The following is a 72089-nucleotide window of genomic DNA, read 5'->3' as shown; positions in this document are numbered from 1 at the left end:
CTGTAATATTCTGGACACTGACAGGGATCTTCCTATGAGCATGACCCATGACCTCTCCAGGTTGTAGTACTTTCTTGCATTGGTCTAAATGCGATATCTTTCCCACCCCTTCAGCCTGGGATTTCTGTTCTTGGACTAGACCCTGGTATGCTTATCTCAGCATGGGGTTTATACCCCTGGTTGAAGTATCAGGCTTCAGGAGACAAGAGGAGTAAGCAGTCTTCTAACAAGGTTGGTATTGGTCCCTATGATCAGGGAACTATTGTTGGCTCCTGGTGGACATACCACAGCTAGTGTGTCGAACTTCTCTGTTTTTACAGCCACAGAGGGGTCAAAGATTAACTTGACAGGTAGGTAGCCATTGTAGGGGAAATTCTGGGTCCCAATTAGGGATGAGCCAAACACCCCCAGTTCGGTTTGCACCAGAACATATCAAACGGGCAAAAAATTTGGCAGACACACGAACACCGTTAAAGTCTATGGGACACGAACATGAATAATCAAAAGTGCTAATTTTAAAGGCTTTTAAAGGCTTATATGCAAGTTATTGCAAGTTATTGTTATAAAAAGTGTTTGGGGACCTGGGTCCTGCCCCAGGGACATGTATCAATTTTTTAAACGGTTGTTTTTTTTCATTGCTTAAAGTGAAACAATAAAAATGAAATATTCCTTTAAATATTGTGCCTGGGAGGTGTCTATAGTATGCCTGTAAATTTGCACATTTTTACCATGTTTAGAACAGTACCACAGCAAAATCAAATTTCTAAAGGAAAAATTGTCATTTAAAACTGATCGCGGCTGTAATGAATTGCCGGATCTCAGCAATATAGATGAAACTCATTGAAAAAAAGAGCATGGGACTGGTCTGGTATCAATATTAAGGGGAACCCCGAACCAAAATGTAAAAAAAAATTGCATGGGTGTCCCCCTAAAATCCATACCAGGCCCTTCGAGTCTGATATGGAAATTTAGGGGAACCTTGCGGTAAATAAAAAAAATGGCGTAGGGGTCCCCCCAAAATCCATACCTGAAGGGTCTGGTATGGATTTTGAGGGGACCCCTATGCCAATTTTTTATATTTTGGCACAGGGTTCCCCTTAAAGGAAGAAGAGAAATAGGGCGCACCAGCCTAGTGCATTGTCCTTTGGTACATTTATTCGAAAAACATAGTTAAACACTACTCACAAAAGTAAAAGCAAAATCACGCTCATAGTAATCATATGGCAGTCTGTCCATTAGTAGCAGTTTCCAGGTCCTAGGTAGAGGACATATGAACCGCTGCTGGCTGATGTGTTTCGAATGTATCCCTTCTGCCTCAGAGCTGAAGGGATACATTCGATACATATATATATATATATATATATATAAAGATATATAAAAAAAAAACATTTTTTTCCTCAGTTTAGGCTGATACATATTCTTCTACATATTTTTGGTAAAAAAAATCGCAAGTGTTTATTGATTGGTTTGCGCAAAAGTTATAACGTCAGCGATTTTTATTGGGACTGCGACATTATGGCGAACACGTCGGACAATTTTGACATTTTTAGGACCATTGGCATTAATACAGAGATCAGTGCGATTAAAAATGCACTGATTACTGTAAAAATGTCACTGGCAGTGAAGGGGTTAACCACTAGGGGGAAGTGTAGGGGTTAAGTGTGAGTGTGTGTGTGTTTTTTTTTTACTTAGGGGGCGTGGCTTGGCGTGTGATGTCACTGATCGTCTTTCTCTATGACAGGGAACAGACCATCAGTGACAGGCTCACTAGGAAGCACGGGGAGAGGTTTGTTTACACTTACCTCTCCCCGTTCTTCAGCTCTGTGACCCACTCACGGGACACCGGCAGCGATCGGGTCTGTGGCCACGGTCACGGAGCTTAGGACCGGGTTGCAAGTGTCCCACCGGCATCTCGCGCATGACCCACGGCTGGGCTCTTAAAGGGCAATGTACCTGTATGTGCTTGTGCCCAGCCATGCCATTCTGCCGACGTATATCGGCGTGAGGCGGTCCTTAAGTGGTTAAAATCCATTCACATCCACGATATTTTACTGCTCCCAAAAAACGTCCATTTAAAAAAAAATTGATACATGTCCCCTGGGGCAGGACCCAGGTCCCCAAACACTTTTTATGACAATAACTTGCATATAAGCCTACAAAATTAGCACTTTTGATATTTCATGTTAGTGTCCCATAAACTTTAATGGTGTTGCGGCGGCTTTCGAAATTGCCCCGAACACTGCATATTGTTCGGTGTTCTCAGAACATCTGAACAACCAAAATTTGGCCCGAACTTATGCTCGGGCTGAACCTTTAGCCCATCCCTTGTCCCAATTCCTCATATTTCTAAATCCTCCAACTTCTGCAGGGGAAAATGTTTGAGATGTTTGTTGTAGAACTCTCGGTACAGAAGGGTCACTTGTGCCCTGGTGTCCAGAAGGGCCTTCCCGTAAATGCCTTCCACTTGAATGGGTATGACAGGAGACGTCCCACTAGCACGACAGGGAATTTGCAAGAAGTAGTGTGGTTAGTCTGTATTCGTGCCCCCTTCTTGATGGGCTTTGGGTTTTGTTTGACTCTCAGTTGAGCTCCAGAGGGCTGGTATGCGCTGACTCTCAGTGACCGGGCACTTGAGGTCGATGGGAGTGGATTGTCAGAAACAGCCCTGAGGGCGCTCTGCAACAGTTTAGGCCCCCACACACTGATGTTTAGGTTACATTTTATACTGTCCTAGTAGGATATAATTTGAACTGTCTTTATTCTACGGGGCCGTTCGGCCTCTGTCCTTTCTGTTCTTTAGTTATGTTCCCTGATTTTTTAGTTTTCATATTTTTGTACATTGTAATAAATACATATCCGACAGCGGCTGCGTCCGCTGATGTCCAATGGTATTTCTTAACCTGACCATCTGCTGTTATATATAAGTTGTTTGACTTGCTTGTACTGACTTATATTCTTCAATAAAAATTCTTATTAAAAAAAAAAAAAAAAAAACAGTTTAGGCCTCCTTTGTGACTTCATTGAGTCTTTGGCATTTGAGTTACCTGCTGTAGGTGGGCACCCAGTTGGCTCCTTCATCTGGGCCCTCTGAGGTTTCCTGCCAGCTCCTCGGAACCAGCTGACATACTCTAGTGCACTTGTGCTGATGCATCAGTAATGACCCACTCTCCCGCAGTTAAGACAGACCACTTGACTCATAGACATCTCTGCAGGAACGACTGTAGCTTTCGAAGTCTGCTTGAGCTCTGAGACATTCTTGTTAGCTGAAGGGGTGATCCTGACTGCTAGCAGAATCATCATCTCCATCATTTGTGATACCTGGGTTTTCAAGAGCTCTATCTCTGAGACATCACTTTAAACTGGCCTGCAGATAAAACTTCAAGGTAGTTACAACTAGGGACAGTCCTTAGTCCTAAGTTGGAACTCTTTGGTGAGCGTTGTGGCTATCAGTACTTGCTACCACTTCTGGAAATAAAGTGATTAGGAGCTACTTTACCAGTGACCCCATAGCTCTAATACTGCCAGCAGGCCTTACCGACGCCCCCAACGCACGCCAAAGAGTTTCAACAAGTTAGGACTAAGGACTGCCCCTAGTTGTAACTACCTTGAAGCTCTATCTGCTGGCCAGTTTAAAGGGGTACTATACGTCTGCCTATTTGTGTACACTCAAAACCTAGTGTGGATTTATAAATACCCATGTTGCATTTAAAGTTTATATGCATTGTTTATTACTAATCTGCCTGCTGTGTGTATTTTTTGCCATATCCCACAGCCAGGCGAAAGGTATTTCTTATGTGTGTTGTAAATTGTGCTTGTAGTAATTTTATTCAACTAGGTGTACCAGAGGGGCTGAGTTTGTTCTTGGAGTCGAGGCGCAGAACAGAGAACCCAAAATTTAACCAGCGGCTCCTTCAAGGGTGGCACTAGACCAGTGATGGCGAACCTTGGCACTCCAGATGTTTTTGAACTACATTTCCCATGATGCTCATGCACTCTGCAGTGTAGTTGAGCATCATGGGAAATGTAGTTCCAAAACATCTGGAGTGCCAAGGTTCGCCATCACTGCACTAAACATACATAATGTGGATTTAAAAATGGCTGCTCAATCAGAAGCCCGTGTGACAGATTGATGAGACAGGAGCAAAATTGGGAAATAGGAAAAGAGTATTGTCATCCTATAATAATTAAAGAGGTACCATAATTTATTCTATGCATTAAGGTAAAAAAAAAACTTCTGGGAGCAGTATCGACACACAGAGCATGGCTCTGGTGCGCGCCTGCTCGACTGCCCATAGCAATAGAGGTTTGCTATTGGAGGCACTCAGCAGTGGGGAGGGGCCAGGACCACCTGCGGGATACCCAAAATTAAGAGGATCAGGGCTGCTCTGTGCAAAATCATTACACAGAGCAGGTAAGTATAACATGATTGTTTTTTTTTTGTTTTTGTTTTTTTGTTTTTTTAACTCTTTCCTTTAGAATGACTTTAAAGTGACTTAAAAAGATCCTTTCTGGCAGGATCACCAGATTTTTTTAAAATGAAAGCTTCAGATTTAAAAATAATGGATTTTGGAATGAATTTATGAATTTAACACGTTGAGGCTTAGATTTTGTTGCTTTGGTACAAACTATACATACCCAAAGAGGAGCTCCAGGCTCACCCCAAAAAATTCAAATTCAGCATCTACAAATACTGTAACTGCTGACTTAATATAAGGACACTTACCTGTCCAGGGGTCCAGCAATGTCTTCTTCCAAACCAATTCTTCAACTGGCTTCGGGTGCAGGTGCCAGCATCTCAAGCAAGGGGAACAGGAAGTAAAGCCTTGCAGCTTCACAACCTGTTTCCTACTGCGCATATGTGAGCCGCACTGCGCCTTGTAAACGGTCCCGTAGTCTTCTGAGACCTGTGATGTATCCCAGAAGACTGTGGGGGGAGGAGTGGGGGCAAACTTCTGGCTGAGATTGCCATGGCAATCTTAGCTGGAAGTGACCGTGGGTTCCCTTTTTGGGTGGAGCTCAACTTTAAATGGAAAAAGTCATCCTATATCTCTGGTTGAAAAAATAGTTAAAGCGGGATTCCACCCTAAAGTGGAACCTCCGCTGATCGGATCCCTCCCCCCCTCCGGTGTCACAATTGACACCTTTCAGGGGGGAGGGGGGTGGAGATACCTGTCAAAGACAGGTATTTTCACCCACTTCCGGGCATAGACTCCCGTGGGAGTCTACGCCATTTCCTGCCCTGCCGCGCTGTCTGCTGGGACACACACAGGTCCCAGTGACAGCGCGGAGATTTCCTATTGCGCGGCGTGGCTCGCGCATGCGCAGTAGGGAACCGGGAAGTGAAGCCGATTCGCTTCACTTCCTGATTCCCTCACCTAGAATGGTGACTGCAGCAGCCGAGAGCCGAGCGATCGATCGGCCTCGGCTGCCGGCATCGCTGGAACCCGGGACAGGTGAGTGTCCATTTATTAAAAGTCAGCAGCTGTAGTATTTATAGCTGCTGGCTTTTAATATTTATTTTTTTGGGTGGAATCCCTCTTTAAGTGATTATGAATTGATTATGTATAACACATGTTTATCCTATTTCTGTGAATGTGTTGCTACAAGCAAACTCATTCTATATTTCAGGAGTAAAAGCTTGAATGTATTTTGTTGAAATATCTTTCTTTAGCTCCAGTTTTACAAAAATAAGATCCAACGTGTTGTATAAATGCTTTCATTTTTGTACAAGTGATGCTTTGTATAACATTCCACCTGTTCTGTCTATGGTAAGTGTCATTCATGAGTGCACACATTTTATAGCATTGAAAAAAAAATGGTATAAATGATTTAGTGATATATCTAATTAATTAATGATGGAAAAAAGTCAATAGGGAGTAGGCTATTTACATTGTATAATGGGATCCTAGATTTGGGATGAATGTCCCACTGACAGCAATGAACATACTTTTCTATACATTTGTTGATTTAAAGCTGTTAGATAAAGTATTATGTCAGATGCTCATTGTGTGCCATGAGAAGGCAAATTCAGCTTGTGTTTTGTGTGTGTGTCCAGAGTAAATGTGCAAAGTTGTGCTCCTGAATAGGTATTATGTTCTATCAAAGCTTCATTGTTTGACAGATCTTATACCTAACAATACCTCATTGTGAAGAATACAAAGATCAGAGCATAAAATGCCAGTTTTCCTGAGCCCTCAACATTTTCTCTATATTTCACCACTGCATCTACATGGATTTACCTGCTGCTCGCTCTCTGCACCTGTTACCATTGCACAAGACACATTTTGGATATAGTGCTTTCATATGACTTGTTGGCTACAGAGGATGGATTTTTCGAATGGGCATTCTTATGACTTGGGAGCTTGGCACAAGCCTGGAAGGAGACAACATACTAGTCCATATTGGAGATCCCTGGCAGTCTAATGGGTTTATTTTAGTACAAGCCTTTGGAATACCACAAAGAGTTTATAAATGGAATATAGAAACACAACAGGAAACTCAGCAGGAAATGATGTATTGCGTGTCTACCCAGTTGGCCTACAGTGTGGCTTATAAGGAAACCTGGAACCTGGATTTTACTGACATCGGTGTGGTACAAGTGTCAGATTAGAATCAGTGGCTTAATACTTTTATTTATGGCATGTCATGGATTTACTTATCGTTTTGGGGTGGCATGGCTTTCTAAGGCTGGATTCACACCTATGCATTTTTAGTGCTTTTTGCATTTTGCAGATTTGCACTCCAGAATGTGTTCCATAGGAAACCAAGTTAAATGGACTATAGTGCAAATCTGCAAAATGCAAAATGCAAAAAGCACTAAAAATGCATAGGTGTGAAGCAAGTCTTTAGAGCACTTTTTTTTATAATATATAAGGAAACCTGACTACATTTCCAAAAACTATCTCTTTAGGCTGGATTCACACCTATGCATTTTTAGTGCTTTTTGCATTTTGCAGATTTGCTCTACAGAACGTGTTCCATAGGAAACCATGTTAAACGGGTTGTAGTGCAATTCTGCAAAATGCAAAAAGCACTCAAAAATGCATAGGTGTTAATTAAGCCTAAGGCTGGATTCATACCTATGCATTTTTAGTGCTTTTTGCATTTTTCAGATTTGCACTACAGAACTTGTTATATAGGAAACAATGTTAAATGGACTGTAGTGCAAATCTGCAAAATGCAAACAGCACTAAAAATGCATAGGTGTGAATCCACCTTAGTCTGATTGGTTGTCAAAAGTGAGCACTGGTTCTCTGTTGTGTTAAAAAAAAAAAGTGCACTCTTTAGTAAATCCCTTTCTTGGCTGTTCTGTCTGAGTGGTTTGAAGTTTTGTTTACTCTACACATCATGAGTACTGTAAAATTCTGGAATTCATATATTTTTCTTGATATAGCTAAAGGCAATGTATTTTTACAGTAAACAGGTCTTTTTTACAGGATTTCTGTTATTTAGCTTCCATATAAGGCAAAATTTGTATTTAACAATCGTCTATATTTTAGGTGTTACAATGTTATTCCTTAATCTTTGAATACATTTTAGTTAGAAAATCAGATAGTATTACATAAATTTAAGCTGGCCATATACAAGTAGACATTTGTTTGATTTTATTTCATTTAGGAATGTTCGTTCCATTTTTTAATCCTTAGTGGGATCCAATTGTCATTTGTTTTTGACAAAAGTGATGAAAAATTTTGAAGGAGCAGGACAGAAATTTTTCCTGAAATGAACACATTTCTATGTGTATGCGCTTTTCATTCACAAATATTCATTCATTCTAAAATCGAACATAAAAAGTAAATTATTTGGATTTTCTACTTTTGAATGAAATTCATCAAGTCATCGAATGTACCACAAATTCTCAGATGAAAATCTGCTCGTGTATGGACAGCTTTAGGTGTGAATGTGGTAGTATAAAGCAAAATTTTAGGTAATCATGGTTACAAATTGTAACAATTACAAAAATAATGAGGTTTACCAAAACAAGATTTATTTTTGTTTGTAATCTTAGTCCTTATTTATGCTGGAAGCATCAAGCCTGCATTTATATGTGTTACAACAGTGTTCTTCAACTCCAGTCCTCAAGTACCCCCAACGGCTCATGTTTTTAGGATTTCCCTCAGATGAAACGGCTGTGGTAATTACTAGGGCAGTGAAACTGATCAAATCACCTGTGCAAAATAATGGGAAGCCTGAAAACATGACCTGTTGGGTGTACTTGAGGACTGGAGTCGAGAAACATTGTGTTAGGCTGGATTCACACCTATGCATTTTTAGTGCTTTTTGCATTTTGCAGATTTGCTCTACAGAATGTATTCCATAGGAAACCATGTTAAATGAGTTGTAGTGCAATTCTGCAAAATGCAAAAAGCACTAAAAATGCATAGGTGTGAATCAAGCCTTAGAGGACACTTCTAAACACATAAATTATGCAATTTTTTTTTTAAATGTATCATTCAAAATGAGCACTTACCTGCATTTATATGCGTTAGAGGACATTTCTAAACACATATAAATGCTGCAAATTATTTTTCAATTGTATCATTCAAAATGAGCAATTACCTGCATTTAGGTGCAGTCAGTTTAGCTGCACTTAGATAAAAATAGAATTCTGTGCATGCAAGATACAATTAGAAACTATAAATGTAGGTGCATACAGTTAAATGCATGTAGATCTAGCTGAACCACCTTACTGCAGGAAAAAGTGATCTGGGAAGCTGAAAAGTTATTTGTACTTCCCAGATAACCTCTCCTGCATTTGGAAAAGCTAAACGCAGGAGTGCCAATGTGAATGAGGACTAACAAACACAAGTTTACTGGACTAATTGAGTTAAGTAAATGACTGTATGACACTGAAGGCTAAATTCTACTACAGAAAACATGTAATAATATGTGCTAATTTCCGAAATAAATTTATGGCTCAGCAAAATGAAGTGCCAGTATAAGCTTTTAAATCTCTTTTCCCTGTATTTCCCCCAGTGTAAAACTGTTGGACTCAAGCACTGCGAATGTGCAGTGAAAGAAGGAGATAGTTCACACAAGCCATGAGTAATTTTTATTGTTGGTTGACCAACAATCATCAGCAAGTATCACTTAAGACCTTATGTACTACTTGCTGATGACCAATTCTTACCTGATCAAAAAAAAAACATGAACTATCAATGCTTAACCAATATATATATATATATATATATATATATATATATATATATATATATATATATATATATAATATTAATAAAAATTATGAAATGTGGAGCATCTCTTTTCATTGCTTTTCCCCCTGTTTAATACTAATGTACTGTAACTATAGACTATAAGGACAGGTTACAAAGTACAAAGATACGAATCACTTCACATACAAACACTAGCGTCTATAAGAGCATCCAAGAGCATCCATCCTTATAGTTTACTTTTCACACAGGCTTTCTGATCAGGTCCGCCTGTCAGTTTTTCAGGTGCACATGATCGGACGCTCCATTTACCTTTATGGAGCGGTGACATCACTGACATCATCCTATCTGATCCTCTTTGTGAAATCCAGACGCCCTATCTTCTATCCATCTGGAGCAATCACATTGGATCAGATGAAAACGGACCGCCTGTCCATTTTCATCTGATCCCATCCGATCCGATCCTCCAGACGAATAGAAGATCTCCCCATAGAGAGTGGGGCTCTGACAGGTCCGTCTCAGCACAGTGAGCAGAGACGGACCTGTCATCCATCTGCTCAGCAAGGATCAGTGGATTGATTACCCGCTGACCCATATGGGTCCTTTCACACGGGCGCGCTTTGCTCAACGGGGGATCGATCCACTGATCCCAGCTGAGCAGGCAGAATACAGGTCCATCTCCGCTCACTGTGTTGAGATGCACCTGTCAGAGCCCGGCTCTCTTCTTTGGGGAGATCAGATGAAAATGGACCGTCTGTCGATTTTCATCTGATCCGATCCGCTAGACAGATGGAAAATAGGGTCTCTATCCATCTGGATTTCACGGACAGGATTGGATCAGATATCAGCGGGTGTCAGCGGACCGCCGCTCCATAGGAGTAAATGGAAGCTTCGATCAGGTCCGCCTCAAAGACCGACAGGCAGACCTGATCAGAAAGTCCAAGGGAAAGGGGCCTAGGGATTTTTACCTACAGGTTCAAAATACAAAGATTATTCTATCACCTGTGGCACTTCATGAAAAACTGTCTCTTGTTGATGTAAAAATATGTCTAAGGTCCAAAACTTCTTTTCATTTTAGAGAGAGATGGAGAAGGTTAAAACCACTGGAGGGATTAACTAAAACTGGTGCACACAGAATCTGGTGTAGCTGTACATAGTAACCAATCAGTTTCTAGGTTTTATTGTCAAAGCCTAATTGAACTAGCTGAAGTTGGAAGCTGATTGGTAACTATATACAACTGCACCGAATTCTGTGTGCACCAGTTTTAGTAAATCCCCCCCACTGTGTCTAATTAAGATTTCCCTTCACTTCCTCAGACTCAACAGGACGTAAGAAAATATCTTTCCAATGTGGGGAAACAGGTGTTCTTGTTAGAAGATTTTCCCTCTAGCCCTCTATTCCTGTTCTGGTGGCATTTTAAAATTTTGGATTTAACTTTACTTTTATTCCCAATGACATTGGTGATCAGGACAATCAGAGAGTGAATGACTGTAACGAGGACACAGACAGCAATAAAAATCTGACATTAGTTCTAACCTCTATCGAAATAAAAAAGTTTTACCTTTAGTTATACTTTTACACTTTAAGGCCCTAATGGTTCAGTACAGCCTGGTGAATCATCCATAGCAGACAGCCAATCACGATAAAGGAAAATGTCTTCCTTTTTTTAAACTTGGCTGCCAGATGATCGTTTGAAACCAAATGATCTGTTTATTTGTTGATTTCATTGATCAGCTTTTGGCTGGATCAGAAGACAATTCCATGTCTATAGCAGCAATAAACACTTCCTGGCTGGTTGTATTTGGTGGATGGATTGATCAGACAGGTTTAAAACATTTTTTAATCATTTATTTTTACCTGAGATAAGCTGCCAGCGGTAGGTGTCTGTCTATGTACTCTGGTGTCTATGTACCATGTGTTTATGTGACAGCTCACTGACACACGTGTCACCCATAGGTTGGACTGTGCCTACATGCTCAACCACCCTCTTATGTCTATGTAGAGAATTTGCATACATAATTTGGCTATAATGGTACATAGCTACATAGTTTGTGAAGAAAAATAAGTTAATGAAGCAAAAAAGATAAAATGCAAAATATATAAATAATATTTAAAAAAAATAATAATGGAAAGCCTGTATACTCAGAACCGTAAACCCACATTTACACGCCCCAAAATGTACTTTTTTTTTCTAACTACACAGTTACCAAATGCAAATCACAGAATGCAATGACACCTGATTAATCCAGGGTCACTATCAGTAACCCTAATACACAACCAGACAATAGAACAATACATTATTAGTTAGAAGCATACAATTGGAGAATTTCTTGATAATCAATTTATCAGCACATTAGCATTTTCTAATCTCCAATGCATTGTTTCAAAAAAGTAACATGTAAATAAAGTTTAGTTGTATTCTTGGCAGAATCTTGTAGAGGCTCCAGATTTAAGAGTATTGTTGCTGCACGGCAGGTAGAATTTGCCCGACTACCCCCTTTGACACATCTGTGGTAGTATTTCAAAGAGGATCAGTGACCAACTCATACCTTCCATAAGCCTTGTGTGACAGGTACCTTCATTTGTAGTGAGGTCCTGACATTACATTAGCTTACAATGCAGTGTACCTGACTCTTCAAATGGATTGCTGTATCTCGCTGTGATGGACAGTACAGGCCTAGGTAAACAGTTCTTTGATGTGATTCATTTAGCTGATGAGCTTAGATAATTAGAACACAATGGGGCTGTTACTTGATTAGGCCAATAAAGTTAGGGGATGCTGGGATCTATATTGTATGAATCTTGTGTATCTACATTAGTCTCAGTATGAAGCAATAATTATAGCACAGGATGTGTTTCCAGTTTGTGCTACCAGACCACACATTGACCCAACCTCATTTGCAGCAGATATGAGTATATGTAATCCCATTAAATATAACCTCGTGAGTGTTAATCATTTATATAAACATCCTCTTGTGTTGGCAGTTCATTAACAGATTAAAATACACATTTCCTATTGACAGAGTTTATAAGTTAAAGTTAAGTTATAGTGTAGCGCTATAAAAAAGAAAAGTAACCTATTTATAACTACTTAGTGATATAACAATATTATATAAGTGTCAAAATTAAATGACATTCAATGATGCTTCTCAGACTGCACCACACTTGCATAGATTCGTGAAAAAAATACAGTGAATGTGAAAAAGTCCAAAAAAATCAATAAATGATATACAAAAAAAGTCTATTATTCGATTTAAATTAAATCCAATCCACACGTGAGAGGGAAAGAACCATCCACCTTCTTCTTATGAAGACCACATGCAGGCACCCTGTGGCATTTCCATCACCAAATAGGATGTAAGCTTACCAAATTGAATGGATCCAAACGAATATACATTCGAAGGATCAATCAGGCTTTTGAACACTCTTGTATAGAGCTATCCAACATAAAAGACTCTCCAGGGAATTTTCAACCAGGTACTCAAACGATGGGAAAATCTTCCGCTTTAAACTCCAACGCACATTGTAGAACTCATACAGAAAGAAAATGAGGGCCACAATAGTGTAAATCCGTTTAAAAATTTTTTAATAAAATAAGTAATGAACTTACATGTATCCAATGAATTAAGCGCTTATATCATATAAAAATAGAGCTGCAGTAGGAGTCCTACTGCAGCTCTATTTTTATATGATATAAGCGCTTAATTCATTGGATACATGTAAGTTCATTACTTATTTTATTAAAAAAATTTTAAACGGATTTACACTATTGTGGCCCTCATTTTCTTTCTGTATGAGTTCTACAATGTGCGTTGGAGTTTAAAGCGGAAGATTTTCCCATCGTTTGAGTACCTGGTTGAAAATTCCCTGGAGAGTCTTTTATGTTGGATAGCTCTATACAAGAGTGTTCAAAAGCCTGATTGATCCTTCGAATGTATATTCGTTTGGATCCATTCAATTTGGTAAGCTTACATCCTATTTGGTGATGGAAATGCCACAGGGTGCCTGCATGTGGTCTTCATAAGAAGAAGGTGGATGGTTCTTTCCCTCTCACGTGTGGATTGGATTTAATTTAAATCGAATAATAGACTTTTTTTGTATATCATTTATTGATTTTTTTGGACTTTTTCACATTCACTGTATTTTTTTCACGAATCTATGCAAGTGTGGTGCAGTCTGAGAAGCATCATTGAATGTCATTTAATTTTGACACTTATATAATATTGTTATATCACTAAGTAGTTATAAATAGGTTACTTTTCTTTTTTATAGCGCTACACTATAACTTAACATTTGGAATTCTGTTCACTGTTTTATATCCTTGTGATCGTGTTAGCAGCTTCTTTTTGTTTATAGTTTTTGGGGATAGCGCAGTGTTGATTGTCATTGACAGTTTTTGGATATAAGTTAAAGTTACAAAACAAGATTTTTGTTTTTTATTGATGAAAAAGGTATTTTTTGAAAGCATCACTATACAAAAATATCAAATTATGATATTTTAATTTGAGGAATTGAAGAAGTGGAGACCAGTCCCAAACAGGTCACCCATGCACAGAAAGCATCCCTGACTATCTCAGTACTAGTTTTGACAAAATTCACAAATGATTATAAAAAATAAGAATGTATTTATACATTTTTTTTAAAAATTGGGATATTCCAATATATCACAATATACTAAACAATTACATGCCAGGATATTATAAGAAAGTGCATCCTAACAATACATGTGTGTCACTATTACTTGATGTACTCCATGAAGGAGGACAGAGGTATTTTGGGTCCTCACAAGTATTCCTCAACATGTTTCACAGAACTTTACTGCTTCATCAGGAGATTAATATCATTAATGGCTTGAAAGACTACAAATGGTGATCAAGATTAACAATTACATAGTGATATACAGTGATCAATATCATTATAATGGGAAACAAGGGGAAAAAAAGACTACCAGGGGGGAGGAAGGGTGTTGATTGGGGGGGGGGGAAGGGGGAGGAAGGGGGTGAAAGGAAAGGAATGGGAACAGAGAGAGGTAATGGGGGGGGGGGGAAGCAAAAGGAAGAGGAACAGAGGGAGGTAATGGGGAAGAGTGGGGTTGGGGAAAAAATTAAAAGGAACAGAGGGATGGGATGGGGAAAGAGAGGGGAGGGGTGGAGGGGGATAAAAGGGAGAAAGAAGGAAAGGAGGGAAGGGAAGGGGAACTGTACTCAAGTATCTAAACAACTAACCTAAAATAGCCAAAATTACTCATAGAGAGGGCAAGACAGGCAAGGGAAACAATGTTGGGAATGTACATATAAACCCCTGTATTATACACAGCCAAGTGAAGCAATTGTGGACTTCAATTGGAGCCACAAGCCAGAACACAATGTATAAAATTGCAATGGGGAATCAAAATAAATATATATTAGGACTCCCAAATATTTAATATTTAATATATTAAATGTTGTATAAATAAATTCTTATTTTTTTATAATCACTTTGTGTATTTTGTCCAAACTGGTACAGAGATAGTCCATCCTTTTCTGTGCATGGGTGACCTGTTGGGGACTGGTCTTCACTTCTCCAATTCCTTTAATACTTCTAATGGTACCTTTGAACATTTATATATAGTACATCCGATGTGAGGCCAATTTTTAATCAAGTAAATTCTGCACATTTCTAAACTTTGAATTCTCTGGTAGAAAGTTTCTATAGAATTTTACAGTAATAGTTGTTGTTGCTGTTGCCGTTGATTTACTAAAACTGAAGAGTGCAAAATTTGGTGCAGCTGTGCATGGTAGCCAATCAGCTTCTAACTTCAGCTTGTTCAATTAAGCTTTAACAATAAAACCTGGAAGCTGATTGGTTTCTATGCAGAGCTGCACCAGATTTTGCACTCTCCAGTTTTAGTAAATCAACCCCATTGGCTAGGTCTGCTCTGGTTAAACTGGCATTACACTAAGACTGGGTTCACATATGTGTGGCTACGGTTTGCAGTATGGGGTCCGGTGTGTTTCTGTTCAAGTGGTTCAAGTGCAAATTTTTGCCTAAATTTGCCCAAAAACACACAGGTTGCAGGAAAGAAAATCGCTTGATTCCCCCATTAACACCCCACCGAGAGAAGATGGTGATTATTGCTAGAGACTATACCAGCCGCTAGTGATAATTGCATGTAAAATCCAGAAGGCTGGTTGTATTAATTGATCAACTTGGTACATTCAGTCTGCCCATACATGGTTCGAATCTCAGCCGGTTCAGCAGGATTCCAACCACTTATGGCCGGCCTTAGAAACTTACATTTAAAAAAAAAAAATCCTTCTAATTATTTTGTCACTGTGATTGAAAATGAACATTAATTTGACCCCACTAAAGTTTAGAAAAACTAACAAACTTTCTTACAGTGAGAAATTCTACTAGTTTATACCCAACTGTAGAGAGGGTTTTCCTCCTCTTTAGAGATGTTTCCTCTCACTTCCTGATCTAAGGTAAATCTCTGCAATGGGACACAAATTGAAAAAAATGGACAGGGGTTTAAATCTCTATCCAAATCTGAAAAAAACGTTTTGGCTTTTGATATATTTAAAATGGGTTCTAGTTTCAGTAAAAACCAGTGACCAGTTGCAAATGGACATGCTGATTTCTTTTATATAGAGGTCACACCTTAGGTAGGAGTAAAGCTGGCTACACACTATACAAGTTTTATATCATTTTCCTCTACAACTTTCCTATAGATTTACCAAAACCATATAATATGAGGTCAAACCTAAACACTTTCAAGTTGTATGCAATCAGACAGGCCCTTGCACTACATAGTTCGAAATCTAAAGGAAATTGAACAACAAATATTGTATAATGTTTATCCAGCTTTAAGCTAGCCATACACATATAGAAATGTAATAAATTCCCTCATCCACACCATTCAGCTTGGATCGAGAAATCTCCCCTACTTGCTTCTTTTTCTTCAAGCAGTTATGACACCTGCGGCTGCTTGAATCCCTGATCCATCGATCAAATGGGGTACAACCAGCCTGTTGGATTTTTTACATCCAATTACTGTTAGCCACTAGCAGTAATCAATGTGTTCTGCCAGATGGGAAGGCTACCAGCCCCGTGGTGGAAGAAAAGAAAAGAAAATCATCTATGGGCTGCCTTAAAGCGGAGGTCCACCGACCATTCTTTTTTTTTTTTTTCAACCATTCAGACACTTACATAATCTCAATGTAACACTCACTTTTTAGGTGAACTATCTCCCCCCCGACCGGTTTTGAATTAAAAATTACGTTTTAAAAATTGAGGATGGCCAGTTCCATCTTGCTTGTGGGCATGTGAAGGCCACAAGCATTAACTTCCTGGATGCAGTGAATGTTGAGCTACCAGCATTCACTGCTTGTTCCCGCGCATGCTCAGTGTTATCGGTGCCGTAAACTTCCAGGGTGCCTTCACGATCCTCACTGAATCCTCGGAATGCTGACACTTAGGTCCCAGGAGACAGTGCACCGCTGGGGGTTGAAGAAGATACACGCCTACTCCCGTGGGGGCCAGACACAGGAAGTGCCACAATAAAAAATTCTCATTTGCGCACCTGTTCAATGCAATGATGGGATTAAGATAAAGTTAATAATTTGTGTGGACCTCCGCTTTAACTACAGCTATAGTATTTTCAGTATTATAACAACTTGTGCATTATGTTGTGAGAAAGAAATGGTTGTGCTATGATTCCACTGGCCTAAAGCTGGTCATAGATGGATTGAAATTCGGCTGCTTCAGCATGGAGCAGATGAATTTCAGTCCATCTATGACCATTCCTGCTTCACAGAGGTTGATGTAACAATTAAAGAGGAAGTAAACCCTGATGGGTTTACTTCCTCTTTTTTTCCCTGCAAAGGTAAAGCATAATGGACTACTATGCATCGCATAGTAGCTCATTATGTGTCACTTACCTGACACAGGAGCCAGCGAAGTCGCCGCTGTCCCCTGTAGTCCGCCGCATCCATGTTGCTTGTGGCGTCTCGCAGCTCCGACGAATCACAGCGGCGCAACTGCGATGACGTCACTCCCGTGCATGCGCACGGGAGTCGCGCCTCGCAGCTCCGCCGCTGTCATACGGCGTAGCCGCGATGACGTCACTCCCGCGCACGGGAGTCGACAAATTTGGCAAATCCATTCTTGGATTTGCCGCATTTAGTGCGCATGCGCGCCGCTGTCTACGGCGCATGCGCCGTAGACAGCGGTGCCCATTTTCGGGCAAATATCTCCTAAACCATATAGGTTTAGGAGATATTGCTTGGACCTACAGGTAAGCCTTAATCTAGGCTTACCTATAGGTCCAAGTTGTTTGGAAGGGTTTACTTCCTTTTTAACTTCTGTCAAAAGAGAATGTTGGAAAAATTTTGCTGATTGGCTGCAGCTGCTGGACTTCTCCATCCACCCTTTTTGTGTGGATGGGGAAAGCTGTTTGTTTTCTTCATTCTGCCTGCTGGTTGAGCAAAAAAAAATTATTATCATCTATGGGCCATAGATGAATCCAAATTTAGCAGGCTCAGCAGGGATCAGACACATTTGGATCCATGTATGGATAGGCTGGTTGTACAGAAGTCAATCTTTCACTTCAAGCCTGTTGGAAAACCTTTGCTCGATCAGTGCTAACAGCTATAGCCGGCGGTGCTGATGAGTGTATTCTGATGGCAGAGAAGCTTTCCCATTGTCAGAAAACAATAGCTTTGCGGGAGGGATTCCCCCATCCACCTTGAATGTGTAGATGTAGAAATCGATTTATTTTCTTTTGCTGTTTGAACAAAAGAAAATTAATTATGTATGGCCACCCTAACGCCCCTTTCACACTGGGGCGGTTTTCAGGCGCCTGTGTAGCGCCTGAAAAAACTGGCCCCTTTCACTCCAGTGTGAAAGCCCGAGGGCTTTCACAATGGAGCGGTGCGCTAGCAGGACGGTAAAACAAAGTCCTGCTAGCCGCATCTTTGCAGCTGTGAAAGGAGCGGTGTATTCGCCGCTCCTAAACCACTCCTACCCATTGAAATCAATGGGACAGCGCGGCTATACCGCCGGCAAAGCGTGGTATATTTTAACCCTTTTTCGCCCACTAGCAGGGGTTAAAACCACCCCGCTAGCGGTCGCAGACCGCCGCTAAAACGACGGTAAAGCGCCGCTAAAAATAGCGGCGCTTTACCGCCGACACCCGCACCGCCCCAGTGGGAAAGGGGCCTTAAAGGAAAACCTTATCAATTCTGTTGCACAGCAAAGTAAAGCTAAACAGAAGCATTGAGATTTACTACAAGGTTACAGCTTAATTCGTAAATTCCTCCTCCATCATAAAACCTGACCCTGAGCATTTCTTAATTGTGGCTCTGTTTAGAGTGAATATCTGTCTCATCTACAGTGCTAAAACTTAAACATCTACAGAGCTTTGCAAATCTGTCGCAGTTGACTACCCAGGATCGCAAATAGACAGAAAAATTGTTGGATAGACTGTTAAATTAGATGTAGCCTAACCTGCGTCTAATTGTGATGCCAATTTTTTTGATAATACCCCCCCCCCCCAGCTCAATTTGTAATCACAGAAATGAATAAGGAAAAATGCAAAAAGATTATCCCAGTTCCAAAGTCACTTTATTGGGTTGCTGATCCATTTATTTATTTATTTTCTTTATTGAAATTTTTTTTATAACAAAGATATTATTTTCCTTTCCCCGTGAAGAGAATTATAGTAGGACTGGACCCCTTCCCAGTTCAGTTTAGCAACAAGCACACTCTGCGGAGTCTAGAAAGTGGGAGCCAACGCTGTCTGACTTTCGTTGGAACAACAGCATTTTTGGGATTTTTTAAATATCCAACACCTTTTCAGGATGCAGGTGAACACAAATTACATATTATTACACACCGATGCCTGGATACTCCAGATAAGTATTCATTATTAGTTTTTCTGATTCATTTATATCCTGCAAGAACCTTTAAAAAATTGTTAGTTTGTATAATAAGCCACTCAGCTGCTGCATACCCACATTTCGTTTTTTAATACAGATGATCTTTAAGGCTACTTTCCCACAGGGGTGTTGCGGGTGCTGGCGGTAAAGCAGCACTATATTTAGCGGTGCTTTACCGTCGTTTTAGCGATATTGGCCGCTAGCGGGGTCGTTTTAACCCCCTCTAGCGTCCGAAAAAGGGTTAAAACCACCCGCAAAGCGCCGCAACAGCGGCGCTTTGCAGGCAGGTTTGCAGCACTGCCCCATTGTTTTCTATGGGAAGGGCACTTTAGGAGATGTAAATACACCACTCCTACAGCGCTCCAAAGATGTGGCTTGCAGGACTCTTTTGGCTGTCCTGCAAGCGCACCGCTCCAGTGTGAAAGCCCTCAGGCGTTCACACTGGAGAAACAGCAGCGGCTGTTTCAGGGCGCTTTGCAGGCACTATTTTTAGCGCTGTAGCGCCTGCAAAGTGCCCCAGTGTGAAAGGGGCCTAATACATTTTAAATAAAACAATCAAAACTAATTGCAGGATACAGAAGTGTGCATTATGTAGTATTCCATGGAGCAGCCTTTTTTGAGCACAACACCCTGGAGTTCTGTCTAAGCTTTTCGGGGGTGCCTAAGTAAAAAAAATCCTAAATATTGCCCAAAAATTGCCCAAAAAAATTCAAAAAGCCAGAAGGTAGATCTAGCCTGCCTCTTTTTGTTACACAAAGCCACAGTTTTTTATTGTGCAGCATTACAACCATGGGCACTCTGCGGGGCAACTGCTACCATCCTAACAACTGCCAAGCACCTGCGAAGCACACTTGTTTGCTCCTCCCCTGCCCCTCTCTGTCAGCACTGGGGTCACATCGGTTGCATGAGGGACAGAAGATGAGGAAGAAGAGAAACAATGAAATACTAGTCAGTACCAGTGTGCAAAGGTTTATTTGTATAGTGAAAATAAATGGCTTGTAATGCTAGGTGAACTATGAGTGTGGAAGCTGTTGAGTTATGTAAGACTATTGGTTTAGGTTTTTACATTTTAGAATGGGGTGTCTAGAAATTGTACAGAATTCTAAGAGTGCCTTCATGGAAAAAAGTTTGGGAAACAATGCCATGGAAATCAACTAGCAAAGATTTGATGCAAAAGTTGACTAGCAATGCCCTTCGACTTATTGAATTAGAGCTATGGGAATTCTCCTCCACCTTGTCGTAGAATGGTGAACTGCAACAATACAGTACAGTTGCTGTTTTAATGGCTTTTTTTTTAAAGAAAAGGCAATGTTGAAAAATGTATAAGCTTCTGAAAATTCTCTTTTGTCTACTGAATTACTGAACAGGTTCTTCAGATAACCATAAACCTATGATTTATTCGATAACCATATTTTAGGCTTTTTACAAAATGTGAAAAATGTTTCCTCAAAACTCCCGAACAAAATATGAAAACTTTTTATGAATCATGGAAATTGTAACTTCAAATGTCCTGTGCAGGAAGTTTACTTTGGCTGTACACAAACCTCTCCTTAACATTCTGAGCATATTCTGTATCAACACAACAAAAATTTCCTGAATAAGGTATCAGATCATATTTTGGCCAAAATGTGACGTAAATATGTATACATAGTGCCACCTGTTTTTTCTCAGCACATTGTTGCTCAGTACTTTTAGCGTGGTGCTATTTTCATTAATAATCCAATACCTCCTAGAAAAAGGTCACGAAGTGGTGAATTGCCCCCTACACTAAAGCATTTACCCTTTGTTGCCTAACTCAACTCTTATACCTCTTAGCCCCTGTACACACGGTTGGAAATTCCGACGGAAAAGGTCCGATCGGACCATGTTGTCGGATAATCCGACTGTGTGTGGGCTCCATCTGACTTTTTCTGTTGAAATGTCCGACTAACAAAGTTTGAGAGCTGGATATAAAATTTTCCGACAACATGATCCCATCGGACTTTGTCCGATCATCTGTAGAGAATTCCGATCGGACAAAGTGCTACGCAAGCACAGATCAAATTACGAGACCAAAGCTATTGGCTACTAGCCGCAACATAGTCCTGTCGCAACAAACGAATGTCATCACGTTCCAAACGATCGGATTATTATCCAATCAAGAGCCGGGAGCCCATGGAGAAGGAGCCAGTGCGTCCCCACTGACTGGGTTCAGGTAAGTAAAACAGGGGGCAAGGGGGCCGGTGACTGTCAGGTGTTTTTTCACCTTAATGCATAGGATGCTTTAAGGTGAAAATACACGTACCTTTACAACCCCTTTAAGTCCCTTGGCCTGCTGGAAGAACCTATTTATTTGGGTGGAGTCAGATCGGGGTTCTATGCCACCTGATCCGCTGTCTAGGTGGATGTGTTTCGTATTGCCCCAGGCTGCTAGTCTAGAGACCTGAGGCCTATCCTGGGGACATCAGGCTACTAGGCTGTCTGAGGGCCTATGCAGAAGCAAGCAGCATAGGGTTGGGATTGCAGCTTGCAGTCCAACCTGAAGTAACGGTTCTGTCGGCCAGAGAACCTGTCATGGTAGGAGGTAGAGGGGAAGCTGTTGCCACTAAGGGACCATCCTCCAGAGACCACTATGAGTAGCTGAAGCAAGTACCAGAGCAGTATTCTCACCAACCGTGGATGGTGAAGAACTTCAGTAAATGCCAGGCCAGGGACCCAGCCAGTGGTGGTGAGGCTTGCAGAACATTATTGTGTGCCAAGCCAGGGACCAAGTAGACCAGCGGAGTGACACTTGACCCAACCCCCTTTCCCACAGTTCTGTTCAAGAGACAATAAATCTCTTTGCATTTAAGAAGTGTCTGGCGCCCATTAATCTACCTTGCACTACACCCACCATGCCTTGTAACCCACTCTACACTGAAGGATGTCAGCTGTCCCTAACTCTGGAAGTCACCATTATGCTTCTGTGGGCCCGGGACGTTGCTACATTTATATTTATTATATACACATACTAGGTTTATTAATACATGTGTATAATAATATGAACAATTAAGAAATTAGAGGCTTATTTTGATGAGTGCACATAAACAGTGAGGTGGTATTAGAAATGATTGTACTAGATAGGTGTATATCACTTTTTCTCTTTTATCAATCAATTTAACCACTTGCCTATTGGGCACTTTTATCCCCTTCCTACCCAGGACAATTTCCAGCTTTCAGCGCTGTCGCACTTTAAGGCCTAATGCACACTGGACGTTATAATAACATTATGAAAATGCCAGTAGCCTTGCAGTGAGTTTTTCAACGTTTTTTGCAATAGCTTTTTTTAGTGTTTATTAGCGGTTCTAAGCCCTTGTACACACGGTCGGAGAATCCGTCGGAATGTGTCTTATCGGACCGTGTCGTCAGATAATCCGACTGTGTGTGGTATGCATCGGACCGATTCCGTCCGAATCTCCGTCGGACCCAATTTTCCAACATGTTGGAAATATTTCCCGACCAACTGGGCCGGACGGACCTAATCCGATCATGTGTAGAGCATTTTCATCGGACCAAGTGCCACGCATGCTCAGATCAAATTCCTACATCAAAGCTATTGGCTACTAGCCTGAATGTAGTCCCATCATAACGAAATTATGTCATCACGTTCTGAAAGATCGGATTTTTCGCAAACTTGGCCCGACCGTGTGTATGCAACAGTACTGGAGGCCTTAATGACAATTGCTCGGTTATGCGACACTGTATCCATATGAAGTTTTTATGATTTTTCACACAAATCAAGCTTTCTTTTGGTGGTATTGAATCACCACTGGGTTTTTGGGGGTTTTTTTTTTTTGCTAAACAACTGAAAAATGACAGAACATTTTGAAAAAAACAAAACATTTTTTATAATTTGTTATAAAATTTTCCAAAATTTAATGTTTCTCCTTCGAAAAAGAGAGCAATTGTTTGGGACCTTAGATGAGGTAGAGACCATTAAGGTCATATATCTCCATCCCTGTCTTATTGGAATATACATAAAAGGGAAAGGGCAATGGGAGCAGGTGGAACTTTATATGAAGCATGCAGTCTCGGGGACAACCAACTATCAATGGTATATTGCTTATATAGATACATTAGGACCATAATCAGCATAATAAGGTCAATAAGTGATAGTGGTATTGTAACTCCTGGATAGGATCTTAGATACACCTAAGCATGTATAAAGTACACAGTCTCAGGGACAACCAACTATCAATGGTATAAGCATAAATCTATTTATTAAGATGCAATAGGACCATGATTAATAACATAAGAACAATAGTTAATATTGGTAGTATAAACCCATAATTCATCTATATACACATACATATAATTTGTTTACATATCAAAACAGTATTAACAATAATGGAAATGACCTCTGAACTTGCTTCATATAAAGTCCCACCTGCTCCCATTGCCCTTTCCCTTTTATGTATATTCCAATGTTTCTCCTTCACTGATGTACGCTGAAAGGATGCAATGATGTGCACTGATAGGTGGCACTGATGGGCACTGATAGGTGGCACTGATAGGTGGCACTGATTGACACTGATGAGGCGGTAATGGTGGGCACTGATAGGTGGCATTGATGGGCTCTGATAGTGGGCTATGAATGGCTGATAGGCAGCACTGATACTCATACTGTTTTACTAGTAGTGATTCCGAGATAGACTCTCTGTTGTTATAGAGTTATATAGAGACTATGCTCTGCAGCCACATGTTACCCTGACTGAGTCAAAGTACAGGCATACCCCACTTTACGTACCCTCACTTTACGTACACTGGTGAGTATGGACACATTGTTGTCTAGGGGAAATCTTGATCAGCTTGACATGGCATTGCTCCCGAATAGGGATGAGCTTCGAGTTTGAGTCAAACTCATGTTCGATTCGAACATTGCCTGATGCGGGGTTCCCCTTAATATCCATACCAGACCTGAAGGACCTGGTAATTGAATTTGGGGGAACCCCACGCTCTTTTTTTTATCAATGACTTTCAATGACTGTTCTCTGTATTACGGGGAGCCGACAATTCATTATAGCCGCGAGTGATTTTAAATGACTTTTTTTCCTGCAGAAATTACACTTTGTGCAGGGACAGTTCTAAGCACAGGAAACACGCGCCCCTTCACAGGCATACTATAGACACCCCCAGGTACGTAATTTAAAGGAATATTACACTTTTATTGTTTCACTTTAAGCATTGTTAAAATCAGTGCTCCCGAAAAAACAGACATTTTTAAAACTTTTTTTTGCATTGATACATGTCCCCTGGGGCAGGACCGAGGTCCCCAAACACTTTTTAGAACAATAACTTGCATATTAGCCTTTAAAATTAGCACTTTAGATTTTGAACGTTCAAGTCCCATAGACTTTAATAGGGTTCTAAAGTTCACAGGAAGTTTAGGTCTGTTTGCAGGTTCTGGTGCAAACCGAACCGGGGGTGTTCGGCTCATCCTTACTCCAGAACCATAAGTGACAGGGATACCAAACTTGGGGAGCATCGAGAAGGGACACAGGGCTACAACATATCTGATTTTGGGGTTGGCCAGCTTGCCTAGGTAATCTACCATGTCGTAGTCCTGGGTCCCCAAGTTTGGTGTCCCTGTCACTTATGCTTTGGGAGCAGTGCCATGTCAATTTAAGCAAGATTTCCCATAGACGCCAATGTTAAATGTTAAAAACCGGGAGCAGTGCCATGTCAAGCTGACCAAGATTTCCCATTGAGAAGTGAAAAAAGGTAGTGCTTCACTTTAAGTACATTTTCATTTTACATACATGCTCTGGTCCCATTGTGTACCTAAAAGCGGGGTATGCCTGTAACTTTGCTGTGAGGAGTCCATGTTTTTGCAGCTTTCATAATCAGTTTTGCCATGTTCTTTGCACTATCATTTCTAACTTTGCCCATTTAGTAAACCGCAGGTTACTTTTACTCCATGTCTAATCATTCAGACTTTATGTTGCTTCCTCGCCACCTATTTTAACTCCTACAATGCCACACCACCATGCTGCAACTGTATACATTGCAGGCAGTTGTGGGGTTATTGTACATCTCCTTCTGCAGCCTTTGCAGTTTAAGATTAAATGCTTTGGGGCGTTAAAAATGAGGCTCAACCCCCAACCGCAAGTGTAAGGACTTGTTCACTTGTGCAATTGGGTGGCAGTAAAACCAAGCAGCTGAGTTGTGGTTTTACTGCTCACCGACCGCTTGCAAAGTGCACAGTCTTTTTGCCTTTAGTAAATAAACCCTATTGGGTTTGATTCACTAAAACTGGAACGGGCAAAATCTGGTAAAGCTGTGAATAGAAACCATAGCTACCATACACAGCTGCACCAGATTTTGCACTCTCCAGTTTTAGTAAATCAACCCGAATATGTATTTTTAAGTCCTTATTGTTACAAAAAAGTTAAACAAAAAGCAGACACTGGTTGAATCATTCCCACATGTCAGCCCCGACTTTGGGGCCGATTTCAGAGACATCTGTGTGGGTTCCTGCCCAGATGTCTATTGAAATCGCACCCTGGAGTTGCCAAAAGTAATACATAAACTACTTTTGGGAATTGGCGCGGCACCGCAAATGCAGAGTAGCACCAATTCGAACAGTGCCATTGCCAGCAATAGCCAGCAAATTTGGCATGCAATTTGACATGTCAAATCACATGCCAAATCGCTGCAATGTGAACCAGGGCTAAATGGACATATTCATTATTTCTTTCCTCTCATATCCCCACTTCACTATCTGTGGATTTGCTGCCCTCTGGTGGCAGTATAACAGAAATGCTGGAAGGGGCATGTTGATTTACTAAAGGCAAATAGAATGTGCCTTGCTCCAGAACTAAACAAGGTAAAGATTCACTTTGCGAAAAGTACCCAATCACATGCAAGAAAAAAAAAAAATGCATTTTTGCTTGCACATGATTGAGGTTTTGCTCATTTACTAAGCTCTGGAGCAACTGCTCTTGCAGAGTGCAATTGCACTTTGCAAAGTGCACAGTCTAATTGCCTTTCGTAAATCAACCCCTATGCGTTCCTTGACTGGAGATCCTCCAGTGGTACATTGTGATACCGTGCTCAGTGATAATCCTATCAGATTCTCACTTGTCTTTAAGCCTGGACCTCTGCTATACAGAATATCAGTATGACTCAGTATGTGCATCTGGGCTTGTAGCACTCCAATCACTCCAATCACCAGGATTTCAGTAGGATAAAACAAAGGCAAAACCACATATAGTATAAAATCATTTGGACAATTTATTACAATATATAAAAAACATTTTACACAAATAATAGAAGTGCATACATAGAATTGCGTATGGTAGTTCAAAGTACTCACAGCCGTATCTCTCCTCATTGCTCAGCTAGATTATCCTATTTGTGATGTCACTTCCGGCAAACATCATCCACCTCCGCCATATCCATATTAAATGGACCCCCTTTCCATTTTATATTGATGCTAGTTTAGTCAACTCTTTTTCTATATTTTTTGATAATTTTCTGATGTGATTCAGTTTTCACTTACATATCCCTTTGAATCAAGTAACCTTCACTAGTATATAACTTTGGGATATGGTGACATTTTGGTATATTTCTTTAATCAGTGTCATGTCCTGTGATATACTAGCCCTTCTTTTTCTACATATGTAATTATTCACTTGGTAAAACCAGCTTTTGTTGGTACTACAGTTTAGGGATATATGGATTATGTTTCTACCTGATTTGATAATCAAAAATATACCCTTTTCCCTGTTCTTATAATTGTCATTCAGTGTCAGATTGACTGCCGCAATATTGCAGTCCTGCTATAAGTGACTGATTGCCGCCATTACTGGTCAAAAGATAAATAAATAAATAAAAATTACAATATATGTACCATAGTTTGTAGACACTATAACAACTGTAAACTAATCACTATACACTTATTGGGGTTTTGTTTTACCAAAGGCATGTAGCAAAACACATATTGGCCTAAGTTTATGAAGAAATTAAATTTAAAAATAATAATTATTGTATTGTTTTTTTTCCAAAATGCTTTGTCTTTTTTAGTTTATAGCGCAACAAATAGAAACCCCAGTGGCAATCAATTACCACCAAAAGAAAGTTCTATTTGTGGGAAAAATATTATATAAATGTTGTTTTGTGTTACAGCATTGCATGACCACGCACTCGTCAAGTAAAATCGCGCTATTAACGAATACAAAGCCTGCTCAGATTGGCAGAGGTTGTAACATCATCAGCCTGCGCCTCTCTGACTCTCAAAGCCAATCCGAGCAGGCTTTGTATTCATTAATAGAATACATCGCTCGCCGTGGCTCAGCACAGTATATTGTATGTAGCCGAAGCTACATACAGTATTACCGCACATCCAGCAGACTGACAGATTAGGGACATTCCTTTTGGGCCAGCTTGGCCCAAACTACCTAAAAGTGCACATTTTATATGGGCGTAAAAGACGACCCCCCGATTTTTGGGGGATATTTTTATACCCTGGAAAATATGGTACATTGTTTGCCTACTCATCTATGATCAACTTCTCCCAGAGGTCATGGTGAGCATGGGCAAGAGATGACTGCACAAGCTGAGGAGAGAATAATTCAGCTACTTGGGGATCTCAGGCAGGAAAGAAAGAAAAGCACATCACACATTTTCATGTGTGCGGGGTAATGAGTTTTAATGGAATGGCCACTTTACCTCACATGAATGAATAATATACAACCTTGCTGTGAGAGAAGAAAACTGTAAAAATATCCTGTGCAGGGTTTGGAGGTGCAGGTTCAGTGGAAACTCTTTCTTTGTCTATTAGAAACTTATGTAGAACGTAGTAGGCCAGCACTACTTTTATAGGGTTCTCCACATCCAACTAATGTCAGAGAGGCGTATTCACCACTTTGCAGTACATACTCAAAACACAAACTCCACAACTCATCGGGCACAAGTTAGTCTATAGTTGACATTTTTTTGATTGTGACCGTCAATGTCCACTATAGGGATGCATTACGTTTTTAGCAAAGTCCAAAAGCCTTGTTGGCTACAATCACAAGTAGATTATTAGGCTTTGTTGTACATGGAAGAGGCCTCCTTGCGGGAATACCAAGACACCCTTCACAGAGCCGACGCCACATTGCAGATTTTATGAGAATTCTTGCATTCCTCTGATTCCTGTAGGCTCCCATGTCAATGCACATGAATCACAGGTTAGCATCCACTGATCCCAAGAGTACTATGGAAAAGTATTTTTTTTATTTGAATACCTTGAACTGGACTTGAGTGGCATTTTCACCCAAAAAAATTTTCTGTCCAGGTCTCCTATGCATTTGAGAAACTGAGTCTTCTCCCAAAATTCATCAGCAACCTCTTCCCACATCTCTTCTGTTGGCTGAGGCATAACAACATTGTAACTCCTCCCACAGTGCCAAGCAGGTTTCGCAGATCACTTTTGCCACCGTGCTTACATCCATAAGGAAATATTGGTATAGGGATTCAAAAGTTTGTCCTGTTGCCAGAAACTTACAATAGAAAAAAAAAAAACATCAAAAACTTAAAATGAAAAAAGGTAAAAAAAATGTAAACTACGTTAAAATTTGGGAAACATGTGACCATTAAAAAAAATGAATCCCAAAAAATATATATTAACTTTTTTTATTTACACATAAACTTTTATTGATTAACTATGGTGACTTTTTCATAATTACATACCTGATTGTCACTAGTAGACGTTCCTCAGGTGACACACACATCCTAATCTGGGTACCCATGTAAGTTAGACAGGGTTGCAGCCTCTCCAGAAGATCATTAAAGGTGCCAACACACATCCTTGTGAAATTGAAGAATCTGACAATGTAAAAACCTCTGATGGCTATTCCTGAAGTGGTTATTCAAAGTATAGGCACAAGTCATCTGCTTTAGTAAAACATCCAATTACCATATTTATTGGCATAGAACACGCATAGGTGTATAACACGCACCTTCATTTAGAAGGGAAGTTTCAGGGAAAAAGTGTAAATTTTGCATAAAAAACTGAGGCAAAAAAAGGGTCAGTGCCCATAAATGCAGCTTCACCATTAACCAGCTGCAGCCTCACCATTATCCATCTGCAGCCTGATCAATGCCATCCGCAGCCTCATAATTTCCCATCAATACAGCTTGATCAATGCCCATCTGCAGCCTCACAATTGCTCATCAATGCAGTCTGATTAATGCCCATCTACAGCCTCACAATTGCCCATCAATGCAGCTTGATCAATGCCCATCTGCAGCCTGATCAATGCCCATATGCAGCCTCACCATTGCCATGAATGCAGCCTGATCAATGCCCATCTGCAGCCTCACCTCAGATTACTGCTGCCTCGGAGGGGACAGGGAGGGTGGCGGGACAAGCGCGTCAGATTACATACAGCAAGAATGTCCTGTTTACTCGATAGCCTCTTTAATACAAAGTCCCGCCTCCAGGACCAGCTTCTATGATAGACAGAACACTGGTCCAATGCCTGCCTGCCCAGGAAACGGGAATTCCTATTACAGAGGCCGCTGAATAAACAGGAGATTGTCGTTGAATGTAATCTGACGGCTCTTGTCCTGCCCCCCTCCCAGTTCCCTCGCAGCTGAAATTGCAGTATTGGTTTATAACACGCACACACTATTTGCACCCGATTTTCAGGGTGAAAAAGTGTGTGTTATACGCCAATAAATACAGTACTGGATAGAATGCGTTTTTTGGCTTTAAAGGTAAAGTGCCTATCCTATGAATAACCACTTTGGGCACCTTTGCCAATTCAACTACCAACAGGATTATTTTTGTTTTTGCGCTAATTCCTCTTACCAATTCTTACAGAGTATGTTTGTTTAGAACTTGAAACTTTGGATGAAAGATGGGTTTGTTTAGGTTTTTTTTACAAAAGTTTTAAATGTGTGAAGATTGAGGTGGAGCTAGGTGATATGACAGGTTTGTCTCCCTAACCTATAAATCTTTGCCCTCGAAGGATGAAATCAATGTATCCAGCAGTTGGGTTTTAGGGAAACAACTCAGCCAAAAGATATATTTTGTTTATATTTACTCAAAGGAGCACACATAGATGGTGGGAAATAAGCACACTGCTACCACCAATCCTTACAAAAGTATCAAATATAATTTATTTATCCACACGTAACAATGAGTATATAACATGGAAACATTTGCTGAGTACCTATGTGACTGCTAAAAAAACAAAACCTCACATACAAGATCAAGTGCTGCCATATAAACAATAAACACAGTGGTAGGATGGGCTAACCTCTCATAATTCCAAATGACCTGCATTAACAGAGCAAAACTCTCTATATTGCAACATTTACACTGGCCATGTACAAATTACTGTACATTATATCAACAGCATTTCAGTTTGAGTGGAGCTGTACAAGAGATCACACAACAGGAATGTTATTGTCCTCTTTAGCAAATATTTAGCCATTACATGTTTGAAATCTATATACAAATCAAGAGGAAGATCTGTTAATAGGATACACTAATTCTAAATAACTTGGAAAGATGTCGAATTTGTATTGAGCAATTGGCCCACAGAGCCTCCCTGCATAAGGGGGATGTTGTGTCTTGTCTATAAAATCTACAGTATAGCGGAATGGAGCAATTAGTTAGAACTAGTATTAGTATTTGTCGATTGTATTTTCCTTATACATAAATTACTTAATTGCTGGATTACTCCTATGGATCAAGGTCAACCTCCCATTATTCCCTTTAGTTGGATGACTCTGTCGCTAATACAGTGGAAAAGGGCATTAGTGGGAGACGCTAAGATCTACATTCGTCAATTGCCTAGTTTCTAGACAGGAGTTTACGGTCATACAAAATTAGCATTAAAACACAACTCCAGACTTGGAAGCAAGCAACAATAAATACAGTTAACCTTCTAGCCGCCTGAGGTTAACTTGCTTTACTGTTAACACCAAGCACTTCAAACACCATCACAGTTGGAGAACACCAACTCCCAAGTATGTAGAATTTAGGAATCAGTACCGCAGAGCCTGCACCGTCATCCACCTACCCAGCAATACCTGTCACCTCACTCGCAGTGACAGGTCCACATCTACCAGTGGATACAGGCAATTAACCTCACTCCATAACTACGTGCTTGTTCTCTCTCAAGTACCTCCTCTCTACATAACATACTTTCCTGGACTCCCAGGCTAGGTTGCTATAAGGGTTGCACTGATGCCACTTTTTTAAGACCAAGTACACATACTGATATTTTTTTTTCAAGTACTCGCCAATACCGATTACGGATACTTTTTTTTAACCACTTACAGACCAGAAGATTTCCCCCCTTAATGACCAAGCCATTTTTTGCGATACGGCACTTCGTCGACAGTTGCGTGGTCGTGCGATGCTGTACCCAAACAAAATTTACATCCTTTTTTTTCCCACAAATAGAGGTTTTTTTTGGTGGCATTTGATCACCTCTGCGGTTTTTATTTTTTACGTTATAAACCAAAAAAAGCAACAATTTTGGAAAAAAAATATTTTTTACTATAATATTAAATATCCAAAAAAAAGAAAAATGTATTTATTCATCAGTTTAGGCTGATATATATTCTTCTACATATTTTTGGTAAAAAAAAAACGCAATAAGAGTATATTGATTGGTTTGCACAAAAGTTATAGCGTCTACAAAATAGGGAATAGATTTATGGCAATTTTTTTTCTATACCTCCAGTCCTCTCAAAAATCTGTACTGAGAGGAATCAAGGTATAGCAATAGGTGTCCCAAGTACTTGCAGCCAATTTGCTAACAGTACACCACTAATTGATTTTAGCAGGCAAATTTCCCTACTCCAGTTGCTGAACCATAAAACAAATTCGGTCCCAGCCATCCACATGCTCAGCTTCTAAATGCTAGCTTGGCCGAATTGATAGCACTGCAACTGCTGCCTTTTCAGCTGGTAGATTCTGCTTCCTTTCGTGAATTTGTGGAATGTGCTGTACCTCAGTGGCAGGTTCCAAAACACAATTTATTTTCACAGAAGGCCATTCCAGCTCTCTACCGGCATTTGGAAGGCAATGTTTTGGCCTCATTGGACAGGGCGGTCAGCAGTAAGGTGCATATTACCGCAGGTTCATGGTCCAGCAGACATGGGCAGGGACATTACCTTTCCTTTATGGCGCACTGGGTAACTCTGCTGGCAGCTGTGAAGGGTGCAGGACAGGGTTCAGTGTTGTTGGAGCTTGTTCTGCCATCACGCCTCCAAAATGCTAGTGATGATTCTGACACAGCTCTCTCCTCCACCCCCTCCTCTTCTTCTTCCTCTATGTCCTCTTCTATAGATTTGTCCTCTAAACCAGCGGTGCTCTGTTAGCGTTCAAGGGGCTATGCAAGCAGTCAGGCTAAAACATGCCATGAGGTACTTGAGTTGGTCTTCCTAGGGGATAGGAGCCACCCTGGGGCAGAGATTCTGTCAGCTCTTCAGGGGTAGGCTCAAAGGTGGTTGATCTCCTGAGGCAGGCCAGAAAAGTCTATAGTAATTCCTGCCGGTCATACAATGCCAGTGCTCAGCCGGCTGACATTCAAAGGGAATGCAACCGGCCCACCAACCGCCTCTTTTGTGACATGCCCACCAGGTGGAACTCAACGTTGGCAATGCTGCAGCAGCTGCACACACAGCAGAGGGCCATCAATGATTACCTGTGCAAGTATGGCACCAGGAAAGAGTCAGGGGAGCTTAACTTCTTTTTGCTACACCAGTGGCTACTGATCAAGGATGCATGCACTGTCCTGTCACCATTTGAGGAGGCCACAAGGGTGGTGAGCATCGACAATGCATGCATCAGTGACCCTGTCCCTCTAGTCTTCCTGCAGGAGCACACACTTTGTGGAATCATGGACAGGGCACTTGAGGCAGAACAGCGGGAAGAAGAGGAGGACTCCCTTACCTCTCAAGGCCCTCTTTATCCAGATATAATTCCTGCAGGCCTGCCAAACACACAGGAAGAAGAGGAGGAGGATTGTGTCTGCATGGATGTAAAGGATAACACTCAGCAGCAGTCTTCAAGGGATGGTTTTCAGGCCCCCAGAAATCCAAGGAGTTGTATGTGACTGGGAGGAGGTAGTTACAGATCATCTGATCCTTAGTGACTCAGAGGACTCAGAATCGAATGCCTCTGCAAACTTACGCTGCATGGCCTCCCTGATTCTGCAAAGTCTGCGAAAGGACCCTAGGATTCATGGTATCAATGGAGAGGATCATTACTGGCTGGCAACCCTTCTTGATCCACGTTACAAGGGTAAAGTTGAAGAACTCACCCTGCCTTCGCAGAGGGAGCAGAGGATGAAACATCTTCAGGAGGCCTTGAAGAAAGGTTTGTGTAATGCATTTCCAGACCCTGGGAGGTTACCATTTCCTGGTACTGAACAATGTGTTGCTGAGGCTTCATTCAGTCAGAGGAAGAGTGGTGGAGATGGTGGCCGGCTGATCTATGCCTTTAAACAATTTTTCAAGCAAGAGTAGACTTGGAGACCTTTCAAACAGAGCATCCACTGGGTTACTGGGTCTTGAGGATGAACTACTGACCAGAACTTGCTCAATATGCAATTGAGCTACTGGCCTGTCCTGCATCCAGCATGCTTTCTGAACGCACATTCAGCGCTGCTGGATGGTTTGTAATGGATCAAAGAGTGCGCCTGTCCACAGATTCTGTTGATAGGCTCACATTCATAACAATGAATCAGTTTTGGATCAGCAGCTATCAAGCACCTGATGCTTATGTAACTGATTGAATTTTCTATGGATCTGGGATCCCTTGAAGACTGCCTATTCTGACTATCCTATTCCTCCTCAATCTTGATGATGCTAGTTTCCAACAATATTTATGGTTTAGGGCACCACCACCACTACCCAAGGCCCAAGTTTTCTGCCACTGTTTAACAGGGACATGTAATTACAATGTTTGATCTAATATTTCACAGCAGGGCCCGTTCCTGCACCCAACAAGAGTATCTGTGAGGGGTTACAGTGTTGTGGCACTACCACCCAAGGCCCAATTTTTCTGCCCCTGTTTAACAGGGGCATGTAATTACAATTTTTGATCTAATATGTCATAGCAGGGCCCGTTCCTGCACCCAACAAGAGTATCTGTGAGGGGTTGTGGCACCAACACCACCACCAAAGGCCCAATTTTTCTGCCCCTGTTTAACAGGGCCATGTAATTTAAATTTTTTATATAATATTTCATAGCAGGGCCCATTCTTGCCCCCAACAAGATTAACTGTGAGGGATTACAGTGTTCTGGTACCACCACCACCACCAAAGGCCCAATTTTTCTGCCCCTGTTTAACAAGGTCATGTAATTTCAATTTTTGATATAATATTTCATAGCAGGGCCCGTTCCTGCCCCCAACAAGATTAACTGTGAGGGGTTACAGTGTTCTGGTACCACCAACACCTAAAGCCCAGATTTTCTGCAGAGTATGTAGGGCAGACCAAATATTATATATACCGCTGTTCAGAGTATATAGTGCCTGGGCCCCCCCCCCCCCCCCCACGCCTTTTTTTTTTATTTTGGTGTTGGGTTCCCCTTAATATCCATACCAGACCTGAAGGGCCTGGTATGGGTTGGGGGGGGCAACCACGCCATTTTTTTTGGTATTTTATCTATATTGCCGGGATCCAACAATACATTACAACAAATGTGCTACTTTACAGGCATACTAAGGACACCCCCAGGCACGATATATAAAGGAATACAAAATTTTTATTGTTTCACTCTAAGCATTATTAAAATCACTGCTCCAGAAAAAATGCAGTTTTTAAAACTTTTTTTTTGTATTGATACATGTCCCCTGTGGCAGGACCTGGGTCCCCAAACACTTTTTATGGCAATAACTTGCATAGAAGCTTTTAAAATGAGCACTTTTGACTTTTCACGTTTGTATTCCATAGATTTTAACGGCGTGTGCGTGCTGACACTAATTTTTTGCCTGTTTGCACGTTCTCCTGCAAACTAAACTGGGGGGGTTGTTTGGCCCATCCCTAGTCCCTAGTAGTAATCATATACACCCTTCCAAAAATACATAAGGATCCTCTAAAACCCCCTGCTAAACCCATTGTCAATGGAATAGGATCTGTCACATATCGGATTGAACTGTATTTAGACCAATTTCTCCAGGGTAGTGTTGTAAGTGTAAAGGCGTATTTGAGAGACACTAAAAACTTTCTACAACTTTTGCAGAATGTTGATTTAGAGGGAAACGGTGAAGTATTTTTTGTGACAGCGGATGTATCCCCTCTTTATACGGTAATTCAACATGAGGATGCACTGTTTGCCCTTAATTGGGCATTAAGCCAAAGAGATGATCTACCACATAACCAGAAGGTTTGCTTGCACAGGGCATTAGATTTTTGTCTTGCTCAAAACTACTTCTGGTACAGTGATCTTTTTTTCTCCCAGAAGAGAGGAGTTGATATGGGCGCAAAATTTGTAGCAAGTATAGCAAATCTTTTTATGGGGGAGTGAGAAAATAAGTCTATATTTGGAGTAAAGAGGGATGATTTTTTATAGGCCATATATAGATAATCTGTTCTTCTTATGGGCAGGATTAGAAATATCACTTCAACAGTTTATCAAGTATCTTAATAATAATAAAAATAACATTAAGCTGACAAGCCAGTGGGGCAAAGAAGAGATTCATTTTCTGAATATCAATGTATTCAGACATAATGACAAGCTGGAGACAAAAGTGTTCTTTAAGCCTATGGATCGAAATAGCTACCTCCCCTCACAGAGTGAACATCATCCTCTCTGGCTTAAGAATATCCCTAAGGGCCAAATTAGGAGAGTCAAAAGAAATTGCTCTACTACCAATGATTTCATTGTACAATCAGAAATCGTGACAGGAATATTTGTAGAAAAAGGATATAACCTGCAGTTTCTAGATAAAATTGTAGAAGAAGTATTGACATTGCCCCGGGAAAACTGTTTAAGTGATGTAATACCCCATAATAAAAATGAAGATCATCAGTGGGGGTATATTTCAGGCTTCCACTCACAGTATAGAGAGGTAGAATTAATCTTTGAGAAACACTGGCATGTACTTCTCCTAGATAAGATTTTAAAATCGGTACTCCCTGTTTCATCCAAATTTATTTTTAGGCAGGCACCCAGTTTCGATGATAAGGTGGTGAAAAAAGTATTGGATCCGCCCACTAAACCACCCTCTTTTTGGGATAGAAATGGCTTCTTTGCATGCAGAAGGTGTCAAACATGCAGAGAGGTCACCAGACCAATCAGGGGCTTGGAGAATTTTACCTCGACTTTGAATAACAGAGAATTCCAAAGTAGTGAGTTCATCATGTGTAACACCACTCACATGGTATTCGCCTTGGAATGTCCATCTGGGTTTATGTATATAGACTGCACAAAATGATTGTTGAGAATTAAGATCACTGAACATATTCAGAATATTAAACTGGGTTTTAAGGATCACAGTGTATCTCTACACTTTAAATTATTCCACAGTCAAGATCCATCAGGTTTGAAATTCTGGGGCGTGGATAGGGTTAAGCCAGTGTGGAGGGATTTCAATATAGTGAGGGAACTCTCTAAATGTGAAACACACTGGATATACCTTACAGATACACTCACGCCCAAAGGATTGAACTTAGAATTAGAAGTCAACTGTTTTATCAGTGACTATTGAATGGGCTGCTGATATCCTGGGGTACTGTTCTTTAATGTATAAAATAAACTGTATATATTAATTTATTAACTATAGGTACATTGTAGCCTATAGAATAGGTTTATTAATATCCTGTGGCATTGACCATTTTGAATCTAAATGTATAACATTTAATATTTTTCATGTATATATGAATTATATTTTCATTATAGTCTTGTTTTAACCTATTTTTCTATATAAGGGTTGGTTTCACAAGTTATAGCATGTTTCACTGTTAGTAATATAGTGTGGGTAAACCCTTGTATTGGATTGTGGTATAAACTTGGTATAGATTTGGTGCTTTAGATCTACGATTAATGCAATCCTTGCGTTGTCAATTTTGTATATGTTGAAAATTGGCAATGTTTTATATGTTGTATATAAGCTTTATGTTTTTAATGATGATGTATTGTAGTCCAATTATGTTGCTAAATGTATATAATTATGATTTTAATATTTATGAATCTGTGTCGGTTAACACTGCCCCAGATTCTATTGTAAGGAAATATACTGAGTGCTAATGTCATTTGTGTGCTCCAGTGGCTTTGGCATCTGGTTGGCTGCTTGAATACACTGCTTCAATTGCGGGTATGCACCAGCACATTGCGAAGCGCTGGCAGGCGACTGGCTAATAAGCCGAGTGAGAGGAAGATAAATAGAGGTGACGTTGCGCCATTGGGTCACGCCCTCAGATGAAGTCAGATATGACAAAACGCATCAGTTCGTGACCCTGTGGCTACCAGAAGTAATGCATGCATGTCATGGTCAGTGGGAGCTAACCAGGAAAGACATTGCGGATATGTAATTGACACAGACAGTTTTCTGCTCAGCAAATCTGTGACTACGCTAACGTTTATGCCTAATTTTTATTGACTGCTTGTAAGTGTAATCTGTAGGAGGTTGGGGTGTGAATAAAATTAATATACAGGATCACGCTATGTGGAATCTTTTCTTTCATGATTTTATGCCTATGGAGTGACCTGTTACCCTAACCGATCCTACTGTGGATGATATCTCACTGAATATTCTTAAGGCGTATGATTTTCAGTTATCTGGTGAGTGTAAATCCCTTTGGGGAGAGTGACACAAGTGGTGTATGCCTGGTGGATTGGTGCACGGCTAAAGGAGTATCTACTAGGACCACCTTCTACACTCTGAACCGTATTCACCTTTATCATCCTACTAGCTCATAAAGGATTAATCATACGAATGCTGGTCAAGTTGTAATAGAGTGACAAGAGCGCTGCTATAGCATTTGATGTGAACTGTTGCACAGAATTGTGTTATTTGCTATTTTTCTACATTCATAAGTAGTCTGTTAAAGCAAGAGTCCATAAAGGCAAACACTCCACAGAGGTAGTAAGTGTCCCTAGAGTGCATGATTGCCAATGATCCTTAAAGGCAGTAAGTCCATAGCTGGTAATTGAAAGTCCTTTAGAGTCCTCAGGTTCCCAGCCCCTCAGGGAACTCCAGTTGCCCCCTCCCCCTAACTGGGGCACAGTCCCAGCATAACAGCCGCATTTTAGCAGTATTTCTAAGGCAGAGCTCCTAGGGCATTTCATTGAGTCCTTTTTACGTGAATTTCACTACACATCTACATTGTAACTTGAGGACATGAACACAGACAGGAAAAAAGGGAGCACAGAAAAACTATTTAACCACTTTGTAGGCAGCTGCCTACAAACTGGATACAGGTAGATTATCTATCATTTTCATATGGGGAGTTTTGCCCCGATATGTTAGGCCATCCTACCACTGTGTTTAGTGTTTATATGTCAGCACTTGTATGTCTTGTATGTGAGACTGTTATGTGTAGATAAATAAATTATAGTTGATGCATTTGTAAGGACTGGTGGTATCAGTGTGCTCATTTCCTACCATCAATGTGTTCTCTTTTGAGTAGTATTATTTAAGTATACTGTATATTTTTAGATAGAGGAACACACTTGAAATTAGAGTGAGTCTGCATCAAATTTTGGAGATGATGTACTAAAGAAATTGCTTTGATTCCTTATTTTTTTCTATCAGATATGAATGCACCAGCGTGGGCATCCTGGTTGGCACCTCTGCTTATAAATGAAGGGAGAGGAGAGGTAAACGCCACCACTGGCCAGTGCCTATAGCCGGTTTACCATCACTTCCTGCTTTTACTGGTGTATATACTATATACTACAGCAACTGTTGTTCCTCTACACCCTTTAAACATCTCAAGATTTTTGTAATAGCCCCATCTGTTATGCTGTTACTTAGATCTTATGCTCCCCTTTGAAGACTGAAGATATTTCTAAGGACAGGCTCCTCAAGCCCTAAATACTTCTGCAATCGAGGGTAACCATGCTATCCAGTGGTTAGTGTTTGCTGCAAACCTTGTAAACACGACTCAGGTGACCATTGTAGATGCTCGTAAACTTCAGTATGGTGTTTCACTATGCTGCTGTCATATATTAATTTTTACAAAATCCATATGGATTATTCATTTCTAGATTTGGCCTTCTGATATATCAGGAATGTTACTGTGAAGTACTTTACTTCAGGCTTTAACTTTTCTAAGACTTAAGAAATCGAAGGCTCCCTTTTTGAGTCCTCTGAGTACATACATTTTGTAAAGGTTTCCTTTTTTTCTCAGTTGAAAACTATGTATGCATGTCTGACCTGGTGTCTTTGACCACCTTGTGTGTGTGTATGTGCATGCCCTCATGTTCATCTGGGTGCTCTCAGTGTGTTTGCCATATGCTGTTTTCATTTCCATATGTTTTAAGGTTTTGCTATCAAATATATTATTTAGTAAATGCCACTACTTACTGTGGGCCACATATACTCAGAGACATTTATGAAATGCATTTTTATTAATTTAGAATATATGCTTAAGCTGCAGAGGAAGCGATCACTTGTGAAACATGTCGAGCTTCACCAGGCTGCTTTGATTTATACCAACCTTCCCTGGACCTTACCACACTTCAAGTTTTCGGTTGCCTTTACATCCCTACTGTGGGATTGGTTTGGTTTACATTCTTATACTAGAAGCCTGATTTGATCATGTATTTTAACTTATGTTTTTATGAATGATTTTAATGGATTATGTCGTTTAATAAAAATATATATATATTTTAACTGTTGGGTGCCTATAAAGTTTGCATGCATTTTCTTTTGAGTGTGAATTTAGGACATGGCACCCTGTATACTATTTGGACACCCACAATACCAACTTGTGCCTGTTATTCAATTCTTAACTCATTGGTGCACTGCTGCTTCTTTATTGTCCAGCTACAGAACATAGTGGGTTCTAGACCAGGAATAATTGCACAATTGAGCAATGCAGTCTGCAGAGACATCTAAGACAATGGAGAGCCAGGATCACAGAACTGGCTATATTAAATCACAAAATTATTTTGCAGGTATACAGTGTATACTGTATAAATTATTGTGTTTGCATCAACAAAAAATACAAATTAAACAAGAAATGTTTAAGAAAAGCATTGAACTTATTTTTTCAATAATACATTTTATTATTATAAAATTTAAATATTTTTGCAACTGCATTGTCAGTTAGAATTCCTAAAGTTTAAGGGAAAAAAAAACGTTCAGTATAAAATCTCAGGATTTATAACTTTGTTACAAGAAATGTCAGATTTATTTGAGCTAAAAAGTCACAAATCTGCTGTGTGTCTCCAAATCAGCCTAATGCCTTGGTGACCGCTAAGCATGTGCCAGTAGCAAGGGCAGTTTAGGAAAATACAATAGGGACTCTGCCACTTTGAAGATAAGACCTCACAGTTGGCCTAAAACAATAATTTTGTACTTTCTTTCCTGTTTCTAGATTTATTTTAAGTAGAAGTATGAAATGTCAGAGAACCTCATGGCAGCCAGATCAGTTTGTATAAAAATCGACTGCCTGTTTGCAGTATATTAGAGGCTATATTTGACACAGGAAACCACTTAATCATGAATGCTATCAGCGCACCACACCCATCTTTGTGAACGCCAGCACCAAATATACAATATAACCCTGAACTCTCACTGAATATAGACAAGTCTTCAAAGGGAGGCGAAGGGGGCTCCTTAACGATTGCAGTAAGGTCACAGAGATATGCAGAGTTTGCAGAATTAATTATTTTCAGCTGTCAACAGTTTACATGTACACATGAAGCAGCTAAGTTCAACAATGATGTGATTGGTAAGATTGCGTTGATGTGACTTTCTTCAACTCTGATTTATCTAATAAATCACATCTTGCAAAGAGCAGGTTTGTCACTTGATTTGGTAGAAAAATGTGTTGTGTTATTTTTGATTTAAGGCTGTGCTAAAAATATATTCACAGGTCACTGGTACACTAGCAGACACCACAGACCAAAAAGTGTTGGAGGTGAAGTGAAAAGACAGGTTTGGACCTTTTTCACTGTTGCTTTTCCCCTAATAAGTTAGTGCTGGAGGAGTCTGCAGAGCGCCATCCTCACTGATACATTAGACTTCAGCACCAGGAGATCAGTTCTGGCATTTATGAGTGCAGAGTCCCCAGCATTGAATACTTTGCTCTACCCTAAGCCCCCTCACTAACCATTCTTGTTGTTCTACCCCTAATACTGACAGTCTGAGTTGACAGGCTTTTGTCTGCCTCAAATGGGTTTTGTGTTCCCATGCCATACTACAAAAAACTGAAAAAACAAAAAAGGGGAATAAGATAGACCACCTAAAAGGTTACTTCCTCTTAAAAATATTTTATTAAAGATAAAAGGCATTGAAAACAGCAAATGCTCCTACAACATACTAGTACCTCCCTCCCTCCTAAAATACACCACAATCTCCCCAATAATCTATACCCTCCCAAACCAACACCCTCCTTCTAAACACAGAAACCCACTAAGGCCCTCCCATTGGAAGCTGGGACAGAGGTGACTGTATAAACTGGACCCCCTAAATATGAGGGAACCCCTGATATGGGGACCTGAACACTAATGGGACCTATAGTCCATAGGAATCAAAGGAACCAATCATCACGAGAGCTTGTATGTAGTAATATTGCACCTTAAAGCCACAATGGGTGAATGCAGTGCATAGCCGACACACAAATAATCCAGTGGAAAGCACCGTTATTGCATGGTAAGTGCCATTAACAATTGAAGATATAATGTATTTAAAGGATTGCATAGTTCACCACCAGAGATAGTGAAGTACAATATAGACATGTAGGGCAGAGATCGATACAACTTATATACAAAGCAACATCTCGTGGGGACGCCTTGGGGCTATAGCTGGAATGGCCGGTGTTATACTTGCGTCCCAGCTGCTGTGGGTATCGTACTGAACCGCCAGTAAAGCCAGTCTACCTGTGCTAGGGGTCAGGATTACTCACAGTCCCGCTACAGCTGTCTTACGGTCCCATTGTGTATAGCAGTCTCCAGGTGTCCAGGCTCTTGAAGTACTGGTAGATGATATACACCTGATGAGAGTCAACGACATGCTATCTGCAGGTGAAGGTGAACACAGTGATCCTATGGACAGGTGGACCGCGTGTGCTGATGACAGCTTGTGTCTCATAGATGTCTCGTAAATGGACAGAAGCTGCAAGGATGCACAATGCCTCCATGGAATTCTAGTATGGGATCCAATGATTATGATGAATGGTGGTTATTTAGCATGCGTGCATCAGGGGGGGTATGTGGGGGGGCCCATTCTCGTGTCTGTGTCTACATGTTTCGTTCCAGCACCAGAAATTCGTCAGGACCTATGGTCTCTCTTCCTGTTACTGAACTATATTCCAGTCAGAGCTATGCCTATCGGCTCCAGCTCTTAAAGTGATATAACATAAAAGGAAAAGCCCTAAATTAATGTATAGTTTGGAGTTTCACCACCACTTTTCCGTATCAATGAACAGAGAACAGTTGCTGTCTATTTCCCCATAGAGATAGGGCTTGTGACTACCTCAATGATACTATTATTATTAAAAAAACTTTAAAAGAAGGCAAACAAAAATGAACTAGAATAGAGAGGCACTACACATAGAGGCAGGCTACCTTCCGCTATTGGGTGATATATATAATTACTTATACAATCGCACATGCCAAAGTAGAAAAATAAATATAGATAAAAATATCAGTATCTCTTGTCTTTTATTCCGATATTGGAGGGGACATAGATCCCTGTACTATCAATTTTTCTTAAGCTATACAGTGACAAATCATTATTCAGTCCTTTTGGTGACATCAAATTCAACAAAAAGATACACTTAGCTTCCTTCTGTAACAGTATTTTGTCCCTGTCCCCTGTCCTATCAGATAACTGGAGTTTGTAGGTGACCATACATTTAAATCCATTTGTTGAGGCACCATGATTGTCTCTAAAATGTATCGCCATTGGTGATTCATCATCTTCTTTAGTAATACTAGTTAGATGTTCACCCATTCTTCTGCACAATTCCTTTCTAGTTTTCCCTATGTATATTTTACCACATGGACAATCATTTGGACAGTTAACAAATGATTGGATCTGGTAGGTACGTTTACCCTCCGAGTCACTGAATGATCTTGTTTTTAGTATGTATCTGCATATATTACAGAGGCCACAGGGGTACATACCATTCACCAGACCCTTACTCAGTGAGAGCACACTATGCTGTTTTGTGCTCACATATGCACTTTGGACAAGGGGATCACCTATAGTTGGTGCTTGTTTTGCTATTAGGTTCGTCATGGGCCTAGTATTTCTTGAATTCTATGGTCAAGCAGGAGAATATGCCAATGTTTATTCAGAACCGTTTTAAGGTATTCCCAATGGGTACTGTAGGTGGTTACAACTCTGATTCTTTCCTGTTTAGGTTCAGGAGGAGTACTGTCAGTATTTTGTCCAAGTCCAAAGATATTTTCCCTCTTTTTCCTCAGGGCCTTTGCCATCCCCTGTCTGGTCATAGAGTTAGGGTAGCTTTCTGCTCCAAATCTGTGTCTTAGTTCTCTACTTTCCTGATGGAAATCCCTGACATTTGAACAGTTCCTGTGGATCCTCAGGAACTGTCCAGTTGGGATGCCTCTAATTTGGTGCCATGGATGATGACTGGTGGCATAGAGGAGGCTATTGCCTGCCGTAGGCTTTCTAAATGTTTTAGTCCTCACTCTTGTACCCACCTTGACAATCAATAAGCCTAGAAATAATATTTTACAAGAATCCATTTTGTATGTAAGATGGATATTTCTGTTGTTGTTATTTAGGTCAAGGATGAAGTTCCCGAGTTGTTCCAGGGACCCCCTCCACACCACCAGCACTTCATCAATGTAGCAAACCCATAGGGCTACAAGTTGTTCAAAAGCTGGGTGCATATATACATCCTCCTTTTCCCACCATCCCAGATGTAAACACGTATATATGACGGAGCACATGCGACGCCCATAGTCGTGCCTCTTATTTGGCGATAAAACTGTTTATTGCAGATAAAATAGTTGTTGGTTAAAGTAATTTCCAGGAATTTCACCAAAAATTCAATGTGTGGACCCACCAAAAGATGACATAACTCTAGCCATTGGGACACTGCATATACTTCTACATCATGTGGGATGAAGGAATATAGGGCCTCGACATCTATCCCGGCCAGAATACAGTCTTCCGGTATTGTAAGGTCATTCAATCTACACAGAATATCTCAAATCAATGACAAATTATGGTAATTCTGTAACCAGATGCCTAATATGTTTATCCACGTATTTTCCTTTCTTTACTAATGGACCTCCAATACCACAGACAATAGGCCATTCAGAGGGTTGATTCATATTATATTCCTTAATCTTTAGGTATTCATATTTGTTTTTTGCTAATAAACCTACTTTGAATGCTTTTCCTATACAATAGTTGATTTCCTCAACCAAATGTGGGAAGGGATTCTGAGTACATTTTTAATAGCATTTTAGATCATTAAGCTGCCTACTTAATCTATATAATTAAGTATACTTAATCTATATAATCTTTTTCCTGCCAGAGAACTACGTTCCCTCCTTTATCACTTGGTTTAATGATGCAATTGAGGAGTTCTTTTGGATCTTGTAGGGCCCTACGTTCCCCTAGGTTAAGATTATTTTTAATGGGTTGTATGTGTTCCCAATCAGTGGAATGCAGATCATGTGTATAGGCCTCCATGAACATCTGGCGATACCTATTATTCCCAAAAGTTGAGAATTTCTTTGATTTATTGAATAATCCAGATGGAGTGTGATTCAATGTATTTCCTTCCATATAGTCCACTAGCTCAATTTCACCCAAACCTGCCATTTCACTGATTTCTAATGTTTCATCCCTATTTCTCTCCTTGCCAAATTATATACTTTTAAAATTGGCTTGCCGCAGGAACAGGCAATTGTCCTTGTAGAATTCAAATAGGTTTCTCCGATTGAATGGTGAGTAGCCGAGGTCTTTACTTAGCAGTAACAACTGATCCTCTCCCAGTAGAGTTCAGTTAAATTAATTACCCCGCTCCCCTGGGAAATAGAGGTGTCCCCCCGGATTGCTTTGACCTCCCTATTTGGAGTCCCTTTTCTACTCCTTCTCCTTTCCTGCTTGTTTCTCCGGGTCCTCCTTGTTCTGATCCATTTTGAGCTTTCTTTAAAAAAGTAACCGATTTGTTCCCTACCTGATTGGGGTCCTTATTGGTCCTTCTAAATCTACTCTGAGGTTTACTTTGTCCTTTTTTTCTCTCTGGGTCAAACACCTGTCCACTTTCAAAGTTGGCCACGTCTATTTGGTATTTTTTCTGTTTATCAATTGTTTGTTCTTTTTGGAACTCTTCTACTTCTTTATTAAGTCTATCATTAAAACGTTCAGATTCCTCCAGTTCTTGATAATCATTTAGTACCTTGAGCGAATCTTCTAACTATTCCTCCATTTCCCTTAATTTAATTTTTTCCTCAGCTATAATCAATTCCATTAGGTACAGTCCATGTTTGATCGACTCCTCCTTCCAGACATTAAGCCCACGTGGTATTAGTTTTGCCTCCACATATGCTTCCAATGATACAATATTCCATTTCCTTCTCAAATGTTTCATTGTTACATTAATATATATTTTCTAAACAATTTCTTAAAATCGTTTTCTCTATTTAATACATTTTGTTCATCTCTCTTAAATGCTGCCCTAATTTCTTTTTCCACTCCTTAATCAATATGGAATACCATAGCTGACTGATCACTCTCATTAGCAAACCCTGATAGATAAGTGGGTGATCTCCCAAACTATACACCTATCTGATTATACAGTCACATACAGTATCTCTCAAAAGTGAGTAAACCCCTAACATTTTTGTAAATATTTTATTATATCTTTTCATGTAACAACACTGAAGAAATGACACTTTGCTAGTAGTGAGTGTATAGCTTGTATAACAGTGTAAATTTGCTGCCCCCTCAAAATAACTCAACACATAGCCATTAATGTCCAAACTGCTGGCAACAAAAGTGAATACACCCCTAAGTGAAAATGTCCAAATTTTTTGTGTAGCCACCCTTATTTTGCAGCACTACCTTAACCCTCTTGGGCATGGAGTTTCACAGGTTGCCACTGGAGTCCTTTACCACTCCTCCATGAGGACATCATGGAGCTGGTGGATGTTAGCGACCTTGCACTCCTCCACCTTCCATTTGAGGATGCCCCACGGATGCTCAATAGGGTTAAGGTCTGGAAATATGCTTTGCCAGACCATCACCTTTACCCTTAGCTTCTTTAGCAAGGCAGTGGTCATCTTGGAGTCCTATAGCACTAATTCCAATAATGATGAAGTGCTTTGAGAGGTTAGTCATGCATCACATAAAGTCCAGTCTTTCAAACCCACTGGACCCATATCAGTTTGCATACTGTCCAAACTGTTCCATGGACAATGCAGTATATTCTACTCTTCACTTGGCCCTTACCCACTTAGAAGAGAAAGACTATTATGTTAGAATGCTGTTCATTGACTTTAGCTCAGCATTTATAATAATTCCTCAGCAACTTATCACTAAATTGAACTCGCTTGGCCTATACCTGCCCCTCTGTAATTGGAGTAATTGGATCCTGGACTTTTTAACCGGAAGACCTCAGTCAGTCCATGTTAGCTGCAGCACACCAAACACTACCACACTGAGCACAGGTGTCCCACAGGGATGTGTGCTCAGCCTGCTGCTCTTCACACTACTGACCCACGACTGTACTGCCAAGTTCAGCTCCAACCATAACATCAAATTTGAGGATGACACAACTGTGGTAGGTCTCATCAGCAACAATGATGAAACAATCTACAGAGAGGAAGTGGAACAACTGGTTAAATGGTGTAGTGCAAAACAACCTGCTCCTTAATGTAAGCAAAACAAAGGAGGTTGTGATGGGTTTCAGGAGAAATTCTGTTGATCACTCCACATTGACCATCGACAACTTGACTGTAGAGAGAGTAAGCAGTATTAAATTCCTGCAAATGCACATCTCAGAGGATCTTACCTGGACATCCAACATCACGACATTAACCAAGAAGGCACACAAGTGCCTATATTTTCTCCGCCACCTTAAAAAAGCCAGTCTCCCCCCACCCATCCATACTACATTTTATAGGGGAACCATTGAATGCGTGCTGACCAGCTGCATCATTGTCTGGTATGGGAACTGCAGTTTTGCTGACCGCAAGACCCTGCAGCGGCTAGTGAAGATGGCTGAAAAGATTATTGGTGTCTCTCTCCCCTCCATCCTGGACATTTTCCATACACAATGCTCCAGAAAAGCTACCAGTATCATGAGGGATCCTACTCATCCCTCCCACAGTCTCTTTCAGCTCTTGCCATCAGGTAGAAGGTAACGGAGTATCAAAACCAGGACTGTCAAGCTGTCCAACAGTTTTTTCCCCCAGGCTGTGAGAGCCTTCAATTCCAGTCCTCTTTGAAACCTCTTCTATTCCTATATATTGTGATCAGGAACATCTCACGTCCCCTCCTTCTTACTCCTGAATATGCACTAGACACTTTTATAAACACTTGCTGCTACAAAGACTTTTGGAAACATATAGTATATGTACAGTTACATAGTTCCCAGATGTGTAGTCCTCACTGTGTTTTTATTCTTTGTATATCTAGTTATAATTATGTATTTGTATGTACCACCATGGCCCTGTGAGATATGACATTTCGTTCTACTGTTCTTACGTGTAGTGGAATGACAATAAAGCTTGACTTGACTTGACTGCTGCCCAGTCTTCGAAGGGAGGGGATTAGGCTTGGCTTCAGTATATCACAGTATATAGAAAAAAGGTGCAAACTCGGCCTATGGGTCACCCACTCGGCGCCACCTCAATCCTACAGTGCCAGCAGCAGACCAATGACACAAACTAGTCTATGTAATATGTCAATATTTCAGACTATAAAATGTAATAAAACAATTAAAACAAAATAGGACTAAGCAGCTGTTTAAACAAACATAAATGCAATATTATAGTAGTATCTCTAGAGCCAAAGTCCTCCTTGAATCAAATAAATACAAAAAATAATATAAAATTTAAAAAACTATTGGTGGTGAAACCATAGGGCAATGGCAAACACCACAGCCAACAGTCTTTGTATAGCAGATGGATATGTGGACAGTTCAGATTATTCACAGTCACTTTTCTCTTAGCATGCACCTTCCAGAGTAAGAATGTAATTGTCCACCTCGTGAAGCACACATTCCTCTGGGGTTCAAACTCACCAGATGCCGCTATAAAGAAAGCCTTGAATCAGTATGCAACAATCGCTCTGTGCTGAAACCCCACTTATCCAGAAGGTCCACTGGTATAGGTACTCCTCCTCCGCTGCCACTACACAGATGTCGCGTGACCGGACTCCAGCCACGTTGCCAGAAGACAAGCTGAAGAGGGCAGCTTTATAGCCTAGGCCATCTTTATGTAAAGCAACAATTATTTTTTTCAGATCCTCAGAGAGTTTTTTGCCATGAGGTGCCATGTTGAACTTCCAGTGACAGGTATGAGAGAGTGAAAGCGATAACACCAAATTTAACACACCTTCTCCCCATTCACACCTGAGACCTTGTAATACTAATGAGTCACATGACACCGGGGAGGGAAAATGGCTAATTGGGCCCAATTTGAACATTTTCACTTAGGGGTGTACTCACTTTTGTTGCCAGCGGACAGCAAATTTACACTGTTATACATGCTGTTCACTCACTACTCTACATTGTAGCAAAGTGTAATTTCTTCAGTGTGGTCTATATATATATATATATATATATATATATATATATATATATATATATATATATATATATATACAATCCCATCTGATCTTTTTCTATATATGATATCTGGCTTCACCTTCAACACTTGTCACACTTGTATATATATATATATATATATATATATATATATATATATATACAACATGTAAAATAAGTATTGAACACATCACCAATACCTAGGTAAATATATTTCTATAGGTGTTATTGGCATGAAATTTTCATCACATGTCAGCAACAACCCATGTAATTCATACATATAAAGAAATCAAAACACATAAGTTAACAAATTAAGTTATGTGTAATAAAATGGAATGACACAGGGAAAAAGTATTGAACACATGAGGAAAGGGCAGTGCAAAAAGGCATGGAAAGCCAAGACACCAGCTGATATCTATCAGTAATTAGAAATCAATCCTGACCCTTGTCAGTGCAAATTAATATCAGCTGTTCAGTTTCAACTGATGGCCTATAAAAAGGTATCTCATTACCAAGGTGTCATACAAGAAACATCCCATGATGGATGAAAGCAAAGAGCTCTCTCAAGAGCGTCACAACCTTGTTGTTGCAAAACATACTGATGGCATTGGTTACAGAAGGATTCCTAAACTTCTGAATGTTCCAGTGAGCACTATTGGGGCCATAATCCGGAAGTGGAAAGAACATAATTTCACCATAAACTGGCCACGACCAGGTGTTGCTCATGAGATTTCTGACCGAGGAGTGAAAATAATTATCAGAAGAGTTGTCCAAGAGCCAAGGACCACTTGTGGAGAACTTCAGAAAGACCTGGCATTAACAAGTACAATTGTTTCAAAGAAAACAAGTAATGCACTCAACCGCCATGGACTATATGCATGCTTACCATAAAAAACTCCATTGCTGAAGAAAAAGCATGTTGAAGCTCATTTATAGTTTGCTACACAATATTTAGACAAGCCTGTGAAATAATGGGAGAAAATAGTCTGGTCAGATGAGATCAAAATGTAACTCTTTGGATGCCATAATACACACAATGTTTGGAGTTCAAATAGAACTGCACATGACCCCAAAAACATCTTAACAACAGTGAAGTTTGGAGGTGGGAACATCATGGTGTGGGGCTGTTTTTCAGCATACAGTACTGGCAAACTTCATATCGTTGAAGGAAGGATGAATAGAAAAATGTACCAAGACATTCTTGATAAAAATCTGCTGCCATCTACCAGGATGATGAAGATGAAATGAGGGTGGACATTTCACCATGACAATGCTTTTAAACACAAAGCCAAGGAAACTCTCAAATGGTTTCAAAGAAAGGCAATAAAGCTGCTGAAATGGCCCAGCCAATCACCTGACTTGAATCCAATAGAAAATATATAGAAAGAACTAAAGATCAGAGTTTGTAGAAGAGGTCTATGGAACCTTCAAGATTTGAAGACTGTGTGGAAGAATGTGCCAAAATCACACCTGAGCAATGTGAGCAACTGGTTTCTCCACCGTGAAGCTGTCATTACCAACAAAGGAATTTGTACAAAGTATTAAATAAATTAAAGGTAGCGTGTTCAATACTTTTTCCCTATGTCATTCCATTGTATTACATATAACTTAATTTCTGAATGTATTTGTTTTGGTTTCTTTGTCTGTATGGATTCCATGGGTTGTCATCGGCATGTCGTAAAAAATTCATGTCAATAGCACCTTTAGAAATATATTTACCTAGAAAAATAGTGACGTGTTCAATACTTATTTTACCCAATATACATATTATATATCTCTATATATATATATATATCTATATATATATATATATATATAGATATATCTATCTATCTATCTATCTATATATATATATATATATATATATATAGATATAGATATATCTATATATATATCTATCATCTATCTATCTATATATATATACACACACACACACACACACAGAAACTTACATATAGATGTATACAAACATTTTATATTGTATCAGTCAGTAGGGCAGTGGGCAGTGCCAGTAGGGTAGTGAATGGTGTCAGTAGGGCAGTGGATGGTGTCAGTAATTTTCATTTTCTATTATTTCATTTTTTTATTATTTCTAACAATATTATTTTGTATTTTTTTTTAAACAATTTTTTGGAGCCCCGTCAGGGGGCTTTCATGAAATATCTGGGGCCCTAATGTCTCACTTTTTTTGATAGAGTAAGGGACTGAAGACAGAGATTTCCCAGTCCCATTCTCTGCCACCTCAGGTGCACTGGACAGTAAATGAATGGGAAGTGCTCAGTGGTGAGCTGCTTTCTGTTCATTCCCAAACTGAAGAATAATAAACATTGTTTACTATGCTTCTGTTTTGAATGAACACAGTGAGTGATTAATACTGAGCACTCACTGTGTTTATTAATAAAACCAATGGGCCATATGACTAGGCAGGGGGAATCTGCACCACATGGGGTGATTAGAGTGTGCCCATGCCCAGGCAAACCCAGCACAACCCATGTACATGTCTATGGGTACTCAGTTACTTGGGGAGCCACTAAATCAGGTGGTTTGAAACCAGGACACATTAAAAACCCGGACTGTCCGGGTGAATCCCATATGGGTGGCAACCCTAACCATACCATAGAGGGACACATTGATATGTAGAAGACATGCAGCGGGCTTTGCACCTCACACTGAAAATGCAGCAACTACACTGTGTTGAATATTGGATGTAGCTTAAAGTGGCATGGGTAAATATAATGTGAACCTACATATTGTATTCACTGTACTCAGTGTGCAGTCCCTTTACCTACAAAATACTCTATAATTACCATAATTAACACAATTATTTTTTTAATTGCAAAGAGTGAAAGTATCACATAAACCTAAAGGATAAAAAATGAATATTCTCAGAGTGCAAACATTTTGTGTGAGACTAACTTCAAACTGAACCTTGGGGAAAAAACTGAAGTAGCTGAGCCCTCATCATTTTGTATATTGTGTGTTAATGGCTGCTGCTTAGTGTAAAATGTATACTTTACTAAAAGCCAGCTCCTACACAGATTTCTGTATTTGTGGGTGCTGCAAAGATGATAGCAGCAGCTGTGGAAGTCAAAGGCTCCAATTGAGTCCATGTCCCCTTACAGTATCTGTCCTTGCCCATTCCAAGGTGTTTCGGCTCTTTGAATGCTCTATTTAGTTCTTGCCCTGATATGGGGGCTACAAGGATCATAGCCTCTTCTAGAGAGAGGTGGAAGACCCCAGAGTTGTTCATATAGTTACTGGTAGTAGGGGAGGTGTTGTATAGTGATTAATAAAACACTTTAAATTAAAGCGCTAGTGTAAACTTCATTGCCCCATTACTGACACTAATATGGGGAATAAGGGAATCTGTTCTCCTTTTCCAGGGATTTGCCAGGTTTCCTGCCTAATTCATACTGTGATCTTATTATTATTACAGGATTTATATAGCGCCGACAGTTTACGCAGCGCTTTACAACATAAGGGCAGACATTACAATACAATTCAATACAGGGGGGAATCAGAGGGCCCTGCTCATTAGAGATTACAATCTAGGAGGGAGGGTCAAGTTATACAAAAGGGTAATAGCTGTGGGGGGTGAGCTAATGGACAAAATAGTGCAGTTGTTAGATGGAGGCAGAATAGGCTTATCAAGTCTCTGATGGGAGGCCGGGTTGCTGAGAGGGCGCCCCTTGCATCTGAGTACAGCGTACCCCTGGGAGTGAGACAGGAAATATGATGTCCAAAGGTGCATGGGTTGCTGGGTACAGTTGCTGAGTTGCTGGGCTGCTGGGGAGCGCAGGTACACAGGTTGGGCAACCGTGCATGGACGGGTTCCAGTAGAGCAAACAGGAACAGGGTCAAGCCAGGCCAGGGGTCATACACAGCAGATCCAAACCGATACGAAGTACAGCAGGATGAATCAGGAGCAGAGTTGTAAGCCAAGCCAAGGGTCAACACCGTGCAGACAAGCAGAGATACAGGAGGTGCAGGCATGTGCGTAGTAAGGTCCAAGCCAGTGGTCGGTGCACGTGGAGAGCAGGGAGACTGTGCACACATGCGTTAGCGTGCGCGTTGGCTCGCGTCCATGCGGCTGCCGTTGTCGCGCACCTGTGTGTGCGCATGTGCCAGGGAATTTGACCGGCGCGACCGTAATGGTTCCTGGAAGGATCGCCAGTTCTGCGATTGCTTCCCAAGGGGCAGCCTCTGAATGCCCAATCTGGCCCATTTCTCGGGATAGCAGGCACGGAACCTCTGTAACAGTCTGGGAGCATGAATATTCTTTGCCGGTTCTCAAGAATTTTCTTCTATGTCATAACCTTTCCGCTTAACAAGGAAATTAATTGTCCTTCCTCACCGCCGACAGTCCAGGATGGCTTCCACTTCGTATTCTGTTTCGTCTCCCACAGAGACCGGGGGTGGTGGAACTTCTTCTCTTCCTGGAAAGGGACTAGAGACAACAGGTTTAAGCAAAGAGACACGAAATACAGGGTGTATCTTATAGGAACTTGGCAACATCAGTTCAAATGCCACGGGTTAATTTCCCATCTAATTGTAAATGACTCGATAAACCTAGGACCCAGCTTCCAGGAGGGACAAGGAAGCTTCAAATTTGCCGAAGAGAGCCATGCCCTATCTTCAACTTTAAACACAGGGTTCCTCTTTCTCTTATCATACTGTTTCTTGTAATCCTCTTGGGCCTTTTTCATAGTCGCCTGGAGGGCCTGATAGCTGGCCTGGATAGCGTTCACTCTGTCCTGAACTACTGGGACTGAAGCTTCCAGAATGACATTGGGCAGGAATGAGGGATGGAACCCGTAATTAGCCCAAAAGGGGAACTGATTGGTGGTTGCATGGATTGAGTTATTATAAGCGAACTCGGCACATGGGAGTAAGGAGTTCCAGTCATCCTGGGAAAAAGAGCAGAAGCAGCGTAAGTATTGTTCTAAAGTTTGGTTAGTTCTTTCGGTTTGACCGTTACTTTGGGGATGATAAGCAGAGGATAGATGTATCTTAATTGACAGCATTTTTCAGAGCTCCTTCCAGAATCTGGAGGTAAATTGTACCCCTCTATCGGATACAATGCTATTGTGTAAGCCATGCAGTCTGACTATTTCTTTGATAAAAGTCTTTGCCGTTTCAGCGGCAGATGATGTACCCCTCATGGGCAAAAAGTGGGCCATCTTGGAGAGCCGATCCACGACAACCAGAATAGTTGTAGACTCTTCAGAGGGAGGTAACTCTACAATAAAGTCCATTGAAATGTCTTTCCATGGTTGCTCTGGTACTGGCAAGGGACGTAGTAGCCCCCAAAATTTCACGTTGGACCCCTTGTTCTGCTGGCAGATGGTGCAAGAATTTACATATTTCCTACAGTCGGACTTCAAAGATGGCCACCAAAAGGATCGTTGGACTAGCTCCATTGTTTTCTGTACCCCGAAATGGCCAGCAAGCTGATGGTTGTGCAAGGTCCTCAGGACCTGGATCCTGGTTTGTTTGGGGACAAAGATCTTATCCTGGTAGAGAAGGAAACCATCCATGTTTCTTAGGGAGGTTGCTTCTGGTTCTGAGCAGTGGGAAGAAGCTTGTCTGAGTGAAGAGCTCAGATCAGGTTGGATCATCAGAAAGTTCTGTGGGGACAGAATGGTGCCGGGAGTCACCACTTCAGGAGTGTCAGAGAACATACAGGACAGAGCATCAGCCTTCCCATTCTTGGATCCAGGGCGGAAGGTAATATGAAAATTGAATCGGGCAAAGAATAGAGCCCATCAAGCCTGCTGAGGTCTTAGGCGCTTTGCGGTGCGGAGGTACTCTAAGTTCCGGTGATCTGTGAAAATCATTATGGGGTGAGAGGCCCCTTCGAGGAGATATCTCCATTCCTCGAGTGCAGTCTTAATGGCCAAGAGTTCTCGATCACCCACATGATAGTTCCTTTCGGATCAGCTCATTTTCCATGAAGAGAAGGTGACGGGATGCAGTAGCAGTTTAGGCCCCTGGCGTTGAGAGAGAACTGCTCCAGTGGCTACCTCAGAGGCATCAACCTCCAGGATCTAAGACAGAGCGGGATCCGGGTGTCGCAGAATTGGGGCAGAGGTAAATAGAGACTTCTGCTTGTCGTAGGCAGACTGGGCTTCTGGAGACCACAGGAATCGAGCATGTAAACGGGTGATTTGGGTTATAGGTGAAATAATCAAAGAGAAGTTCTTAATAAACCTTCTATAAAAGTTTGCGAAGCCCACAAATCTTTGTACCCCCTTTTTGTCAGATGAAGTTGGCCAATCTAGGATTGCCTGCACTTTCTGTGGGTCCATGGCTCCAGGGTAGAAGAAAAAATCTAAGTATTCACGGAAAATATCGTTTACAAAATGTTGAAACGTGGCTGGGGCATTGCAAAGCCCAAAGGGCATTACCAGATATTCGACGTGTCCAAATCGTGTTCTGAACACGGTCTTCCGTTTGTCACCCTTTTGGATGCAAATGAGATTGTAGGCCCCCCCTGGGGTCAAGTTTAGTGAATATCCGGGCAGTATGAAATCTCTGGAAGAGCTCTGGAAGAAGAGGGAGAGGGTACCGGTTCTTTACGGTAATCTTGTTAAGTTCCCTGTAATCCACACATGGCCTGAGGGACTTGTCTTTTTTTTCAACAAAAAAGATTCCGGCTCCTGCAGAAGAGGAAGAGGACCTAATGAAGCCCTTTTCTAGGTTTTCATCAATATATTGACATAGAGCTCCTAATTCCGTCTCAGAAAGGGGGAATATACATCCAAAAGGAACTTCGGCCCCAGAAAGTAATTCAATCGGACAATCGTAGGTCCTATGTGGGGGCAAAACATCAGCTTTCTTCTTATCAAAGACGTCCAAAAATCCATGATAGGCTGGAGGCACATTTGGATAACTGGTAGGTACAGGTTGGACTGACAGACAACTGGAGGTATCCTTGTAGCTGGGAGCAAGGCAATGCTGCGAGCAGTAAGGAGAGGTGAACAAAATTTCTCTTTTGATCCAGTTGACCTGAGGGTTGTGTGCTTGGAGCCAGGGAGTACCCAGGATAACTGGAAACATGGGGGAACTCAGGATATCGAAACGTATGAACTCCTGATGGCCATCAGGAGTGGTAACAAAGAGAGGAACAGTCTCTAGGGTAACGGGGCCAGAACTAGGCAAGGTACCATCGGCCAGGAGAACTTCCAACCTGCGTTTCTTCCGGATCAGGGGTACACCAAGTTCTTTGGCCAGTTTTATATCCAAAAAGCAGCTGCAGGCCCCGGAGTCCACTATGGCCTGCAGAGGGACACTCCGTGCTGTCAACTGCAGCATAATGGGAAGGACAAGGTGGGAGGAGGAAGTTCCGGAAACCTGGAAGTATGCTGGAGTGTACTTAGGTAGATTGCAGGGCCTAATGGGACAGCTGCAAAGGAAGTGTCCATCTCCTCCACAGTAAAGACATAAGTTGGACTGGCGTAGACATTATTTCTCCTCAGGGGTCAATGCGGCTCTCTTCATGCTAATGAGCATAGCCCCAGTCTCTGGAGTAAGCATACTGAAAGTCTGTGACCGTTCGGCTTGGCACTCCCGTAGACGTCTGTCCAGCTGGATGGCTCGTTGGATAAGAGCCTCAAGAGTTGTAGGGATACCACTTCTAGCCAGTTCGTCCTTGAGGGATTCAGAAAGTCTTAATCGGAACTGGTGTTCTAAAGCAGCCTCATTCCAGCCTGTATCCATGGACCACCGACGGAGGTCTACGGTGTAGTCCTCCACCGGCCGCTGTCCCTGCCGGAGAGAATGTAAAGCAGCCTCATCGGTGGCGGTGAGCTTGGAGTCCCTGTAGAGCTGTGACATGGCTGCAAGGAAGGTACCCACTGTGTGGATAGCTGGGTCTTTACGTTCCCATAAACTGTGGGCCCAAGCCTGGGGGTCACCTGAGAGCAAGGAAATAAGCAATCCGACTTTAATAGTTTCAGTGTGAAAAGTCCAGGGGCTGCAAGGCCAGATACAGCAGACAGGCATTGCACAAAGATCTGAACTTTAATCGATCTTCAGTGAATAGCTCGGGAGTAGGTACTCGTGGCTCCGGAGGTAGGATCATTACCGAAGAAGTAGTTGACTCCATAAGTAGCTTTAACCTACCTTCTAAATGCAGGTATCTTTCCTGTAGTTCTTGGATTATTTGAGTGAGGGTGGAAGCTTGTCATCGGTCATGGATGGATCATAGTGTCAAGTCTCTGGTGGGAGGTCGGGTTGCTGAGAGGGCGCCCCTTGCGGCTGAGTGCAGCGTACTCCTGGGAGTAAGACAGGGAATACGGAGAAAATAGGAACAGGGTCAAGCCAGGCCAGGGGTCATACACAGCAGATCCAATCCGATTCGAAGTATAGCAGGATGAATCAGAAGCAGAGTTGTAAGCCAGGCCAAGGGTCAACACCGTGCGGACAAGCGAAGGTACAAGAGGTGCAGGCGTGTGCGTAGTAAGGTCCAAGCCAGGGGTCGGTGCAGGTGGAGAGCAGGGAGAGTCAGGCAAGCCAGGTAGTCACGGGAATCAAGTAATCAGATACAGGCAGCAGGTACAGGGAACACAGGAGCTGATGATGATCCAGCAACCTGACTATAGTTTGCAGCAGGCTTAAATAGACCAGCAGGTGCCAACTACAGTCACCGTGAATGCTCCCCCGTGCGCACATGCCTGTGCGCGCGTGCTTGTGTGCGCACATGCGTTAGTGTGCACATTGGCACGCGTCCATGCACACTGGTGCATCTGCATGCACCTGGCGTTGACGCGCACCTGTGTGTGCGCATGCGCCCGGGAATTCGCCCGGCACGACCTTAATGGTTCCTGGCAGGAACACCAGTTTTGTGATTGCTTCCCGGACAAGGCTTCTCTGAAGAGGAAAGTTTTCAGGGATCACCTAAAGGTGGATAAATTTGGAGACAGTCTGACAGATTTGGGTAGCGAATTCCAGAGGATGGGCGAGGCTCGGGAGAAGTCCTGGAGGTGGATATGGGAGGAGTTGATGAGGGAGCTAGAGAGCAGGAGTTATTATTTTGAATTGAATTCGTTAGGCAAGTGGCAGCCAATGGAGGGATTGGCAGAGAGGGGTAGCAGACACTGTGCAGTTTGTAAGGTGGATGAGTCTGGCAGCAGCATTCATGATGGACTGAAGGGATATAGTCTATTTAAAGTGGTTGTATAGTCAAAATCTGAACTTTTACCTACAGGTAAGCCTATAATAAGGCTTACCTGTAGGTAAAAAAAATATTTCCTAAACCTGTATGGTTTAGGATATATTCCCCTCGTAATGAGCCGCTGACTGCAGCGGCGCATGCGCACAGGGAGTCTCGTCTGAAAGCCCGGCAGACGCCGGACCCTGCTGAAAAGAAATCTCCCGCGTGCATGCGCGGGAGTGATGACATCACGGCTCCGGCCATTCACAGCGCGGGAGCTGCGATACCCAGAAGAAACGCAGAGAGCACATGTCAGCTCCCTCTGCGTGGATCGGGTGAGATGTAGGGGCCTTGTTCTAAGGTAAGTATTTCATAATGAGCTAGTATGCGGTGCATACTAGCTCATTATGCCTTTTGCCTTACAAGTGTGCAAAACAAAAAAAGGCAGCGGGTATACAACCGCTTTAAAGGTAAGCCAATGAGGAAGGAATTGCAGTAGTCAAGGCGAGAGATAACCAGGGAGTGAATCAGAAGCTTTGTGGTTTCATTGGTTAGAAAGGGACGTAGTTTAGAGATGTTGCGGAAGTTGAGGCGGCAAGCTTTTGAAAGTGATTGGATGTGGGGCCGAAAGGAGAGTTCAGAGTCCAGGATAACACCTAGCACGCTGACATGTGGGGATGGGTGGATGGTTGTGCCATTGCTCTTGACAGATAAGTCAGGAGAAGAGGCACGTGGGGGAGGAAATATTATAAGTTCAGTTTTGGACAAGTTGAGTTTGTGGAACCGGTGTGGCATCCATACAGATATTAGTAAGTTAGTTAGTAAGTTAGTGATGCGTGAGGAGACTGATGGAGTGAGTTGACGGGTGGAGAGATAGATTTGTGTGTCATCAGCATAGAAATGATATTGAAAGCCGTGAGAGGCTATCAGCTGACCCATGGAAAAGGTGTAGATTGAAAATAAAAGAGGACCAAGAACAGAACCTTGGGGGACCCCGACGGAGAAGGGAAGAGGAGATGAGGAAGTAGAATTGTAAGTGACACTGAAGGTGCATTGGGATAGGTAGGATGAGAGCCAACGAAGAGCACAGTCACAGAGACCAAGGGAATAAAGTTTTTTGAGGAGGAGGGGGTGGTCAACCGTGTCAAAGGCAGCTAAAAGGTCCAGAAGTAGGGATGAGCCGAACACCCCCCGGTTCGGTTCGCACCAGAACTTTCGAACGGACCCCAAATTCGTACGAACTTTAGAACCCCATTGAAGTCTATGGGACTCGAACGTTCGAAATTAAAAGTGCTAATTTTAACGGCTAATATGCAAGATACTGTCCTAAAAAGGGTTTGGGGACCTGGCTCCTGCCCCAGGGGACATGGGTCAATGCCTAAAATGTTTTTAAAAATGGCCGTTTTGGCGGGAGCACTGATTTTAATGACGATTAAAGTGAAAAAAAAGTGAAATATTCCTTTAAAAATGATGCCTGGGGGTCGTCTGTAGTATGCCTGTGAAGTGCTACGGGTTTCCCGTGTTTAGAACAGTCCCTGCACAAAATGACATTAAACGGAAATAACATCATTTAAAACTGCTTGCGGTTTTAATGTTAAATCTGGTTCCTGCAATATGGTTGAAAATCATTGAGAAAAATGGCATGGGTAGCCCTCCCTGCCCATTACCAGCCTCTTTGGGTCTTGTACGCATATTAAGGGGAACCCAGTACCCATATTAAAAAAAGGAAATGCGTGTGGCCCCCAGGCCCTATATACTCAGAACAGCAGTATACAGGCGGTGCAAACAAGACAGGGACTGTGTAGGTTTGTTGTGTTAAGTTGAATCTGTTTGTAATTTTCAACTGGTACATTTTTAACCACTTAAGGACCGCCGTATTGCCATTGTACGTCATCGCAATGGCACAGGCAGGCACAAGCACGTACATGTACGTGCCTGCCTTCCAGCGGGTGGGGGGTCCGATCGAACCCCCTCCCGCTGGATACGGCGGTCCAGTTCGCTGCAGGAGCGATCCGTGATGAGGGGATGGCCGTTGGTTTCTGGCCACCCCCTCTCGATCGCTCCTGGCCAATGAGAAGCTTCCTCCCACTGTGTATTGTATACACAGGCAGGAGGAAGTGATGTCATTCTCCTCGGGGCGGTCAGAAAGTAAGTGTGCACCAACACTACACTGACATGTAGGTACACACAGGCACACAAATCCCACCCCCTGATTGCCCCTAGTTAACCCTTTCACCCCCTTTTGCCAGTGTCACTAAGCGATCATTTTTCTGATCGCTGCATTAGTGTCATTAGTGTCGCTAGGTAGCTAGTTATTTTTTTAGGTTCACCGCCAGGTTTTTATAGCGTTAGGTACCCCCATATACTACCCAATAATGGTTTTAACCCCCTGATTGCCCCTAGTTAACCCTTTCACCAGCGATCACAGTATAAGTGTCACTGGTGACGCTGGTTAGCCAGTTAGTTATTTAGGTTCCCCGTCAGGTTTTTATATAGCACCAGGGACCCCCATATACTACCTAATAAAAATTTGAACCCCCTGATTGCCCCTAGTTAACCCTTTCACCAGTGATCACCGTATAAGTGTTACGGGTGACTCTGGTTAGTTTGCTTTTTATAGCATCAGGGCACCCACCATTTATTACCCAATAAAGGTTTAACCCCCTGATCACCCGGCGGGTGATATCAATTAAGTTTTAGGGTCAGGGTCTGCGTCGCCCCAGGCAGTGCTAGGTTAGTAACACCCACACGCAAAGCATAAACCTCCCGTATAGAATCTGAACAGATCAATATCTGATCTGATCAGATCTATACTAGCATCCCCAGCAGTTTAGGGTTCCAAAAAAATGCATTGTTAGCGGGATCAGCCCAGATACCTGCTAGCACCTGCGTTTTGCCCCTCTGCCCAGCCCACCCAAGTGCAGTATCGATTGATCACTGTCACTTACAAAACACTAAACACATAACTGCAGCGATCGCAGAGTCAGGCCTGATCCCTGCGATCGCTAACAGTTTTTTTGGTAGCATTTTATATTTAAATCCGGAAGGCAGTGCTTGGTTTTCGGGTTCCGGACGTGGCTAGGCTCCCAAAAAGTCCCCCACATGTGGTATCCCCGTACTCGGGAGACGCAGCAGAATTTATTTTGGGGTGTAATTTGACTTATTCCCATAGCATGTGTGAGCAATATATCATTTAGTGACAACTTTGTGCAAAAAAAAAAAATTGTAAAATTCCTGCAACTTGTCGCAAAATATAAAATATTTCATGGACTCAACATGCCTCTCAGTTAATAGCTTGGGGTGTCTACTTTCCAAAATGGGGTCATTTGGGGGGGTTTTGTGTTATTTTGGCATTTTATGGCCTTCGAAACTGTGATAGGTAGTGAGGAGTGAAATCAAAAATTTGCACCCTTAGAAACCCTGAAGGCAGTGATTGGTTTTCGGGGTGCCGTACGCCGCTAGACTCCCAAAAAGTCCCATATATGTGGTATCCTCGTACTCAGGAGAAGCAGCAGAATATATTTTGGGGTGCAATTCCACATATAACTATGGCATGTGTGAGCAATATATCATTTAGTGACAACTTTTTGTAAACTTTTTTTTTTTTTTGTGTCATTATTCAATCACTTGGGACAAAAAAAAAATATTCAATGGGCTCAACATGCCTCTCCACAACTTCCTTGGGGTGTCTACTTTCCAAAATGGGGTCATTTGGGGGGGTTTTGTGTTATTTTGGCATTTTATGGCCTTCGAAACTGTGATAGGTAGTGAGCAGTGAAATCAAAAATTTGCACCCTTAGAAACCCTGAAGGCAGTGATTGGTTTTCGGGGTGCCGTACGCAGCTAGACTCCCAAAAAGTCCTATATATGTGGTAACCTCGTACTCAGGAGAAGCAGCAGAATATATTTTGGGGTGCAATTCCACATATAACTATGGCATGTGTGAGCAATATATCATTTAGTGACAATTTTTTGTAAACTTTTTTTTTTTTTTTGTGTCATTATTCAATCACTTGGGACAAAAAAAAATATTCAATGGGCTCAACATGCCTCTTCACAATTTCCTTGGGGTGTCTACTTTCCAAAATGGGGTCATTTGGGGGGGTTTTGTGTTATTTTGGCATTTTATGGCCTTCGAAACTGTGATAGGTAGTGAGGAGTGAAATCAAAAATTTGCACCCTTGGAAATCCTGAAGGCAGTGATTGGTTTTCGGGGTACCGTACGCGGCTAGACTCCCAAAAAGTCCCACATATGTGGTATCCCCGTACTCAGGAGAAGCAGCAGAATATATTTTGGGGTGCAATTCCACATATAACTATGGCATGTGTGAGCAATATATCATTTAGTGACAACTTTTTGTAAACTTTTTTTTTTTTTTTTGTGTCATTATTCAATCACTTGGGACAAAAAAAAAATATTCAATGGGCTCAACATGCCTCTCCACAACTTCCTTGGGGTGTCTACCTTCCAAAATGGGGTCATTTCAGGGGGGTTTGTACTGCCCTGCCATTTTAGCCCCTCAAGAAATTAGATAGGCAGTCGTAAATTAAAAGCTGTGTAAATTCCAGAAAATGTAATCTAGTTTGTAGACGCTATAACTTTTGCGCAAACCAAAAAATATACGCTTATTGACATTTTTTTTACTAAAGACATGTGGCTGAATAAATTTTGCCGTAAATGTTTGACTAAAATTGAGTTTATTCGATTTTTCTTATAAAAAAAAGTAGAAAATATCATTTTTTCTCAAAATTTTCAGTCTTTTTCTATTTATATCGCAAAAAATAAAAATCGCAGAGGCAATCAAATACCATCAAAAGAAAGCTTTATTTGTGGGAAGAAAAGGACGCAAATTTCGTTTGGGTACAACATTGCATGACCGCGCAATTACCAGTTAAAGCAGTGCAGTGCGAAATTGTAAAAAGACCTCTGGTCCTTAGGGTGTTTATTGGTCCGGGGCTGAAGTGGTTAAAGTGTAGCTCCAGTCAAAAAAAACTATTTTTAAGCTTTTTGGAAAACATAGGGAAGGGTTATCACCCCTGTATAATTTGTTTTGTCGTACATCTTTTTTCCTCTCACTTGCTGTTGTCTCCTTCCGTTTGCAAGTAGGAGATGTTTGTAAGTTGGATGTTTGAAAGTAGGGGCCTGCCCTATATGCTCTGAAGAAATGGCGGAACAAGGTGTTGGTTTTGCCACAACATTGTAAGCCCTCAAAGTGACTCTTGGTGGGCGCTGGAGCGCCCTGCTGTGAAAGATTATATCAAGAATTGTAATTACATGCCATTGTTGAACAGTGGTAGAAAAATTGACCTTTGGTGGTTGTGGTGCTGGTGCCACAACACTATAAGTCCTCACAGTTACTCTGGGTGGGCACAGGAACGGGCCCTCCTGTGAAATATTATATCAAGAATTGTAATTACATGTCCCTGTTAAACAGGGGCAGAAAAATTGGGCCTTAGGCACTGGTGCTAGTGCCACGACACTGCAACCTCTCCCATATACTCTAGTTTTATTGCAGGAATTAGCCCTGCTGCAAAGCATTGCATCAAAAATTGTAATTAAACGCCCCTGTTAAACAGGGTCAGAAAAATTGGGCCTTAGGCACTGGTGCTGGTGCCACCACACTGCAACCTCTCCCATATACTCTAGTTTTATTGCAGGAATTAGCCCTGCTGCAAAGCATTGCATCAAAAATTGTAATTAAACGCCCCTGTTAAACAGGGGCAGAAAAATTGGGCTGATGGCATCACCCAGAGCCAGAAATGTTCTTCCAACATATCAGCGGAGGAGGAAGAGGATAGACAATCAACATAACAGGACAGTCACTCAGCATTAGCATAGGCAGTCTTGAAGGGATGTGATATTTCAAAAAAAATTATTCGGTTACATCAGCTTCAGGTGCTTGGTAGCTGTGGGTGATCCAAGACTGATTCATCTTGATGAAGGTCAGTCGATCAACTGATTCGGTGAACAGGTGCACCCTGTGATCGGTAACAAAGCCACCAGCAGCACTGAAGGAGCGTTCCGAAAGAACGCTGGATGCAGGACAGGCCAGTAGTTCAATTGCATACTGTGCAAGCTCTGGCTAGTGATCTATCCTCAAGACCCAGTAAGCCAGAGGATTTTCGGTGGGAAAGGTGTCCAAGTCTGACCTTGCCCCTAGGTATTCCTGCACCATGTAAATCAGACGCTGGCGATGGTTGCTGGAGCCGATCATACCTTGGGGCTGCGGACTAAAAAATTGTCTGAAAGCATCAGTCAGACGGCCACCTTCTCCACCGCTCCTTCTGACCGATGCCTCAGAAACACGTTGTCCAGGACCAGGAGTTTGTAACCTCCCAGTCTCTGGGAACGCGTTGCACAGACCTTTCTGCAAGGCCTCCCGGAGATGTCTCATCCTCTGCTCCCTCTGCGATGGCAAGATAAGGTCGGCAACCTTACCCTTGTACCGTGGATCAAGGAGAGTGGCCAGCCAGTAATGGTCCCTCTCCTTGATCCGAAGAATACGAGGATCCTTCCGCAGGCTTTGCAGGATCAGGGAGGCCATGCAGCGTAGGTTAGCTGAGGCATTTGGTCCGGAGTGCTCTGGGTCACTAAGGACAACATGATCCGCAGCTACCTCCTCCCAGCCACGTACAAGTCCATGTGTTTCTTGGGACTGTAAATCATCCCTACAAGACTGCTTCTGCTGCTGCTGCTGCTGAGTGCCAGCCTCCACCTCCATGCTGACACAATCATCCTCCTCCTCCTCTTCCTCCTCCTCATCCTCTTCCTGTGTGATGGGTGGCACAGCAGGAACACTGTCTGGATAAAGGGGGCCTTGAGAGGCAAGGAAGTCCTCCTCTTCCTGCCTCTGTTCTGCCTCAAGTGCCCTGTCCATTATTCCACGCAGCGTATGCTCCAAGAGGTGGACAAGAGGTACAGTGTCACTGATGCATGCACTGTCACTGCTCACCATCCTTGTGGCCTCCTCAAACGGGGACAGGACAGTGCATGCATCCCTGATCATGCCCCACTGGCGTGGTGAGAAAAAACCGAGCTCCCCTGACCCTGTCCTGGTGCCGTAGTCGCACAGGTACTCATTGATGGCCCTCTGCTGCGTGTGCAGCCACTGCAGCATGGCCAACGCTGAGTTACACCTGGTGGGCATGTCACATATAAGGCGGTTCTTGGGCAGGTTCAACTCCTTTTGGAGCTCAGCCAGCCGAGCACAGGCATTAAATGATCGGCAGAAATGCACACAGACTTTCCTGGCCTGCTTCAGGACATCCTGTAAGCCCGGGTACCTGCCCAAGAACCGCTGCACCACCAGGTTAAGGACGTGAGCTACACAGGGCATATGGGTCAGTTGTCCCTGTCGGAGGGCGGAGAGGAGGTTGGTGCCATTGTCGCAAACCACCATTCCTGGCTTAAGCTGGCGTGGCGTCAACCACCTCTCGGCCTGCCCCTGCAGAGCTGACAAAATATCCGCCCCAGTGTGGCTCCTGTCCCCCAAACAAACCAGCGCAAGCACGGCATGGCATCGTTTTGCCTGCGTACTTGCCTAGCCCCTGGAACGCCTACGGAGCTCCGCTGGTTCTGAGGACAGAGCACTGGAAAAGGCCATGGGGGAAGAAGAAGAGGAGGGGGTGGAGGAGAGAGGTGTGTCACAACCAATAGTAGCATTTTGGAGGCGTGGTGGCGGAACAACCTCCAACACTACTGCACCTTGTCCTGCATCCTTCCCAGCTGCCAGAAGAGTGACCCAATGGGCCGTGAAAGACAGGTAACGTCCCTGTCCATGCCTGCTGGACCATGAGTCAGCGGTAATTTGCACCTTACCGCTGACCGCCCTGTCCAGCGAGGCAAGGACATTGCCTTCCACATGCCGGTAGAGAGCCGGAATCGCCTTCCGTGAGAAAAAGTGGCGTTTGGGGACCTGCCACTGAGGAACCGCACATTGTACAAACTCACGGAAGGGGGCCGAGTCTACCAACTGAAAAGGCAGCAGTTGAAGTGCTAGCAATTTAGCCAAGCTAGCATTCAACCGCTGGGCATGTGGATGGCTGGGAGTGAACTTCTTTCGCCGATCCAGCAGCTGGGGCAGGGACATTTGCCTGCTATAATCGGACGTGGGTGTACTGCTAGCAGAGTGCCCGGAAGCACTTGGCTGTGACCAGAGGCGGCTCACACCCATATGGGACTCACGCCCATAATGGGAAAAATATTATAAAAATGATAAAAATTAACTGTATGAATGCATATATTAACTTAAATCCTATGAACTATGAATTCACAGTTTCTATAAATTTCTCTAGCCAATTATTCTTTAATCAAATATCATTAAACATAGGGTGGGTGGGTATATATGTTACACGCACACAGATATAGATAAAATTGTGCAGCTGCCTACTCATTATCCTTTGTGCTGTCTCATAAATGTGAAATTAATTTGTCAACAAAGTATAAAACAAAAAAAAAAGTAATTTTACAACATATTCTAAAACATAACCTGTTTAATGCAACAAGTGATTATTTAAAAAAAATGTAAAACATAAAAACATATAAATATGTAACTTTGAATATTTGCTCAGTAGTGCATGGAACATAATAGGTATAAAGTGCAATATTTTTCAAGTAACAAAATAACTCAGTTTCTTGTATTCTTTAGCAAAACATCAATAAAAAAAAAAACTTAAATTGGAACTTTAGTCAGAAAATTAAGTCCTGCTATCCTGTGTAGCCAAAGAAGCTGCTTCTGTTTGATCTGCAACTACCATGGTGCTGCTCCAACAAATGACTGTCAATTCTGAACAGGTGTCTGTTTAGGGTGCCTGCAGGAAAACAGCCTGGTGTAAGAGTGCCCTATTAGATTAGACTTATACCAGGGTCCTTTCTCAGGCACTTACTGAAAGCCAATCAAAACAAAAACAAAACAAAACCTTTGTTTCAATATACAATACCACAATATATGTGTCAACTATAGTTGGGGCTCATACACAAACTCCCTGGGAAGTTTTAACAGTAGTACATTTTTTTAATGTTTCAATATCAGAAGTTGCAAAACAGTCGCCTACATTTGGCAGTTGTAAATTCATCTATAACAGATGAATAATTTAATTTTGAAGCCAGATCAAGTTCAATGGACAAAACTGCTAAGGCAGATAATCCTTTTGCCACACCTTGCTGATAAGGTTGATTTTTACTAAAATCTCATACCATACAATTAATGACAGAACAAACTCATATGACAAAATTTCTTCTTTTAGTGAAGACAGTCCAAACCAGCTAAGGGACAGTCCCATATAAGGGACAGTCCGACCCAGCTGAGAGACGGTCCAATCCAGCTGAGGGACTGTCCAATCCAGCTGAGGGACAGTCGAATCAGCTGAGGGACAGTCCAATCAGATGAGGGACAGGCCAATCAGCTGAGGGACAGGCCAATCAGATGAGGGACAGGCCAATCAGATGAGGGACAGGCCAATCAGATGAGGGACAGGCCAATCAGATGAGGGACAGGCCAATCCAGCTATGGGACTGTGACATTCCAATCCACCTAAGAAACAGTCTGACGCCCAGCTAAGGGACAGCCTAATACAGCTGAGAGACAGCCCAATCCAGCTATAGGAGTTTGACAGTCCAATTCAGCTATGGGACTGCGACAATCCAATCCACCTAAGGGACAGTCCAATCCAGCTAAGGAGCAGTCCCAGCTGAGGGATATAGTCATAGTCCAACCCAGCTGAGGGACATAGTCCGGCCCATCCAATCCAGCTAAGGGACAGTCCCAGATAAGAGACAGCCCAGCTAAGGGACAGTCCAACTAAGCTAAAGGACAGTCACCGACCTCACATCCATGATACAAGAGATGGTCAGAGACTGTGTACGGACAATAATACAGGAGATGGTCAGAGACTGTGTGTGGACAATGATACAGGAGACGGTCAGAGTCTATGCAGACAATTATACAGGAGACGGTCAGAGACTGTGCAGACAATGATACAGGCAATGGTCAGAGACTGTGTGGACAATGATACAGGAGATGGTTTTATTATGGTAATGACAAGCAAACTCTTACCTGGCTAACATGGTATCAAACGTTGGAGCCACTGACAGGGTGCTGACAGACAATCATGCAGGAGATGGTCATAGACTGCGGAAAATGATACAGGAGATGGTCAGAGACTGTGTGTGGACAATGAATCAGGAGATGGTCAGAGACTGTGTGTGGACAATAAATCAGGAGATGGCCAGAGACTGTGTGTGGACAATGAATCAGGAGATGACCAGAGACTGTGTGTGGACAATGAATCAGGAGATGGCCAGAGACTGTGTGTGGACAATGAATCAGGATATGGCCAGAGACTGTGTGTGGACAATGATACAGGAGATGGCCAGAGACTGTGTGTGGACAATGATACAGGAGATGGTCAGAGACTGTGTGTGGACAATGATACAGGAGACGGTCAGAGACTGTGTGTGGACAATGATACAGGAGACGGTCAGAGACTGTGTGTGGACAATGATACAGGAGATGGCCAGAGACTGTGTGTGGACAATGATACAGGAGATGGTCAGAGACTGTGTGTGGACAATAATACAGGAGACGGTCAGAGACTGTGTGTGGACAATGATACAGGAGATGGTCAGAGACTGTGTACGGACAATAATACAGGAGATGGTCAGAACCTGTGTGTGGACAATGATACAGGAAACGGTCAGAGTCTATGCAGACAATTATACAGGAGACGGTCAGAGACTGTGCAGACAATGATACAGGCAATGGTCAGAGACTGTGTGGACAATGATACAGGAGATGGTTTTATTATGGTAATGACAAGCAAACTCTTACCTGGCTAACATGGTATCAAACGTTGGAGCCACTGACAGGGTGCTGACAGACAATCATGCAGGAGATGGTCATAGACTGCGGAAAATGATACAGGAGATGGTCAGAGACTGTGTGTGGACAATGAATCAGGAGATGGTCAGAGACTGTGTGTGGACAATGAATCAGGAGATGGCCAGAGACTGTGTGTGGACAATGAATCAGGAGATGACCAGAGACTGTGTGTGGACAATGAATCAGGAGATGGCCAGAGACTGTGTGTGGACAATGAATCAGGATATGGCCAGAGACTGTTTGTGGACAATGATACAGGAGATGGCCAGAGACTGTGTGTGGACAATGATACAGGAGATGGTCAGAGACTGTGTGTGGACAATGATACAGGAGACGGTGAGAGACTGTGTGTGGACAATGGATCAGGAGATGGTCAGAGACTGTGTGTGGACAATGAATCAGGAGATGGCCAGAGACTGTGTGTGGACAATGAATCAGGAGATGACCAGAGACTGTGTGTGGACAATGAATCAGGAGATGGCCAGAGACTGTGTGTGGACAATGAATCAGGATATGGCCAGAGACTGTGTGTGGACAATGATACAGGAGATGGCCAGAGACTGTGTGTGGACAATGATACAGGAGATGGCCAGAGACTGTGTGTGGACAATGATACAGGAGATGGCCAGAGACTGTGTGTGGACAATGATACAGGAGACGGCCAGAGACTGTGTGTGGACAATGATACAGGAGACGGTCAGAGACTGTGTGTGGACAATGATACAGGAGACGGTCAGAGACTGTGTGTGGACAATGATACAGGAGACGGTCAGAGACTGTATGTGGACAATGATACAGGAGACGGTCAGAGACTGTGTGTGGACAATGATACAGGAGACGGTCAGAGACTGTGTGTGGACAATGATACAGGAGATGGCCAGAGACTGTGTGTGGACAATGATACAGGAGATGGTCAGAGACTGTGTGTGGACAATAATACAGGAGACGGTCAGAGACTGTGTGTGGACAATGATACAGGAGATGGCCAGAGACTGTGTGTGGACAATGATACAGGAGATGGTCAGAGACTGTGTGTGGACAATGATACAGGAGACGGTCAGAGACTGTGTGTGGACAATAATACAGGAGACGGTCAGAGACTGTGTGTGGACAATGATACAGGAGACGGTCAGAGACTGTGTGTGGACAATGATACAGGAGACGGTCAGAGACTGTGTGTGGACAATGATACAGGAGACGGTCAGAGACTGTGTGTGGACAATGATACAGGAGATGGTCAGAGACTGTGTGTGGACAATGATACAGGAGACGGTCAGAGACTGTGTGTGGACAATGATACAGGAGATGGTCAGAGACTGTGTGTGGACAATGATACAGGAGACGGTCAGAGACTGTGTGTGGACAATGATACAGGAGACGGTCAGAGACTGTGTGTGGACAATGATACAGGAGACGGTCAGAGACTGTGTGTGGACAATGATACAGGAGACGGTCAGAGACTTGCAGAGACAATGATACAGGAGACGGTTTTATTATGGTAATGACAAGCAAACTCTTACCTGGCTAATACGGTATGAAAAGTTGGAGCCACTGACAGGGTGCTGACAGACAATCATGCCACAAAGATGCAGGAGATGGTCAGATACTGTGTGCGGATAATGATACAGGAAATGGTCAGAGACTGTGGGCAGACAATGATACAGGAGCCACTGTGCCAACAAAAGCAGCCACCGTGCCATTAATCGCAGCCACTGTGTCATCAAACGCAGCCACTGTGCCATCAAACGCAGCCACTGTGCCATCAAACGCAGCCACTGTGCCCTCAAACGCAGCCACTGTGCCCATCAATTGCAGCCACTGTGCCCATCAAACGCAGCCACTGTGCCCTCAAACGCAGCCACTGTGCCCATCAATTGCAGCCACTGTGCCCATCAATTGCAGCCACTGTCCCCATCAAACGCAGCCACTGTGCCCATCAATTGCAGCCACTGTGCCATCAAACACAGCCACCGTGCCCATCAAACGCAGCCACCGTGCCCATCAAACGCAGCCACCGTGCACATCAAATGCAGCCACCGTGCCCATCAAATGCAGCCACCGCGCCATCAATTGCAGCCACCGTGCCATCAATTGCAGCCACCGTGCCATCAAACTCAGCCACTGTGCCCATCAAATGCAGTCACTGCGCCATCAAATGCAGCCACTGTGCCATCAAACGCAGCCACTGTGCCATCAAACGCAGCCACTGTGCCATCAAACACAGCCACCGTGCCCATCAAATGCAGCCACTGTGCCATCAAACGCAGCCACTGTGCTCATCAATTGCAGCCACTGTGCCATTAAACGCAGCCACTGTGCCATCAATTGCAGCCACTGTGCCATCAAAGGCAGCCACTGTAAAGCATCCTCAGTAAACTGATGAAAAGTTATTTTTAGAATGTGTGAAAATAAAACTATCTTGTCAATGCAAAGTTAATATGGCCTTTGGACTCTTAGATTTGGTGGGGGGTGCATTGTTGTTAGGTTTTTCATATATATATATATATATATATATATATATATATATATATATATATATATATGAAAAACCTATATATATATATATATATATATATATATATATATATTGTGGCAGCATGCAGGTAAAATCACCTGGTTGTATCCAGGATGGGAAATATGTGTGTCCTAGATTCAGGCTTTATGCAGACTTTTACAATTAGAGGGGAAGAGTTAATGAGCCCAGCTGTAGTAAGTGGGCTCATTAAGACCTCTACAAAAAACCCCAGCATGCATAGGGAGATGCTCCATCCTGGAACCAGTTTTGTGTTGTATAGACTGGGGAGTGTGTCACCTGTACTGTGCGGTGAGTTAACGCCTGTGTGGCAAAACCTTTACAACAAAGGCAGGGACTGGTACAGCACAAGGCTGCACCCAGTTGTTAGACAGGGAGTCTACGTGTGTAGTTAGAGGTCAAGCTGACCAGGATTTATTTTCTTGTTTTATTTTGTTTGGCTGTTATATGTATCACTGCATGTAGCATAAATAAACCGGATCTTTTGTTTTTTTAACCTACACCGCTGTCTGCTGTGCCTGACTTTGTGTTGT

The sequence above is a fragment of the Lithobates pipiens genome, unplaced genomic scaffold (assembly GCF_037356315.1).
Source record: "Lithobates pipiens isolate NorthernLeopardFrog02 unplaced genomic scaffold, aLitPip1_a1.2 Scaffold_19, whole genome shotgun sequence".
NCBI lineage: Eukaryota > Metazoa > Chordata > Amphibia > Anura > Ranidae > Lithobates > Lithobates pipiens.
The sequence above is the reverse complement of the archived record's forward strand: the minus strand, read 5'-3'. Positions refer to the sequence as shown.